Genomic DNA, 68,956 nt, shown 5'->3' on the forward strand with positions numbered 1-68,956 from the left:
GGCTAGGAACATTTCACCTGCCGTGGCCCGACCGCTTCTGCTCCACATAAACTTTGTGCGTGATCAAATGTCTACGCATCATGCGTCTCCATATTAGAGACGGGAACAAACGCTGTTCAGCCAAAGTTTCATAATTTCATAAAAAGAACATTTTTCCAAGTGACACATCCCTCAGAGAGACCGGGTTTCCAGACTGTTTCAGTGGGAGGAAATCTTATCACATGCGCCGTGGTTCTGCACTGCGCTGTGAACCAGATCTTCAGCTCACTGTCCACCGTGGGCGCTCCGAGCCGCGCTGAACACAGTGTCCAGTATAAAGCTCTGATGTTCTGATGGGAATAATTTACCTCAGCGATGTGCGTTAACGATTAAAATGTCAGCTCATCCATGCGCATCAGTGTGCGTCGGGGTAATTCTTTCAAACCAAGCAACATCCTTGAGTTCATCTGTCAAAATAAACAGTCAAATGGAAATATATGTAACCTGCCGTTTAACTGTTTTGCCTTCCTGTGAAGATTGTTGCAAAGAGAAACAATTAAACTTGATTAACCCCAGAGCCACCCAGACAACCAGAGCGCATGCGGGAAGATTCCTCGGACTGAAGCGAGCGTTTTCCAAACCCTGTCTCTCAGAGACTTGTCACTTAGAAAATGTTCCCTGATTATGAAACTTTGGCTGAATAGCGCTTGTTCCTGTCTCCAATGTGGCGACACATCCAGGAGCCGTCTGAGGAGAATCCCAGAATCTCACATCCTCGTCAGCTCAGAAAGCGCATTTGATTACGCACAAGCGTGACGCGTCAACCCGGTCTCACAGTAAGACCGGGTTGGAACTGTTCAGGTTCACGCAGACAATCTTTACATTTAGAATTGGCATACAGATGTAAAATTAATGCAGTAAAATATAAAGCTTTTTATTTAAATATCCATTCATTATTTTACAAGCACAGAGAGCTGCATCAGATGGATGGAAGAGCCGCATGCGGCTCCAGAGCCGCCGACCCCTGTGCTAGCCTACTTTATTGTCCCCAGCAATTTTTAAACCCCACTCAAGTGTATGGTTATTGTCCCCAGCAATTCTGAAAACAAACTGACGCCCTTGCTCACATAAGTGGCAGAAGTGGGTGGAGCTATGTATTCTTTGAGTAAAACCAATTGAGTCTAAGATATTACTAAAGGCTACATTGAGGCTATCATTTTCAATGTCCACATGAGTATTAAAATCCCCCACTACAATGACCTTATCAGTATTTAGCACCAAATCAGATAAAAATCAGAGATCTGATCCAAAAACTCAGAGTAAGGGCCTGGTGGACGATATAAAACTACAAACAACAGTGGTTTTACAGTTTTGCAATCTGGATTAGGAAAACTAAGAATAAAATGTTCGAACGAACTGTAACTATTAATTGGTAAGGGATTGATTCCGAATGAAAAATGGTTGCTACTCCTCCTCCTCGCCCTGTACTTCCAGCAATATGATGATTTAAATAATTTGAAGGAGTCGACTCATTTAAGCTAACATAGTCCTCTTGCTGCAGCCAAGATTCTGTGAGAGAGAGCAAAGAGATCTGATTATCACAAATCAAGTCATTAACTAACAAAGTCTTAGAAAAATAGACCTAATGTTCAATAACCCACATTTAATTTTTCTAATTTTCTGCTCAGTTGAATTTGTTCTAATATTTATGAGATTTCCATGATTTGCTTTATTAAGCCTGATATTTAATCTGTGTGGTTTTGGCCGTGGGCAGGACACTGTCTCTATGGGGTAGTGGGTGGGTAACAGTACAGAAGCTGCAGAGGGGTGGGTTAAACTATGACTCTGCTTCCTGGTCTGGACCCTGGGTAGTCATGGAGGACTAATAAAACTGGCCATGTTCCTAGAAAGAAGAGCTGCTCCATCCAAAGAGGGATGGATGCCGTCTCTCCGCATCAGACCAGGTTTTCCCCAAAAAGTTTTCCAATTATCAATGTAACCCACGTTGTTTTCAGGACACCACCTAGACAGCCAGCGGTTGAAGGACAGCATGCGGCTAAACATGTCGTCACTGGTCCGATCAGGCAGGGGGCCAGAGAAAATTACGGAGTCCGACATCGTTTTGGCAAACTTACACACCGAAGCAACATTAATGTTAGTGACCTCCGATTGGCGTAACCGGGTGTCGTTACCCCCAGCGTGAATAACAATCTTACTGTATTTACGCTTATCCTTAGCCAGCAGTTTCAGATAAGATTTAATGTTGCCCGCTCTGGCCCCAGGTAAACATTTAACTATGGTTGCTGGAGATGCCACATTTCTGGCTTTGGAGCTGCCAATGATCAGAGTCGGCTTGTCAGTGGGTGCGTCACTGAGCGGGGAAAATCTATTAGAAACGTACGGGTTGGTGGTGGCCCATGGGCTGGGTTGTGTGCTTCCTGCGTACCGTCACCCAGCCGGCCTGAGGTCCCGGCTGCTCGGGTTCTGCTGGAGGATCGCTATGGGGTGGTTCTGAGCTAGTTAGCCCTACGCTAGCTAAGTAGCTATGGCCATTTACGGGCTTTTCAACAGCGCGGAGCCGGGACTCCAATTCCGACACCCTTGCCTCCAAAGCTACAAAAATGCTACATTTATTACACGTACCATTATCACTAAAGGAGGCAGAGGAGTAACTAAACATCTGACACAGAGAGCAAGAGATAGGAGACGGAGAAGCAGAGACAGAAGTAGCCATAGCCGTGCTGAGGCTAAGCTAACTGGATGAGCAAACTGTTCCAACACCAAATAAACTACATGCAAACTCAAATGGTTCCCTAAAAGCTAGGAGGAACAACAAAAAATGTGTGTTTTAGTGTGCTTATGTGCTACAATAACTCAGAGAACCCTAACCCTAGTACAGAGAAATTAAATCAGTTTTAGCAAGCCACAAACACCAAACAGCTACACGTAGTGCAACACTACTACCAGGGAGCGTCAGGTACCAAATCAGGTACCAATAGCTATAACTAGTGTAGCGTCCAAGTGAACTTGATAATGATTGACACTATATGTTAATTATGACCAATAAGATGTGATATTCCATATAAATATGAAATATCAACCTGATTGATCTGTGAAAGTTTAATCAGAAGATTATAGGGTTCTTTACTCCTTCGGGGACCATAAACACACTTCGTACATATTCAGACAGAGTCAGTATTAAATCAATAGTTTATAAAAATGAATTTTATTCTTTTTCCTAAACTAATAATTTATACATGACAAGATATGAATAATGTGGTGTGGTGGATGTGGAGTGATTTAATGTGATGTGTGAATGTTATAATGGAAGCTAGATCTTTACACCACCATACCAACTTTATTTATAAAGCACTTTTAAAAACTGCATGGCAGAAGTGCTGTACGGATAAAAAGTAAAACACAACATAAAAACAAAACCACAGTACACAACAAAGCAGTAAAATCACAGTCAATTAAAGAATACATAATAAAAATAATTAATAAAAATACAAGGGTTTAAAAATGTCTGGTCGTAAAAGTGGGCCTTAAGCAGTGACTTGAAACGGGGAAGGGATGGTGCCAGCCTCACTGAGAGAGGAAGCGCATTCCAGAGGGACGGAGCAGCGTAGACAAAAGCACGCTGCCCCTGCGTTTTGTATTTCATGGTGGGAATGTGAAGCAGCAAACAGATCTCAATACCGGTTTGGCAGACAACTAGTCACAAGGTCAGACAGGTAATCCGGTGCCAGATCATTCAGGGCTTCTTTCAGAAGCATTTTCCTAACAGGAAGTGTGGATTAAACACGTCTCCGCCCATGCCTTGACCCTCACTTTAACTTAAGTTTTATTTGACCTTCTCTAAATCAGCAGGTGTGCGAAGGCGTCAGATAAAGCTTTCCTCTTTAGTTATAAGGTGAAAGCGGCTGAGATTAGAGCTGCTGCTGGGTTTAACATTGATGGTCTGATCTACGGCACAGACTCACCTGTGTCCAGAGTTAAGCCTAAATTATACTTCTCCGTCTGCGTCGGGACGGACGCACGCAACGCCATTATCCATCCTTGCGAGCCTGCTGGAGGGTCCTCGCAAAGACGGACGGAGTCGAGCTCTCTTTTCTAGACATCCGTCCGTCAAACCAGAGAATGCAAGCATGTGATTGGTCAGGACACCGCTGTCGTCTACACCACCACCATTGCGCCTTCAAAAACAAAGAGATCAGAGAATATCTAGCGGCAGACAAGGGGCAGCTTAAAGAATACCTCGTGGAAAAACTCTAAAATATGAACGTTTTATTCCCCCGTGACTGGAGGAGTGAAAAGCAAGCAAGAATTTTATTCGTGGACAGAAATGATGGGAAACCTGGGTTTAGAGGTGGCTAGCGTACGAAGACGTGAATGAGAATGAGGGACAAATTTGTCTGTGTTGAAAAGTCTCTGAAATACAAAAAAGAAAAATAAAACACACAATATAAACACACTATCTTCAGCCGGATCCATGACAGGATACCGCAGAACAGAGCTATGCCCTCTGGTGTCCTGGCAGGGAATTGCTTTGCAATACTCCCCAGGAGATGGAGAACTATGAGGGCAAAATGTCTCCGTCCCTGCGTGCGTGTCTTTCCCTCGTGGAGCTGATGGAGAAATATAAATTAGGCTTTAGGTGAACCCCAAATACCAAACAGATGGATGGATGGTTATATTTTCTCTTTCTCAGAAAAGTTCATCTACATTGGTTTTGTTGTTTGTTTCTTTCTCTCCTGTTGACTGAATCCCAGATTTAAAACTCCCAGACCAACACAACGCTCCGCTGCTAAACTCATCCTAGCAATTCAAAGGAGAGCTGTAAAACTTTCCCCTCCTGACAGAAAATAACATTCCTTCCGTTTGAGTCAGAGAGACATTAATCTGATTAGAAAGCCTTTATCTGGATGAGATAACTTTATCAGCTCCTATTTCAGAGGGAACAGGAAGGAATTCTGATCGCTTCTGGGAATATTGATGATTCATCAAAAATATTTTAGAATTTCAACTATTAAAAAAAGAAATTTGTTGATTTATTAAAAAAGGCTTTAATGGTAAAAATGCTCAGATGTAATAAACCAACCAGGGAAGAGATTGGTGTCTTCTTTTTCATCTTCATCTGTAATTTGAACAACTTCATATATTAATACCAGATTAAGTCAAATCCCAGCCTGCTGAACAGATTTTTTTCCTTTTTCCAAAATTTAAAAAGACAAAAATAAATAACCCAGACATGTTTATAAGACTCTGCCTCAGAAATGTTGGAAATAAAATAAATGATTTTGTTTGTTTGATCTTAGTGAAAAAATAAATCAGAAAAAAGAAAAGTTTAAAGCAATTATTTACAACACAAAGTCAAATTTCAAAGTTTTTAAAGTCAAACATTACATTTCAAAACTCACATAAAATGATATTTCTGAAGCTGTGCTGTTTTTATTCAATAACCTCATTCAAAGTTTTACATTCTGCTCTGCAGCTCTACCTGTGAGTTCTGTATGCCTAACTGGGAGTTCTGCAGCTCTAACTGGGAGTTCTGCAGCTCTAACTGGGAGTTCTGCAGCTCTAACTGGGAGTTATGCAGCTCTAACTGGGAGTTATGCAGCTCTAACTGGGAGTTCTGCAGCTCTAACTGGGAGTTCTGCAGCTCTAACTGGGAGTTATGCAGCTCTAACTGGGAGTTCTGTATGCCTAACTGGGAGCTCTGCAGCTCTAACTGGGAGTTATGCAGCTCTAACTGGGAGTTCTGCAGCTCTAACTGGGAGTTATGCAGCTCTAACTGGGAGTTATGCAGCTCTAACTGGGAGTTCTGTATGCCTAACTGGGAGCTCTGCAGCTCTAACTGGGAGTTCTGCAGCTCTAACTGGGAGTTCTGCAGCTCTAACTGGGAGTTCTGCAGCTCTAACTGGGAGTTCTGCAGCTCTAACTGGGAGTTATGCAGCTCTAACTGGGAGTTCTGTATGCCTAACTGGGAGCTCTGCAGCTCTAACTGGGAGTTATGCAGCTCTAACTGGGAGCTCTGCAGCTCTAACTGGGAGTTATGCAGCTCTAACTGGGAGTTCTGCAGCTCTAACTGGGAGCTCTGCAGCTCTAACTGGGAGTTCTGCAGCTCTAACTGGGAGTTCTGCAGCTCTAGCTGGGAGTTTTGCAGCTATAACTGGGAGTTCTGCAGCTCTAACTGGGAGTTTTGTAGCTATAACTGGGAGTTCTGTAGCTATAACAGAGTTATGCAGCTCTAACTGGGAGTTCTGTAGCTCTAACTGGTAGTTCTGCAGCTCTAAGTGGGAGTTCTGTAGCTCTAACTGGGAGTTCTGTAGGTCTAACTGGGAGTTCTGCAGCTCTAACTGGGAGTTCTGTAGCTCTAACTGGTAGTTCTGCAGCTCTAAGTGGGAGTTCTGTAGCTCTAACTGGGAGTTCTGTAGGTCTAACTGGGAGTTCTGCAGCTCTAACTGGGAGTTCTGTAGCTCTAACTGGGATTTCTGCAGCTCTAACTGGGAGTTCTGCAGCTCTAACTGGGAGATCTGCAGCTCTAGCTGGGAGTTTTGCAGCTATAACTGGGGGTTCTGCAGCTCTAACTGGGAGTTTTGTAGCTATAACTGGGAGTTCTGCAGCTCTAACTGGGAGATCTGAAGTTCTAGCTGATGTTCTCTGTCCCTGTCTTCTCCATCCCCCTCCAGGTTCCCTCTAGAGCCCCATTCCCACCTGTACCGGGTCGGCCCGGGCCGGGTAGCGTAGGTTGTTTACATATCTGGGTGGCCTGGAATTTTCCCGGGCCAACCAAGGCTCATTCTCGGCCCTCTTCCCGAGGGGTACTGCTTCAGGCCGACCAGGGCCAACACGCCCACTGCTGACAGCAAATTCACACCTTCCATTAGAGCAAGCCTCTGATTGGTGGGTAGAATCAGCCCATTCACACCTTCCATTAGAGCAAGCCTCTGATTGGTGGGTAGAATCAGCCCATTCACACCTTCCATTAGAGCAAGCCTCTGATTGGTGGGTAGAATCAGCCCACATGGGCTTAAGACAAGGATGTGTGGAATCAACCGGGCCAGGCTGGGGCCGACTGGGGCTACCCGGCCCGGGCCGACCCGGTACAGATGGGAATGGCCCATTGGTGTCCCCTCAGATTCTGTGTCCCTTTCGTCCCCATCCACCTCCTGTTCTCCCTCCAGGTATCCCCTCAGGTACCATGCTCCTTGTTGTCCCCAGCCCTTTTAGTCCCCAGCTCCTCCAGGGTTTCCTCATGTTCTCCTAGTCTCTCCTCAGTTCTCGCTGCCCACTCAGATCATTTGTTTACTTATTTTTAGATTCCCCCGTGTCTTTGTTCTACAGTGTTTAAGTTTAGTTTGGGTTGTTTTAGTAGCTTTGGTTTACAGGTTTAAGATATAGTTTTCTCCCCTGCTAATTTCTGCCTCTTCCCTCAGTTCATTTGTTTCACCTGTGCCCTATTCCCCACGCACCTGCTCCTCATCTCCTAATCACCCAGTCCCTGTGTATATAACCTGTCTGTGTCTCAATGTTTGTCGGTCCATTGTTGTTGTCTGTGTTGTTCTGTTCCTCCTCGTGAGACTCTATGTTTTAACCTCATCAAAGAGCTTTTTGTTTTCGTCAGTGGGGTTACTGACTTTAGGCTTGGCTTCCTGCCCCTTTTTGGATTTTTGAATTTTGGACTCTTCCTAAATAAAGGATTTTACTTTGATTTCGCTCCTGCCTTGTGTCGTTCTAGGTTTCTGCAATCTTGGGTCCTAACCTCCTCCTGGCTCACACGTGACACTAGCTGGGAGTTCTGCAGCTCTAACTGGTCAATAATCCAAGGATAATTGTAATCTAAAACAAACAACTACATCCCATTAAGGTCTAACTGGCAGCTCTCAGGCTTCTCCTTCCAGAAGAAATGTGCTCGTTTTACTCAGCTGCTGCTTTGTTCACTTCACTCTGTCACTTTTCCCAGAAATCTATTCCACAAACGTTATGTGGATGTCATTCAAACAAATGGTCCTTAAAACACATCCAAAAATTGTGTGCAGATGTTCCTCTTAAATGGTGACACGAGAGCCCAGGCAGAGCCCTCATCCAGGAGGGATTTAAGCTTGGTTTATGCTTGACACATTCACTTTCCACGCGGTGATGCGGCTCGCGGATGGAACGCGCTTCACAACTCGCAGCGTTTATGGTTCGTGCGGCTCGTCTCTGCGGTGAGCCAATATTCTCCCAAACTGTAGGGGGCAGCATGGAGCTCTATGGCATGCATCCAACACTACATCATAGTAGAAGTAGAAATTACTGTTTACAACATGGCATTCCAGCATTTTTAACAGCGTCCTCGTCTTTTCCGACAGTGCGAGCGATTTCTCTCCAAGAATTATGAACAACATGTTGATCACGGTGATCTCTGAGAGCTGAATCATACAAATGTCTGTATTTACGAACCTCTGCCATACTACTTCTTGCCAGTCCACCATGTTTTACCGCGTCCGACCGTCCGCGTGGTTAGAAATTTTCCGAGGTGCGCGTTGCGGAAATTCTGGGCCGTGCGGAGGTGCGGTGGAGGGGCGTGGTTGTTAAAATGACGCAACTTTTCCGCGTGGAGCCGTGCGGACCTCGCGGACGCGTCAAGCATCAACCAACCTTTATTCTGCTGCTATAAACCACGTCATGAGGCAGAAACGTGTGTTTAGAGACAGCATCTACAATTTGTGGCTGATTTCCTTTCCTCTTATTAAACTCCTGCCTTAGGTTCATGTTTTCTTCTCACCTCCAACCTTCTACGTCACATGACCCAAGTGATTTGATTTAAGAAGAACATCCTCAAACAAACGGATACTACTCCCACATCTTCAGGGGTACACACATTAACATGATTCAAAACAGGATTTTCTGTTTTCTTTCATCCAGCATCACTCTCATTTAGACACGACCTCCGGATCTCCTGCAGTGAGTCCCAGACTGCAGCAACCCCCTAAACCACTCAGCTGACGCTCATTATGAACAAGTTCCACTTAAGTGTATCAAAACTGTTGAACACTAATGTTTTAACTCAGCGTAACTCTTACAAAAAACAACTTAGACACATAAAACTTCCCAAATCTGTCCATCAGACCCTCGGAATGCTCACTTCTCAATTTTATTTTGATACGATGTGTAGTTTTGCCACAGTGACTGCATCAGTTTCTCTGGTCTATCAGACACCTGCTGCTTTCCTGCTCTCTGATTGGCTGTGAGCCTCCAAGCTTCATGCCTTAACAAAATTCTGCACTGACACAATCTGAAGTTCAGAGCGGGACAGAATGGGACTCAGCTTAGCAATGTTCCTGAGATGGAAGAAGGAAGAGAGAACAAGAGAACTGACATGAGAATCCAGGGTGAGGGCTGGGTCAAAGGTCACGCCAAGATTCCTGACAGAAGGTTTGGTGTGAGAAGCAAGCTGACCAAGAGAGTCTCTGACTTTGGGAACCAGCTTGTCTGGGGCACAGATGAGGATCTCAGTCTTATCTTCATTCAGCTGAAGAAAGCTCCCACCATCCAGGTTTTGATAGAGTCTAAGCAGGTGTGTAACAGCTGCAGCTTAGACATCTCATGGGGCTTAAAGGAGATGTACAGTTGGATGTCATCTGCATAAAGATGGTAGGAGATTCCTTTGAAGGAGCTCAGGATGTGCTGAAGAGGAAGCAGATAGAGGAGGAAGAGCAGAGGCCCCAGCACAGAACCTTGTGGGACACCATGGGTAAGAGAGGTGGTGGAGGACCTAAACTTGGAGACGGCCACAGAAAAGGAGCGCTCAGATAAATAAGAGGAGAACCACTCCAGAGCAGTTCCTGATAGGCCTACCCAGTCTCTCAGCCTCTCCAGTAGCAGGTGATGGTCAACAGTGTCAAAGGCTGCAGTCAGGTCCAGCAGGACCAGAACAGAACAGTCCCCTGCATCACTGTGAGTCAGAAGGTCATTAGAGACCCTAAGAAGAGCTGTTTCAGTAGAATGAGCTCTACGAAAACCTGACTGGAAGCTATCATAGATGTTATGTTCATCAAGAGCAGCTGTGAGTTGTTTAGCCACAACCTTTTCCAAGATCTTGCTGATGAACGGAAGTTTAGAGATGGGTCTGAAGCTGCTATGGAGAGAGGGGTCAAGACTCGTTTTTTAAGAAGCGGGTGGATTACAGTGTTCTTAAAGTAAGCAGGGACCTGACCAGAAACCAGAGAAGCATTAATTATAGAGAGCACGCTGGGACCGATGGAGTGAACCCCAGGGCAGCTGAGGCTACTTCGTAGCTCATCCCCACCAGTGTGTGAATGGGTTGTGTTGTGAAGCACCTTGGGGGGTTGGAGAATCCTAAGAAGGCCCTATACACATGCCATTTACCGTTTTGGCTGCTTAGCCAACTGTTTGGCCATCTCACTGCTGATGCCCACCATTTGAGTTAGTTGATGAACCTGCATTTCCTTTTTAAGCTCATTACCAGATGTTCTGCTGTAACTTCTGTATTATATCTCTTGGTGAGCTCCTGGTGTGAAACTGTAGCTTCCTTCAGGCAGGGGTGCCACTCCTGGTCCTGGAGGGTTGGTATCCAGCATGTTCTAGTGGTTTCTCACTGGTTGAATCACCTGTAAGTAAAACATACAGTCCGCTCCAGGACTTCACACCAACTTGCTGCTATACTTCTGCTTCATCCTTCCTCACTCATGGTCTCTGCTGGACTGATGAAGACCATCTATTGATGGACTGATGGATCCATTAGTGCTCAGAGTGGGATGTGAGGGAAAGCTGATTAGCTGTGGTGGCCATCTTGAATTGGGTTGGCTCCAACAGCTGATCAGAACTTTCTGGGGGTTTGGTTCAAGTCCATCCAGGAGGATTTCAGCTAAAACAAAGTCAAAAACATTAGGAGTCACTCACATCTGAGAGGTTTCTGGTGCCACTCCAAGGACACTTGGTTGGGAATGGAACTCTCAACCTTCAACCTGATTGAATCTTCAGATAAAAACCCAGTCTGACTTCCAGCAGCACAAACGTTTATCAATAAAAATGATTTACAATTTCTGTTGGCTGGAGGAGGATTTTCTTCCCAGAGAAGCTCAAAGCTGATGTTTGGATCCGAGTCATTCCTCTGACAAAGACGGATTGTGTTTGAGCTCCAGCTTTTTCTCTGTCGTGTCATTCCTTCAGTCTCAGCTTTGCACCATGTCACATTTAGGAACGCTTTTGGCAGTAGAAGGAAATTTCATGTTTCCCTTCAAATTAAAGTCAACATTGGAGCCATATTTAGGGAAAACAAGGCTTTGTGTTCCTTTGCTGCTACCGTCCAGTCCTCTAATTTCCCCTCACACAGCCTCTGGAGGTGAAGAATATCGGAATAAAGGCTGCATGGAGAACTCATAAAGGATGCATTCAGGATCAACTGGCAGCAGGACAATTCAAGCTGATCTCCACTTTTTATGAACAGATTAGGAAACCTCTTGGATTAGAGAAGTGAGAGAGGTCCAAGGGCCAAGAAAACATCTGCACTGAAAGAGTCTTCTGTTCCTGCAGGGGTTACATCCAGGATTGGGTCATTCTGACAACTTTCTTCATCTGAAACGGGACATTGGGTCTAAAACTGCTGAAGAGCTCAGCAAATGCAGCAGGAACAGAAACTTTACATTGTGCTTTAAAGCTTCCAGATGCTTTCGGCCTGTTTCTGAATGTCCATGAAATTTTAGTCCACCTGGCGCTGGTTCAGAAACGCCTCCACAGCATTTCACCTCCCATCTTTACACCATCCCTCCTCCCGATTTTCCCTAATTCCTCCCTTTTTCTCATCACCAGTTTGTTTCCCACATCCTCCCGGATCCCTCCCCTCGGTCCCATGCTCATGACTCATCATCCCACATGGAAACGTTTTCTCTGATGACCTGGAGGAGGTTGTTTTTACCGCCGTTAACATTTTCATTCCCGGGTCCCGCCGCTTTATAAAAATGGAACCAAGCTTAGTCTGATGAAGGTTTTATGCCTTATGTGATGCAGTAACACAAGTGCTTACAGGCACTGGGACGACACCACGAGCTGGTGGAGGTTGCCCCCTACGGACTCTGCAGCAGGCTGCACCCTGACAGCCGTTTCTTAGACTGGGAGGATTGTTTTGAGTCTCCACCACTAAAAACATGATGAACTCACCCCTGAAACAATCTAATTCGCTGACATTCTGGTTTTGAAGGGTCTGTTTGTGTACAACAGGTCACTTTCTATCATGATGCATTCACTGAGTGTCAGAACGTTCTGGGTTCCTTTGTGCAAGTATAAAATAAATGATCTAATTCTGATCAGAAACGGCAACTTCATTAGCCAGGAAAGATAATAAAAAGTCTGAAGTTCCAGTTTGTCACTGAATGCACAGCGAGGAGCAACCAGTGACCATTTGACTACATTCTCAGACATAACAGAGGTCATCCTGACTGACCTCTGTGCTATAAAACATGTTTCTCCAAAGCCATGAAATGGTTAATGAGTCAGCGTCTTTCCTCGGGCCGAACTCAAACTTCACTTGAGAGAAAACGTTCCTAAAACAGAAATTGGCACCAATCAGCAGAGATGCAACAAAGGAAAACCGGAGCCGATTAAAGTGCAGTTTAGCACTGAGTCAGTTTTCTGAGCTGTGTTGAGTAAAGGAGGAGATTTATAGAAATGGAAGGTTAAATAAACACAAGTCAGTGTACCGCCCCACGGAACTGCAGCTCTATGACATCACGTCAGAGGAATGTGTGATTTAGTGAAGCAGTCGCTTTTTAAGTACCTGGAAAACATAACATGTGCTCCAGACCCAGAGCAGCCTCCTAAAGCACCATGTTGTTATTTTCACTTAAGCTGAATTTCATTTAAAAGAGGAGCAGAGAGACAGATTTTCTGCTCTTTGATTCTTCTGTTTGGGAGAACTGCAGGAATCCGTCTGGCGGCTCGGAGCAAACAGAGCAGGAGAGAAAATCTGAAGCAGTGATCTCAGCCACTTCAAACGCAGCAGCAGGCCAGACTGGAAACATCAGAAAGAGTTCTGCAATGTGGAGCAGCTCGCATGTAAGAAGCGAGCAACTCAGCAAACGAAGGCTATTTCTGTAGCAGCAGCTGAAACGTGTTAGCGCTCTGGTGGGACCAATCCGAACAGTTCAGAGTTAGGAGCAACGCTCTGAAGGTCAAATAGAATAAACTACAGGCTGCGTCTCAAACCTTCGTGCTTTTCTGACTTTCAGTCTTTTAAATCTCTGTTTTTTATTGTGTTATTTGTTCAGATGCTAAAAAGTGTTTGCTGTCGTATGACAAATGAAACCGTTTCCACTGGCGGGAAGGACAGAGATGAGATTGTGAAAAAATCATTTGAGTTTTTCAAACCTGCAGAAATTAAATCTGCAGGCTTGACTCCACTTTTTTGCTATGTTGAATAAAAAAGAGGAGTGGAAGCTGCTTGTTTTTAAACAGTAAACCAGCAGATTTGAGGCCAGGATTGTTTTTTGTGGGTTTGAAGCTGAAGAGCAGTGAAGGAAACAGGAAGTGGTCAGAAAGGTTTGACCTGCTGCTGGAGCTGAAGCAGTAAAAGTTCCCAGATCACAGCTCGGCTCCACTGGACCAGGAGGCTGATTTAGTATCGACTCAGGACTTTCTCATTAGCTTGTTTCATGATGGCCTCAAAAACAGTCTGGGCAGAAAGGAAGTGGAAGAATGAACGTCGCCAGTGCAAAAGCCAACATTCCCTCTGTGGTTTGTGCCCTAAAAGTGCAGAGGAATGCTTTGATGTGAGCAGCTATCTCGTTCACGTCTGCTCCCACAAACAAACGTGCTGCTAAACTCAGGAGGATGTTTGCAGTCATCTCTTGATTTAAAATGATTCGTTTTTGATTTGGACCCCTGAAGACGGTTGTTTCTAAAACCACAGAATCATAATGGTCAGCACTACCAAAATAAAAGTCTAGAATTGCTTGGAGCATTTTAAACCCGTCAGTTTGTACCGGACGTTTGCTCAGTCTCTTTTACTCATGTTGTACAGCGCTTTGTGATTTATATCTGTGAAAGGCGCTATATAAATAAACTTTACTTACTTACTTAAACCAACTGAATAATGATAGATTTTACTGTCAATAAGCTGCAGCAGCCAGTTGAGCTGACTCCAACAGTTAGTCAGTTGTGAAGAAAAAGATTGAGTAAAGATTAAAGTCAGACCCCCTGGTGCTCCATCCTCTCCAGTTACTGGCCTTTCTGTAGTTCAAACCATAAATAATGAGATGTGGGGCTTGGGTTGTCTCCTGCTGCAGCAGAGGAACCGGTACAGGCTCCTCAACGGGGGGCTCCAACCCTGCTCCTCAGGCGCCCCCACAACCTGCACGTTTTAGTTGTTTCTCTGCCCACACATGGTTCCGCGACTGATTCACCTGTTAAGTGTTTGAGCTGACCAGGGCTGGAGACCCACAAGTCCTTAAAATATGATCTCTGCTTGAGTTTCATAGCTCAGCTACTGTTGAAGTGGATTCTTTTGAGGTATGTGTGTTTGAGACTCATCGTGGAGGGTTAGAGGAAGTTCCGACTCATACCGTGGATGCTGATAATTCCTCTTTAGTTCAGGAAATGTCTACTTTTCCCCAGATTTCAGTTCATTTGAGATCGTTTTGACCCGTACAGGGATGGAACCGGTGACCCATCAACACCGCGCTCCAACCAGCTCAGCTGATTGGCCGGTGGTCAGCCTGGCTTCAGGTGTTGCTGTTGTAGATTATAAAGGATTCTTCCAAGCATGGTTTCCCACGTGACCCAGCTGTGTCTGAGTTCAGATCTGGAGGCAAGCTGCTGTAAAACATGTCTCAACACGAGTGACTTCCTATTTGTGAGAACAGCACAGACAGATCCTGGATCAGATCTGCTGTTAGAATCAAACGGATTTATACCAGGAGATAAACGAGAAAACATTTTACTTATCGTATTTCTAAGAAGGATCCATGCAGAAGGAAATCGTCCGCATTTAAATGTGCGATTATAAAAACATATCAGGCGGTAACTAGAGTTATGAACACTAAACCACATCTTCTCCCAGCTCTGACACGATGCTTACAAACGGTCTGAAGAGGACTAAAAATACAGATTTTCCTTCTATGTGGCAGTGATGAGCAGCCGGTGGCCAGATGTATTTACACCAATGCTTCATCAGATTTTGTTTTATAATTAGCTCCAATATCCACTTACCAACACATTTATGGCCTTGTATGTGACTCATTTGTGTCAGTGAAGTCAACGTGCTGAGCCGAGCGAGACACGACCAGTCAGTGGTTAGAAACAGCAGAATATTTATTCATCAACAGCAACTTAAATACGAGGTCAGGAAGGACTCCTGCTAACTTTTAGCTGCTGAACCTGAATAAAGCATTTGTGAGGGACGAGTTTATTATGCTGGAAACAAAAACAGTCAGAAACACTTTGAGCTCAGACCCAAATGTACACATCATGACAAGAGGGAGAGGAGAAAAACGAGTCTCCGACTCGATAAACTCCAAGTGAACCAGAACATTCTCCACCGGGAGAGCCAGGTCTTTCAGGATGGACCAAGAGTCCGTCCAAACCCGTCTTCTTCGGTACCAAACAGGTGAAACTCTGCAGCTGAAGCTTCAGTTCTCCAGGAAGGCCACATAGTCGGTGAGTCTGGCCAACTGCTGCTCGTTTGGAACCAGGGCGACCGGAGGAGGATCTGTTGGAACAGACGGAGGTGGAGGGGTGATAACATCCCATCGCTCTTTGGTTTCAACTCTGCAGCCACGGCCCACATGTTCAGGCTCCAGTTACAACCAGCCGTTTAACCTGTCTGGTACCACACGGGCAGGCAGGGACCTCACATAGAAAACCACAGAGCACGCTAGAGGCAGCGCTAAAAACACGCCACTAAGAGATCAGCTGGGATCTAAATAAAGTCTAAATGTTAAACAAACTATCAAAAATGTCTAAAGTCTGATTTAAAAAATTGTAAAAATATGAGAAATAAAAAACTTATTGTGAGGAAAATAAATGTCAAAATAAAAGTTTTAAAAAAGTGAAATAAAACAGGAAAGATGCAACAACCTACAAATCCCAGAATGCCTTTTGTGAAAGAACTACGGTCTCACAAGTCCTACTCACACACAGAAGGAGATTGTGACATCAAACCTTTCACAAAATAAGGTTGCTGTGTAACAAAGAAATTCTTTAAGCTCAAACGCTAACTTCCATCTTTAGCCGTAAAAAACTTCCCAGAATTCCTCGCAGCAGTTTTACCTACAAACCTTTTCTATAAACTATAAAGCTGGGGTATTCAATTCTACGCCTCGAAGGGCAGTACCGGCACGTTTTAGTGCTCGGTCACGTGCTCGGTCAGGGTTGGCTGATTCAGTGCTTGAATCACCTGCAGCAGCTCATCAGGCTCTGCAGAAGCCTGTTAATCACCTGCCGACTGGAATCAGGTGTGTTGGAGCAGAGTTACATGAGGGAGAATTTGCGCGTTTCGAGCGTTATCCGTTCTTTCATAAATCGTTGTTGAATTGTGATCAGAAGCTTTTCCAGTTCGTGCCTCACTTTTTTTACAGCAAGGGCCCAAAACGATCTCCTAACACATGGATGTTCTGCTTCCTGATCACGTGACGTGTGACGTATGCAGATGAAGATCAGCTTTAGAGCTGAGATGTTTGTTCTCACGGTGCGGGGGCTCGTCCTGATGCCCACACAGTATTGGCAGTGAATGAGTTAAATTTGATTATAACAATTTATTTTGAAACTGAAAATCAAAGTCAAAATTTTCTTGGAGACTGTGTGTGTGCATGTGTGTGTGAGTGCATGCGTGTGTATGTGTGTGTGCATGCGTGTGTGTATGTGTTTGTGTGCGTGTGTGTGCATGCATGTGTATGTGTGTGCGCATGTGTTTGTGTGTGCATGTGTGTGCGTGTGTGTGTGTGCGTGTATGTGTGCATGCGTGTGTGTGTTTGTGTACACATGTGTGTGCGTGTGTGTGTTTATGTGTGTGTGCGTGCGTGTGTATGTGTACACACACGTGTGTGTGTAACCTGTGTATGTACATGACTAATTCCTCCTCCCTACACCCTAGTGAGGACGAATCCGTCTAACTTCTAACAGTTTTTAAATCTTGATAAATTATCTGAACTAGGAGACAAAATGTTGGAAAGTTCTGAAAAATTAAACATTCTAAAGGGAAAAATCCATAAATCTCTCACAAGGATTACAAGGGAGAAGAAGACAGATTGACTAAGACAGCAGCGCCCCCTACCTGGCTTCTTGGGCATGACCATCCTGGTGGTGGGATCTGCCTGCCAGCCTTGACTCAACACTCCTTCACAAAGAAAACATCAGTAAACAGAATTAAACACACGTGTGGATCACTGTTAAAACAACACAGGTGTAAACATGAGCTCACCTTTTACTGCCTCATCCACCGAGTAGCCCACGAAGGCAGCGAAGTCCTCCACAGCAATGGACGTGTACGCCTGAGCCACCAGGCTGTACGCCCGCTGCCGTGTGCTCTCTGCAGACAAACACGGGTGTCAGTGGGGTGCATATGGATGACACATGAGGTAAATCTGTGTTCTGGGTCTGTTCAAACAGCAAAAAGAACACAAAGCATGATGTATAACAGGAAGAGACGGTGGCTGGAGCGTCTGAACACGTCCTTCACACATCCAGTCGTGTAAACATCTGCTGAAGAGTCGTTCATCAGGAGACAGCAGCGATCATCGGGGTTCACTTTGTTTTCATTTAGACAAATAAATAAGAATCAATAAGATAATCTTCCTGTTTACTCTCCATCATTGTTGTTGTTAGCCTCAAGGGCAACATGCCGATTATCACTTGTAAGTCGCTTTGGACAAAAGCATCTGCTAAATACATAAACATAAACATCATAATGAACTTTGAATCCAAATGGAAAATGTTCCTTTTCCTTGCAGTTCTGCGTCTCCAACAGAGACCGACTGTGCAGGAATAACATTATTCACAGCGGGTTCCTCCTGAATTATTTAAGTGAATAAATTAGTTACGAAAGTTGAGCATCTCCTCCTCTAACGTGAGTATCCAAAAGCCGAGCCGACGTTCCCATCGGAGCTGCATCTCCAGGGTTTCGGACTGCAGCGAGTGACCGTGATGAACTTCACACAAACCCAGGTTCTAAATAAATCCTGTTCAGGCAGAACAAACGGCCTTATCGGGCAGCAACCTGCAAACCGACCCGTTTATCTGTCAGACGGTGAGATTACAGGGAGTGATGGGGTCTCACACCAACACATGTTGACGTGTACTGGCTGCTGCTCCAGCAGCTATCACATAAACGCCTCAGGGTTGTGTCCTCTCAGGCTTTATAACCTAGCAACTGCTGATTGTGTACCAACAGTCTGCTGAAGCGGTTAGCGGCGGTAACAATAACATTTGGGATGAGGAGAGACAGCTGTGCAGGGGAAGGCCAGAACGTTTGTTAGGAATTTTAACCCTGATGTCCAAGTGGTTCCTGTCCTCCATGTTTGCTCCAAAAGCAGCAGAAAGATTATGCCGATTAACCGTTTTGCTCACGACTCAGACTTTTGTACGTATCTGAGTCGGTTCAGTCTGTTGGACTATGGCAGAAATGTGAATGAAGAACTTCCAGTATGGCGGAGAGGCGAGAGGCTGTGTAATCCTTCGGCTCCGAGCAGGGTTCAACACTCCCCCAACAATTACCATTTTGGATGGGCAAACCATAGTATGGAAGGGGGAGCTAAAAGAAAGGCAAGAGGAAACATGCAAAACAAGATGCATAAACAAGCCTCTCCATCGGGAAAAGGTGAACCAGACAAGGCTAACGACAGTAAGCTAACCAAATCCGAAAGCATGGATGCTATTAGAGCGAGCATTATTGTTGAAGTCAAAGAAACACGGGCAGACGTCCAAAAAGAAGTCGGCGCCGTATCAGGGTTACTGAAAAAAGACTGACAAAACAGAACTTAAGGAAGAAATGAATGGAAAACTAAACATGATATCAACCGACTTAAAGGAAATGTCTCAAAGAGTGGAGGAGGCAGAGATGAGAACAACCGAAACAGAGGAATTTTGTGTGGATCTCCACGAAATCCTCACTCAAGCATTAGATACCCAAGAACTACTCCAGATTAAAATCTCGGACCTAGAGGCGAGGTCGCGCAGAAACAATATTCGGATACATTGCGTGCTGGAGGGGGCAGAAGGAACAAACATCTCCGCCTTCATCAACTCCTTCATAAAAACAGCGTTGGGACTGTGAGATACACACTTGGGGATACAGCGATGTCACTGATCCCTGGGACCACAACCTCCCCCGACGCAACCCAAGATCCATTATCGTTTGCTTTCTGGAGTATAAAACTAAAGAAATGGTACTACGCACAGCATGGGGAAAAAAAGAGATCGAGCACAATGAGAAAATAATCTTTTTTGAACAAGACCATACAACAGAGGTGCTGGCGAAGAGGAAGGCATGGAAGAAGACGTGCGTAATCAGATCCTCTACCCGGTGCGTCTGCGAGTCTACTATGCATCAGGCCCAGTAACCTACAAGGACATACTCGATGCTACAGCAGACATGGAAAGAAGAGGGATACTGGAATCCACCGATCAGCTCCCACTTCCGAGTGGTACATATCCTTCGGACAGGTTTTAACACCTTTATTATGTCAATGCTTCAACCACGTACCAGAGGGAGGAACGCCTCCGGCATCCTGGAAATACGCCCTGATATCAGTGATATTTAAACAGGGGAAGGAAAAGTCAGAATGCAGCTCGTATCGTCCCATCTCTATATTAAATTTAGATTATAAAATATTTGCTTCGTTCTTATCTAAACATCTAGAAAATATCTTACCTCGGCTCATAGATACGGATCAAACAGGCTTTCTTAAAAGTAGACAAACCCACGACAACGTGAAAAGAGCCTTTCAAAATATTCATTACATAAAAAATACTAAGGCAGAAAAGGCCTTCGATTCAGTTGGATGGGAATTTCTATTCGATGTACTCAAGAGATTTGGATTTAATAATCAAATAATGGGCTGCCTCAAAAATGTATATAACTCACCGGTAGCTAGGATAAAGATAAACGGAGACCAATCCAAGCCCTTCCCTTTGGAAAGAGGATGCAGACAAGGATGTCCCTTAAGTCCGGCCCTGTTTGCACTATACACTGAACCCCTCGCACAGTCCATTCGAGACTGTGAGGAAATTGCAGGGGTATCCATCCTGAACGACAATATAAAATTTGTTTAAATGCAATCCCAGACCAGAGCATACCAGCTCTAATACAAACACTCAAGATGTTTGGCAGTCACTCAGGCTATAAATTAAACCTCCATAAAGCACAGATCTTAACCTTTAATTATAAACCACATAAACACATTTTTAAACTTTTTAAGGGCAATTGGAACAATAAAGTTATAAAATACATTGGGATTTAATCCCCCCCCCCCCCCCCCCCCATGATAGACAGCATTGAAGCTAGTTTATCCAGATGGCAACTGTTACCATTAAACATGTACCATAGGATTGACCTAATAAAAATGACAATATTACCAAAACTACTCTTTCTATTTTTAGCACTACCAGTAGAAATCCCCCCTGTCCAATTTGCAAAATGGAATAGAATGATTCTGAAATTTATTTGGGGAAAACTGAGACCAAGGACCAGAGCGGAAACCTCGAAGCTGCCCAAAAATAAAGGCGGACTAGCAGTCATCCTTAGAAAGTTATTACGAAGCTGCTCAGCTGAAAACTTTTCTAGCTTGTTGTGATCCAAACAATGATGCTAAATGGAAAGACATAGTTCAAAAAGAAACACACCTTCCTCTGTCTGCCATGGCAGGTGACAGATTAATAATACAGTCATTAATGAATAAGAATCCAAATCTGATAAAAGTGCCACTCACCATCTGGCTGAAAAAATTTAAAAATGGCAAAATTGAGACAGACACAAAAATATTACGTTGTCCAGCTTATGACTCAAATTTTCTACCCACAAAATTAGATTCAAGATTTAAATTGTGGGCTGAGCAGGGCGTCACAGCCTATTGGAAAATAACAACAGATCGAGGGTTAAATAGCTTTCAACAGATGGTAACAAACTATAATTTAGAGAAATTAGACTTTTATTAGATACCTCCAAATTAGACATTATTATGAACATAACTTGAAAATCAATGAAATTCATCTTCTCGTCAAAACTTTTATCGAAACAGGTAAAGGAAATCTTAACCGAAAACAAATTTCAACAGTTTTCTCTATTTTAATGATGGAAAAAAGAAATTCTACAACATATATCAAACTCAAATGGGAAACAGATGCTAACTTAACACTGTCAGACGCTGACTGGTCTAACATATGCAACACTGTTAGAACTACTACCTGTTCAGAGGAATGGAGGGAATTTTCCTGGAGGAATACTATGAGATTTTTCATTACTCCTAAAATAAAGGAACTCCAAAGCAAAAATACTTCACTCGGGAGATGCAGGAGAGAATGTGGCTAATCTCCAGTAGACCACTTTCACATCTTCTGGGCATGTCCAAGGATAACTGCATTTTGGAAAGAGGTGATTGCCGAAATCAAACGGGTTGTAAATCTTAAACTGTCAGAGGGTTTTGACGTTTTTTACCAGGGGAATATCCCATCAGATGTTGGAAAAAGACAGATACCTCTTACAGATACTACAAGCAGCCTGCAAGAAACCTATTACCCGTAAGTGGTTAAATAAGACTGGGCGTACCACACGGGACTGGAAGAAAATAGTCCAACACATCCAAAACATGGAACGTATTACATTTTCATTAAGATTATCCAGGGATACATATAAAAAATACTGGGATGAATGGGAGAAATTCTGTCTAATTAAAATCCATCAGACTCAAAATAAGGAGCCCCCCCCCCACCCCCCCACCCCCCCCCCCTTACTTTCCTCTAATCTTTGATCCTTCCCCTTACCCATAGTGCACTGCAGCAGAAACAGCTGATCCCAGCTGTCAGTGCGCTGGTGGAGGACTGACCCGGTAAGACCGGACCATGGACTCTCTCTCCACCAGGGCCTGACCCTGAGGAGGAGGTCACTTTCAGGGGATTTTGAGGCCTGGGGAATATTTTTACCTCCCCGGCCTTTTGGCTGAGTGGAGATGGATCGTCTGACAGCTGGTCGGTCCTTTTCTTAGCGCAGCCTCTCTGACACTTCAACGTTGGGTCGGAGGTGCTGAGCAAGATATCCATGAGTGGGCGTTTATGGAGCAGAAACAGGACCTGTCCTGTCTTCCTGCACGCTCTATTCCTGGTTCGCTCTCACCTCTTAAAAATAGCTCTGACTTCTCACCAGCAAAGGCAAAGCAGAGCGAAGAGCACGGGCGCTTTTTAAAAATCCAGAAACGAGAGCCAGGTCACGTTTCAGGGGAAGCACGTTAAAGAAGATCCTAACAGCAGCTTCTGTTAAGAGTCCCAGCGGAACCATGTTGGAAATGAAGTAAACAGTGATGCAAACTGGGGAACAAATCATGCAACTTTATTTCAAGTATCAGTAAATACAGATCAGGTTATGGTTACATCAACAGAACGTGACAAAGAACAAAATGTTAGAACGCTAAACTCCTTCCATTAAACTGGCTTTGAGATACAAAAGTATAAAAAAGTTAACAAAACAATAATAAATATTGCACTGATAGAATCCAGCAGAGTCCTTCTGATGAACACCAACGAAACATCGTCTAAAGCCTGTTTCTAACCACGTCTTACTCCTCTTCTTCCTCTGCATCCTCAAACTCTTCATCATCACCAGCACCAAAGTCCATCTTTGCTAGGACCGCTTCCACGTGTTCTGTTGACAAGGTGAAGTGGTCCATCTTCTCGAAGCCTGGCTCGGGCCTCTCTTCGCCCAGCGAAGCCTTGGCAGCGTCTTTGGTCTTTGTGATGAGGCCTTTGGACGCCAACAGGAATTCTGCGGCTCCGCTCTGCTCCAAAGCCCTTACGGCCGTATCCGTCAGCTCTGTGCTCGCCTGCAGCCGCTCACCGTATCGCTGGGCCAGAGCTCGCAGCGCCGCCACCTTCTCATCCTGCTCTTTTCCAATCTGCTCCAGTAGAATGCCCTTGCGCTCTTCCAGGATGGCGTACAGGAGGTCAAAGCGCTCAGCTAGCCCTTGTTTAGCCCGCTGAGCATTCTCCTGGACGACACGGCAGGTGTCTTCCATCTGGCTGAGCAGGGCCTGCAGACGGCTGTTGCTGGATACCAGGTTATCGATGGCATTGCTCAGTTCACTTTTCTGGGTTTGGTAGATGTTCGGTAGTGGCGCCACCTCGCAGTCTTTATGCTGGCCAAACACTTTGCACATGGAGCAGGTGGGAACCTGGCAGGTCACACAGTAGATGTTGATTCTCTCGTCGTCGTGCTCTTGGCACATGGGCTCTTTGCATTCTTTAGGCTTCAGCGTTTCTGTGCTGTCGTTTTTACCTTCCTGCTGCTGCTTATAGAGGTCTATAATGTTTTCCACCAACAGGTTGCGCTGGAGGCCGTGAACGCCATGTCGGTCGAGGACGACCTCGAAGCGGCAGGTGGGACAGCGGAAGACGCCACCGGAGAATCGGTACGGGTTGCGCGAGTCGTAGAGGTCGCTGGCGCAGCTACGGCACAGGTTGTGCTGGCAGGGCAGGATCACCACCGGCTTGGTGAACATGTCCAGGCAGATGGGACAGCTCAGCTGCTTCTCCAGGCTGTCCATGGGGCTGGGGGGTCGAACCAAAGACCCAGACCTCTGGACGTCCATAGTGCAACAGTCTCTGTCCTTAAACTTGACTAAAAAGTTTCCAAAGTCTCAGAGAGAGAAACTTGAAGACAAATCGCTTCAAAAACCCGTAGAGCAGACTGGAAGACGTTGTCCTCAAAGTGAAGTCAGCTGTAGAATGTTGGTGTCTATTCTGGAGGAGAGCTCAGCACTCCGTCCTTTATACCAGTCCTCACAGCTGGTGACACCTGATCCGTTTCCACCAGCGGGAGCAAACATTCCTGCCTGCTTGTCCGGCTTGGGACCTTTTCACAGAAATGACCCCCTCCTCCCTGGATGTCACATGTCCCAGTGGGCACCGCACTGCGTTCCGTCCAACGGAGACTGAAATGGTGGATGGATCTGAGACAAACAGGGTGCATGTGATCGGTTCTGAGGGAGGGAAGTCAGCCCCGCCGGTAAACAAGCGAGCATCAACATCGTGTTTTTTCACAACATCGTTTCATCGTCCGGCTCTCGTGTCTGTTTTAGTTTTTGTTCCTAGAAAAAGCTTTTAGGACATTCTGACCTGTTGTTTTCTCATGTAAATATTATTCATCTTCCTGTATTTATTTATTTGTGACTTTTTATCGAGAAAAGTGAAAAATCTGAGCTGCTCGACGATAACGGTTTGTGTCATCTACGTCGATTTCCTGTGGTTGATAAAACAAATCAAATCTGTTTTTACTGTTTCCAGTTTTTTTAATTATTTATGAATGCATTAATTTAGCTCATCTGATGTTTAATCACAAAATATTCTAATGAGATTAAAAAACGAAGCAGAATTAAAATAAGAAACTTGAAATGATTCATTATTTAGGTTTTAACTGTGATTAGATGCTGATATAGTTCAGGAGACATCTTTGAAGCTTATTTAGGAAAAAAGTAAACAATAAATGTGGGTAAAATACACAACAATAATGTTAATTATGAAAAAAGGGAAAAGAACAAGTTTTAATAGTTTTGAAAATCTAAATTAAAAGTGTTTATGAGGATAAATTAAAAGGGAATAAATGATATCAGAATGAATTAAAGGAGGAATAAAGTGGCATCTGGGTTACATCATCCAGCAGGTGCCATCAGGAGTTACCAAACTGTTTATGACAGAGTTCATCAGCAGATCAACATCAGGAGAAGTTATTCTTATCTCTTGCACAACCGTCACACGACTGTGAGAAGGAGGCAAATCAAATGATCGGAGGGGGAATCTTTAAATGTTGGAGGAGGAGATCAGAGCAGAGGTGAGGCGTGATGTTCCCAGATATAAATCTGAAATGTTTACAACACGTCAGTTACCTCGAAGGGCCTCCATGACTGGAAGAATGTTCTCCGACCACTGGTGAGCTGCGATGGCCGTGTAGATTCCTGGAAAATCTCTCTGCCAAATGTGCTGGCCGACAGCCCAAATGGCTGCTAGCTCAGGGTTAGCCTGCGAGCAGCAAGACAGAAAAGCATCTCAGAAGGCTTCAGTCGATGGGGCAGACGCTCTCAGGCCGCTGGGAGAGCTCCCACCTCCTGCATACTTTAGTTTCTGCAACAGTGGCAGCTCAAGTCCTTCTGTGTTCGAGTTTTCTGTGCAGATCAGAGTCAGAAACTGATCCAAACAAAAAAACACTGTTTGCATTTCAGCATCACTACAAATAAAATGGATTCAGCAGAAAATACCATCAGCTGGTGAATCTGTTGGATTATACTGAAGTGAAATGTGTAATAATCTGGAGTATCGGTTGCTGAAAGAGCAGGAAACTTTACGGACACGCCATGTAGGAGAATTAAAATCTGACATTAATGTGAAACACAAATTTAAAGCAGGAGGTTTTAAAATGTTTCAGTGGGAAGCAGAGATGTGTTTAAAACACCAACTCACAGATTTTATCGCCTGGGGTATCCTCTTCCAGAGATACCGGCCGTTGTTCCTGTTGGACCATAATCAGCTCAGGTGAGTCCACAAACACCAGCAAACATTTTCAACAACAGAAAAGATCAGAAATCTGCCCGACATGAACCTGGGATCACATCTCCGCTCATAAATGTGACAAAATCCAGCAACAGCAGAAAGACTGACCCAGATCCTGATGACAGAATCAGAAACTAGTAAACAACTGGGGAGTCAGATGCTCTTCTGCCTCCAGAGCCATTTACTGATACTTTTATACTAAAAACAAATATCAACATTTAATTACTTTCATGTTTAATATTTTACTGAGAAAGTAAACAAAAAATGCTATTTCACACTTAAAAATGTGTTTTTTACATATTCACTCCTAAGGTTGAACAATTCTGTTAAGAGTTAAAATAGTTTATTGGATAAAATGCATGAATTAATTTTTGCTCAGAGAAAAGGATAAAGGGAGGTGGGGGTGCAGACCTCCCTCACCCCAGTGACACCCTCCACCTAACCCAGGGGATCCTAAGGTGCTATCGGTCCACAGATGAAGTTCCTCCAGACAGTTCTGGGTTGGCCTCACAGTGTTTGGAAACCCTCCACAGAGACGTGATCATTAATCCACCTCATCATCCGTTGATGAGGAGCTGCAGCAGCTCTACTTGTAGCTCCCTCAGCTCACCTCTAAGGCTCAAAGCTTGTGCAGGATGCTGATTTGGGCTGTTTGTGTCCAGGATCTTATATCTCATGACCACAGGTGTGGATTGGGACCTGATTGGACTAGTAAATCCAATCCTTCAACACTACAGCAGATCACATCTCACTCCTCTCTGCCGCCGACAAGCTCTGATCCAACAAAACACAACTTGACCCTCGAAGGGTCAAGAAATTTCCCTTATTTTAGTCATTATAATAAAATCCATTTAATTTTCACCCACATTCATCCATCTGCAGCAGATAAGCTGATGTTTAAATAAAAGACATCCCTTTAGATCGAATCCATCCTCTGAAGAAACCCACAGACGGACTTACATGTCGTTGTTGAGCAGGTACAGAGCCAGCAGCTGCGCGTACACCTGCGGTGTCGCGACGCCCCCTGGAGCCTGGTGGGAATAATGCAGGCACGTTGACAGATAAAACTCTACTAAACTTATTATCAGCGTCACTTAAAGAGAAGGAACGTTTGTTTTCCGGTACTTAGTTTTAGCGCAGACTTTCAGCAAAGGGGTTGTCGTTAGCTTCCGCTAACAGGACGGGACACGGGGACAGGACAGCTGCCGTTAAAGAAGCTCCCGTTAAAGTTAACCTGCTAGCCTAAAGGCAGTTAGTTTAGTAGAGTCGATGACAGGCCAACAAAAACAAACCTGATAAATCTGAGCAGTAGCTCGTCAGGCTAACTCTGACAAGCTACTAAACAAGCTAACGGAGTAAAACTCTGAATTAACTCTCAGTTCCTCCTGTAGAGACATTTATTTAAACGTGGTATAATCAGAGCTACCGTGTCTGCGTTAATAGTCTCACTGTCTTCGGATGCCAAGGCATCCTTCACTTTCTCAGCTGCTCCGCTAACGGATTAAAACATCACAACAACTCCGTGACAAACAAGGACTGTGTCACATAATAAAGATCCACGCGGAAATAAAATGTTTATCCGTTTACCTCCAGCTCCTGAGCTTCAGACTGCTCTAATAATTTATCAAACTGTTCCTCCATAGTTACAGCAGCAGGCATGATGATGCTGACGGGCTTCCGGTGAGCTTAAAAGCGGATTAAAGATAACGGCTCGGCACGCTGGCGCCCCCCAGCGGCACGGAAGGGAAACAAAGAACATGATATTATTATTATTATTATTATTATTACTATTATTATTATTATTATTGTTGTTGTTGTTGTTATTAGGTTGCTGTTGTTGTATAAAAGCAGCTATTTGCCTAAAGCTGTGTCTTCTGCCTCTCATGAAGTTTGTTGTCACTTGTCAGTGACTGATTCTGCATCTTGGGGGGGGCTGAAAGACAGTGTAGAAAGAAAAGCACTTTTTTTTGTAAAGGCCAAAGATCTCAATGTTTACTTTTGCAAGAGACTCATTCGGCTGATGTGGAAGAAGCTTTTTGAACTAATCAATGGGGAGACAAGATCTTTTTTTAGCCATGGCTCCAATCGTTCAGTTGGCGTGGCAATATGTTTGAATAAGTGCCCCAGAGAAGTTTTAACACATAGAGATGATGGAGATGGTCACCGGCTTGCAGTGGTTTTGAAGGTAGAAAGTCTGTTTCTTATTATAACATTTATGGATATGACAATGATGGACAAAATAAGATACTCATGGGCAGTATAACAAATGTGATATCAGAACTTAGAGTGTTTGATGTTGTTAAAAGCTGTATGACAGAAAACAATTTAACTGATATATGGAGATGTCTACATCCAGGTTTGGAAAGTTATTCATGGTTTAGGTCCAAGAATTGATTATTGGATGGGGTGGGAAGAGATTTTGAGAATTACCTTATGTACTAGTATCTCCAACCCCCAAATTCCACTACCTCCGCTCCGCTCCGGTCCGCCCCCGCCTTCCGCAGCCGCTCGCTTCCGAACTCAACTGGTACCCGCTCTACAACGGCTCCGCTCAGGTGCGGAGACCTGAGGGGGGCAAACAAGCATGCGCGGGATTTTCGAGATCTTGCGATACAGTCCGAGCAATAAACGCGGAAGTTAGATCCAAACCCGAGTCTTTTTTTTATTATTTTTTTTTAATTTAAATCCTTCAATCAAACAGTCAGACATACAAATATGGAAAATAATACAAAAAGATGTAATACATACACAAGAGAGTAAAAGGAAAATAACCAAAATACATAAACAGAAATGAAGTAAACACAAGAGTAATTAAACAAGTACATTAAACAGCGTACAAGTATTCAGAGTTTTAACTGCTTTTTTGTTCTGTACACAAGAACTGGTGGATATATACTGTTCCAGTTCTGCTCTTAGCACAGGAAAAAAGGGTTTTTTATTACAGAGTTTAGATTTATGGATATGGAACTTAGCAACAAATAAAATCAAGTTTATCAGAAAGAGTGCATCGTTATCTTTACCACTGCCTCCAAAACAACCAAAAATGACATTTTTATAGTACAGGGAGAAATCAGGAAGAATGTTGTGAGTTAAGAATGAATTGACGTCTTTCCAAAACTTGTAAGTAAATTCGCACGTCCAGAATAAATGTGAAGTAGTTTCAGAGTGTAAGTTGCAAAATGAACACTTTACATCAATATCCTTCTTAAACCTACTCAAACATACCTTCGTGGGGTAAAACCTGTGTAGAATCTTAAAAGAGATTTCTTTAATTTTGTTAGTCAAAAGAAACTTCTGTGGTAGGGACCAGACTTTTCCCCAGTCTACGTTATGTCCAAACCTGTCCCAATAGACAGTTGCAGGTGAAATAGAGACCAAGTCAGCCTGAAATAAAGATCTTATTTTGGAGTTCGATGTTTTATAGGTAGAAAAACAGACTTTGCCTAGTCGAAGCAGAGTTAGATCCGAAGGTGATGCTGATAACGGAGGACAGACACGAGCAGTCTTAAATAACATACGAAGACCTGAGGGCACAGCATCAAATACTATAGAAATTTCTTTTGGGCTTATTGGAATTTTATATTTGGCAAGAAATTCTGAATAACTATATAGCAGTCCATTCTCATTAAAGAGCTGACTGACTAGTATAATACCTGTGTTGAACCATTTTTCATAAAAAAGAGACTTGTTCTTATAGACAACATTATAGTTGTTCCAGATATAACATCTCTGTGGAGAGAAGTTGTGCTTGTAAAGCATTGTCCACGCTAAAAAAAACCTGTTGGTGAAAGTTGGAGAGTTTAATTGGAATTTTCTGCATTTTGTAATTACAGAGCAGAATAAAATTTAGGCCACCTAATTGTGAAAAGACATGATGAGGAATGAAATTCCATATGGAAGTAGGGTTTTTGAGCTATTGCTTGATCCAATTTATTTTAAATGTATTATTGAGGGAGCTAAAGTCTATAAAATTTAAGCCCCCTCTGTTGTATGAATTTAAAACTACAGACTTACGGATGTAATGAGTTTTTCCTTTCCAGAGAAAATTAAATAACATCTTGTCTATAGATTTACAGAAGGAGTTATCTACGTGTAACGATTGAGCAGCATATGTTAAACGAGAAATGCCTTCCGCTTTGGTGATCAGAACTCTGCCTTTTAGAGAAAGATCTCTTTGCGTCCACCGGTTGAAAACCTTCTGAGTTTTTTCAATGAGGGGAAGAAAGTTTAACTTCCCTCTGGCTTCTCTATCTTTAGTGTTATGAAAGCCGAGATAAGTGACTGAGACTTTTACAGGAATATTACAGATTACAGGAGCAGAGCAATTATGCACTGGAAGCAATTCACATTTGTTCAGATTAAGGATGAGGCCAGAAGCTTTGGAAAAACAACAAATAAAGTTAAGTGCAACTGAAACCTGTGAGGCATCTGCCAGAAACAGAGCTGTGTCATCTGCCAACTGACTAATTAAAATATGATTATTAGCGATACTAATGCCTTTAATGTTACTGTTTTTAATGTGCAGATTAAGGAGTTGGGCAGCAAGAAGAAACAGATAAACAGAGAGGGGGCACCCTTGCCGTACTCCCCGCTTTAAATCAAACCTTGGGGATGTGCCATTGCTTAATTTGATAGAACTATTTCCATTATTGTACAAAGTTTGGACAGATTTACAAAAGAACTGTCCAAAACCAAACTTTTTTAGGGCTTCCATTATAAAATCATGCTCCAGGGAGTCAAAGGCCTTATAGAAGTCCAGGAAAAGGACAAAGCTATCGTCATGAACTAACTCAGAATAATCTAATAAATCTAATATCAATCTAACATTGTTTGAGATATGTCTATTACGCATTAACCCCGACTGACTTTCATCAATAATAGAGTCAAGCACAGATTTCAGCCTCTTAGCAAGTATCGTGGCAAATATCTTATAGTCATTGTTTAGTAAAGAAATAGGTCGCCAGTTGTCCAGTAGGAGGCAGTCTTTCTTTGGTTTAGGAATGAGAGCAATTAATCCTTGAGTTAATGTAGGAGGTAAGGAGCCTTTGAAAACACTCTCAGCAAAAACTTCCTTTAAAAACGGAGCTAGGCTCTGAGAAAATTGCTTGTAAAATTCTGCAGTAAAGCCATCCGTTCCAGGTGATTTGTTTATTTTTAGCTGGTTAATAGCATTAGTTATTTCCTTCAGTGAAATAGAGGCATCACAAAAATCAGAGTCAGCTTCAGAAATCTGATTAATATTAGGGATAGAATTAAAAAGGTAGAAGCTTCCTGAGAGCAATATCTTGAGCTGTAAAGATCACTATAAAACTTGGCGCAATACTGAGAAATTTTCTTTGGGTCATCAATGATTGTTCCATCAATTCTTAATTGCTGAATGGAGTTAATTCTAGATTGCTGCTTTTCTAGGCTAAAGAAATATGCAGAGTTCTGCTCACCCTCTTCAAGCCACTTGCGACGAGATCTAACAAAGGCACCTTGCGCTTTTCGTTTATATATCTCATCTAACTTGAGCTGCTGATTGGTAAGCTCCAACTGTTCTGACTCAGTGAGTGCATCTAATGACTTAGAAGTTAGGAATGCAATTTTAAGTATAGTGTCGTTTTCCTCTAATCGAAGGGCGCCATCGAAGCATCGAAGCGCCATCGAAGCAAGATGGCGCCCTTGGTCGGCTGCGTGTCTGCTCGGCTCCCGACCTTTTTTGTTTTTCTTTTCTATTTTTTTGTTTGTTTGATATATAGTGCTGATTCTCTGCTGGCGTATGATCGGGACTTCCTGCTCTCGATCCGGTCTTGAATGGACAACCTCCAGTATTCTAATGCGGGACCCCCTTTTCCACCGCCGCTGGAGACTAACGCTAACCTAACTTTAGGGCCCCATGCTTTCCCAACGCCGCTGGAGACTGATATTAGCCAAGCCTTCGGGCTTGTGATGCCTGTTGGTCTGCCGCTGCCTCGGAGACCGTGGAGAAGGAAACGGGGGAAACGAGGCGGCTTCTTCGTTCAGCTCCGAAGGATCCGGTGCGGCGAGGCAATATCGGAGCGCTGCTCTGCGGCTGTGATGTGGCGGATCCAGCATCATCTCAACCATGTTGGGCCGATCTCGCTGCTGCTGGGAGCATACGGAGCTGGATGTTCCATGGATGCATCTGAAACGAGGATGTCCTGCCGGCTGGGAGCTCTCGGATCGGGGAGCTGCATGAGCGCGTGGGATGTGAGGATGATTCGCCAGCTGGGTGCCCACGCGCGTCTCGGCCGCTCTCGTTCTGGCCGGCTCATTCAGCGGGGAAGAAATCCCGCCAACCGCCTGTATGTTGCGAGATCTGATAGAAACGGACTTTCCCTACAATCGGATACTCAGTTGACTTGCTTTGCGCTGATCAATGCCAGATCGGTTGGAAATAAAACTTTTATTTTGAACGAATTCTTCCAGAACAATAGCCTGGATGTTTTATGCGCCACTGAATCATGGATCACCCCTGGGGATTCAGCCTCAATAGCTGAACTGCTACCTCATGGATGCTCCTTCATTAACATTCCAAGAGCACACCGCAGGGGCGGAGGTCTTTTGACTATATTTAAATCAGATCTTATCTGCACACCGATTACCCCTCAATCAACTCCATTGTCCTTTGAAATGAGCGTATTTGAATTGGGTCGCTCCCCTACATTGTTATGTGCTCTCATTTACTGTCCACCGCAATACAATAAGGATTTTCTAAACGAATTTGCAACTTTTCTGGCTGAAATCTCCTGTAGATACGGAAAAATACTCTTGCTTGGTGATTTTAATATTCACATCTGCTGCCTTGACAAACCTTTGGTAAGGGATTTCCTAGATATTATTGAATCTTTCAGCTTGTCCCAACGTGTTAATGCGCCCACACATGGACATGAACACACACTTGACCTGGTTTTCTGTCATGAGCTGGAAATTTGTGATCTTGGCATTTTACCTGCGACTTTTTCAGATCACTCACCAGTTTTGTTTAATTTGAAATTAGAAAATGCCCCTCGTATAGAGCTCCGGACCCCACGTGACTCTCAGTTAGTGGACGCCATTTTGGCATGCAAAAAAGGTAAACAAACACGGATGTAACCATGAACATGAACGGGATCCGCTTGGATTTTACTTCGTCGGAGTTTACTTCACACTTTAAAACAGAAGAAATCGTTTTATATAGTCAGAAATTAAATAGACTAAACATCTCCGACCCTTACCGTGCCCCTGGGATACTTTTTAAAAACGCCAGAAGCTGTCGGAGCGGGCTTCTTACCGGCACAACACCGGACCTGGCCAGGGGGAACCCCTTGGGATTCCCCTGGCCGGAGGAGCTGGGGAGAAGGCCTGGGACTCTCGACTCTACTGCCCGCTCCGACGCCAGAAGCTGTCAGAGCGGGCTTCTTACCGGCACAACACCGGACCTGACCGGGGAACCCCTTGGGATTTACCCGGAGGAGCTGGCTCCGGCGGCTGGGGAGAGGGAAGTCACGCTACTGCCCCCGCAACCCGACTCCGGATACGCGGATGAAAATGGATGGATGGACGGACAAATAACAGATTTACACGTAAGTAGTCTCGGTGAGACAGATAATAGCAATCCAAAGTGCTTTTTATGTGTGATCTGACAATTGATCAACCATTGCTTAAAAATTAAATACAGCTTAGCCGGTTAATTGCTGTCATCATAAAACACGTAAACGGCAGCACGCAGGAATCACGAGGCAATGTTTTACGTGATGTTTACTTGCTGCTATGAGTAATAAGACAGAAAAAGCCACGCCAAAATAAGTTAAGGAAGCCCACTAAGAATCGTAATAACAGCATTTAAAATAAATACCATACACAGTTGAGGAAACGTTGGTTTAAGTACCTGATATGAAGCGGTCGCTGCATAAGTGAAAACCTTTACTCTCGGGATCCCACAGCTTCATTTCAGCCCGGTCACTAGCGCGTTTTATTACAATGATCCAACGTTTGCGGCGCTCCGGATCTTGGGGAATCCTGTAGATGGCTCATTCCTTATGTCGTCCGTGTCTGTTCTGCATCCTGGGACACAACAGGAATCTACCATATTTCCCGTTTGATTGAGTTTTCTGACAATAACAAATAGTCCAGCTGCCGGCTTCTGCATGCCAATATGGCGCCGTTTCGATTTGAACTGTTGCATGCCAGGAGAAGTGACGTCAACTCCCGGAGCTCTATAGAATATTTCCGTCCCAGCTTCTCTCGCATAATCAGACCCAATACTGCTGCAGATTTTGCCGCTGTTCTTACTCTGGATTCAGCTCCTTATGATTCTACTGATTCATCTTCTGTAGTTGAGGGATCACTTCGTGTGCTTGATTCATCCTGCCTGGCTGCTATGGATATTGTCGCTCCATTAAAATCACGTCGAAAGACATCCAAGCCCGACCCATGGCTGAACGAACAAACTCGTTCCTTGAGGCAAAATTGCAGGAGACTGGAACGTAAATGGATAAAAGACAGGCTTACTGTATCCTTTGAGGCCATGAGAGAGGCTTGGTCTCAGTACCAAAGAGCAGTCAGAGGCGCGAGAAATCGATTCTTTGCTAGCATTGTCACGGCTAATTCAAATAATCAATGTGTGTTATATAAAACCATAAATGCAGTGCTTTCCCCAGTTCAAAAACTATTTTACTCTGTGTCCAATGACTTGTGTAGCCAAATCCTGCAGTTTTTCTTAAATAAGATTACTGTAATCAGAGCTCAGATTCACCAAACCAACCATGTTCCTGACTCATTTACCCCCTCTTATGTGCAACTTCAAAGCTTTCAGCCCATCTCTTTGCCCTATCTAGAAAAAACTGTTGCAGCCATGAAACCCTCTGGCTCCCCAGATGATGTTATCCCACCTCGACTCCTGAAAGAGGTGTTTCCTTTAATTAGCAATAGCGTGCTAGGCATTATAAATAGTAGCTTGACATTGGCTGAAGTTCCTCGTGCCTTTAAACACGCTGTTCTACAACCAATCCTGAAAAAACACGGCCTTGATCCCACCGATTACTCTAATCTACGACCATTTTCCAAATTACCATTTTATCTAAGGTTCTTGAGAAAATAGTCTATGCACAGTTGGTGAAACATCTAAATGAAACTCAGGTAATGGACATCTGTCAGTCTGGTTTTAGAAAACAACACAGCACTGAAACTGCTCACGTTCGGGTGTTTAATGACATTTTTCTGGCTTTAGATTCAGGTTTCCATGTGGTTCTGGTACTTTTGGATCTATCCGCAGCATTTGACACGATCGATCATGACATTTTGATCACAAGACTTCACACTTGGGCTGGCATTTCAGGCACTGCCCTGGATTGGTTCAGGTCATACTTTTGTAACAGGTCTGCTAGGGTCATGTTGGATGGCTGTTCATCCGAGTCACAGTCTCTACGTTGGGGTGTCCCACAAGGTTCAATTCTCGGCCCGTTACTGTTCAACCTCTATATACTGCCCTTAGGAGCCCTTTTCAGAAAGCACGCTGTCTCATACCATCTTTACGCTGATGACTGTCAAATCTATTTTTCATTTAAGCCAACTCAATCAACGAAAGTTCTGTCTGATTGTATCCTTGAGGTCAAGCAATGGCTAGCTGACAACTTCCTCCATCTTAATGACTCCAAAACTGACTTAATCGTTTTCAGTCCTAACAGTACCACGGCGACTCATCAACCTGACCTCAACTATCTCTCACCTAATGTATCCTCTGTAATCTCCAACCTTGGAGTAAAAATGGACCAGGCTCTGAAGATGGATGCCCAGGTCAATAACACAGTTAAATCATGTTTTTTCCAACTAAGACGCATCTTGAAACTAAAGCACATCCTGAGTGTCCATCTTCTGAAATCTGTGGTCCACACTTTCATCACTTCAAGGCTGGATTACTCTAACTCCTGCTTATATGGCATCAGTAAAGCAGCTCTTTCTAGACTTCAGCTGGTCCAGAATTCAGCAGCTAGATTGCTGACTGGAGCTGACAGAAGACAACACATTTCTCCAATTCTGAAATCTCTCCACTGGTTGCCCGTGCAGTTTAGGATAAATTTCAAAATTATGCTTCTGACTTACAAATCCTTGAACCATCAAGCTCCTCCATATCTGTGTGAACTGGTCCATTACTACAACCTGCCGCATGCTCTCAGGTCTGAAGATAAGCTCCTCCTAGCTGTTCCAAATGCACGTTTAAAAAGCCGTGGAGAGAGGGCTTTCTCTGTCTGTGCACCCAAGCTGTGGAACGCATTACCACTGCTAGTGAGGCAAGCACCAACAGCTAGCATTTTTAAATCACGCTTGAAAACTCACAACTTCAACCTAGCTTATATAACATAATTATGACCATCACTTACATCTGCATTGTTTAAAAATGGACTTTACAATATCAACTTCCATACTATTGAGGTTCTTTTTAAAATGTTTTTCTAATTTTTATTCACCCTGTGTCTTATTGATTTTTAGCTGTTAGCTTTTAGGAATTTTGTTGTATTTCCTTTTTGTCTTTTATATGTGTTCGACATGTTTGTATACCGCCGGTTTGATTAACTAACATCTTTAGTGTACAGCGCCTTGTTTGGTTGTAATGCCTTGTGAATGCGCTTTATAAATAAAATTGGATTGGATTGGATTGGATAATCTCCTTTTTTTTAGCTAAATCACTACTATAATTTGTAAGGAATTTTGCAATTTCGTACTTTAATAACTCCCAGTTAATGCTAAAGAGATTTTCATTTTGAGCTTTGTCCCAATATAGTTGAATGAAACTCTCAATCCTAGAGGTCACTTCCTTGTGTTTAAGGACTGTACTGTTTAATTTCCAATAAGAGGTTTTAGGAGTACCAGGAGAAAGAGAAGGAATGATAATTTGAATAGTCTTATGATCAGATAGGGGTTCTGGTAAAATATTTGTCATCACATTTTTCAAATCCTTGGATATAAGCCAGAGATCAATGCGAGACTGCTTTGATAAAGTTTTGTTGCTCCATGTATATGATTTCTGTAGCGGGTGAGTATCTCTCCATGTATCAGTTAAATCAAAGCTTTGTAAGAACGTCTTCACATACATATTAGAGGAGTCTTCATTCCTTGAAGGCAGCCTATCCAAGCGATTACTTAGCACAGAATTAAAATCCCCGCCTAAAACCATAGAAGCTTTCGGGTATTTAGATAACCAGTAAAGGAGACGTTCTTCCAAATTATAAAAAAAAAACAATGTTCTCTGCTTGCGAATTGAAGCCATAAGCATTAACTATAATATAACTTACACCGGCAACCTCTAGGACTAGCAATATGTAACGACCGGTTTTGTCACGTTCAGAATTTAAAACTTTTCCACTAAAGCGGTTTTTCAAAATACAAACACCCGCTGAACGCTCTGACCCATGAGACAGCCACAGGTCGCCCCCCCCCCCCCACTGTGATTTCCAGTAGTTTGGTGTCCTTTTCAATTGAATGTGTTTCCTGTACAAAACAAAAGTCAGTATTAAGTTGTTTGCAGTAAAGGAATATAGCTTTTCGTTTTAGATGGTTTCTCAAACCTCTTGTGTTTAAAGAGATAATAGACAAAGACATAAGGAAAATAAACAAAATACAATAATAAGACCAGAAAAACTAGCACGTATGCGAAAATAGATAAAGGTCTAAACAAAGCACCAACCTGAGTCTGAGAACAGCAAACCTTATAAAAGATTGTGAGCATGTGCTACCAAATTCAAACAGGCTGTAAACATTACAAAAATGTCGCTTAGCTAGGAAAGTCTATTCAGCGTCTCAGGGAGGAAGAATTTCCTTTCCGCCCACAAAGGCACGACCACCTACATAGAAAGCCAGCTTGCCATCTTTCTGCGCCTGGTCAACAAGGGGCCACAGCTTCCTCCTTTTCTCTCTGTCCTCTTCTGACAAGTCCTCCGCCAGTTTCAAGCTCTTGCTCTTCAGGAAAGTGGAGTTTTTGGCGGAGCGCCACACAGCATCACGGTAGTACCTGGAGATAAAACGTATGACGACTCCTCTTGGTTGATTAGCACCGGGCTCCTAGGGCCAAGGCGGTGAATGACATCGATGGCATCCGGAAGCTTGGTTTTGGCCTCAGGGAGCAGACCCTGGCATATGTGAATAATCTCTCGTCGTAGATCCTGCTGATCCTTCTCTTCTAAGCCATGGAGCTTGAGATTCCAGCGTCGGGAGTAAGCCTCGAGCTGAGAGACACGCTGCTCTGTCTTATCAGAATTAACTTTACAATCTTTAAACAGAGTTTCGCAGCGGTCAACTCTCCCTTTTAGTTCTTTTACTTCAACACAAACAGCATTAAAGGATTCTTTAACATCCGCAATTTGCTTGGTGTTTTCTGTGACTGCCAGCTTCACTTCTGCAATCACTGCGGAGTTGTCACTCACCAACTTTTCCAATGCATCTGACCTGTTGTTTATCAGCTGTGTGAGGGAGGAAAGCTGGGAGAGGATTGCATCCGTTGTCGAGTCTTCCACTCATCTCCATTTAGGTGCAGGCGAGTTGACCGGGGTGACAGGGAGAGGCGGAAAACTATCTTCCAGTAGCGAGACCTTCGGTGGATCCGCATCTGACTCGAGATAGTCGTGCATATTGTCAGTTAGGATGTTGTTGGTCTCCGGCAGCTCAGCGGGAGCTAGCATAGCAGCCTTGTTGGTAGAGCAGGTGCTGATCAGCACCTTTTTTACATCATTCTTCCTCTTCTCCTGGGGTTTCATCTTACCAGCAGACGTAGCCATAGTGCAGCCAAACAGACGCGACAGATAACTAAAGGCGAAATTTCAGTTTGTTCACTCTCTAACTATATAGAAAACAGTTCGGTTTGCGGAGCTCAGCGAAGCCCGTCCACTCAGAGTGCCATTTTGGTCGACCCCCCGTTGGCTGTGTCTCAATTCAGGGTCTGCATCCTACGTCAGCCGGTTACGTCACAGCGCCGCGACTAGGCCTGTCCCAATTCGAAGACTCCTTCAAATGCGGTCGACGAATGCGGCCTTCTTTTCGCCTGAATGAAGGGTGGGTCTGGTGTATCCTTCAATGGGTAGCATTTCCCAAGATGCCTTGCGGGCCAGCCGGCAGAAAAACGGCGGACAGTGAAGCGGGAGCTGTCGGAGAGGATTGCGCATATAAATGTCAGTATAAACTTGAAAACTGTTAGGTTAAGGACTTTTGGTGATACATGAACGTTATTTTAGTTAGAAATGTTACAGTAAAAGTGCTTGTATTGCGGTCTCGGCTCGTATGTTCGGCCGCTCGGTGTCGCACTTCTCCCGCTACGTTTTCCCCCTGATTTTAATAGAAGTTTGTATTTTAGGTACAAGAGAAAACCAGGGAATTTATTAAGCTTAGGGCGGAGATGGACCACATGATCACTGGAGCAAAGTATTCGGTGGCTGTGGCTTGGAGGTACAATAACATCTCATATTTTAAAAACTCATTTGAGTTTATTTTTTCTGCGAAAACATGAAAGGAATAACCCGTTGTCCTCTTTTATCTTCCTGTTTCTTTTCTTACATGTTTGTTAAGACTATTCTGGAGAAAATGGGCATCCAGGGCAAGGTACCAGCGATGACCAGCTTCTGGAGCTGATCTGGGAGGACATGAGGCTGCAGAGGGAGGCAGAGCAGCAGAGGGCACAGGAGAGAAGGGAGAACTTTGACAGCTTTTTACTTTGCTAGAAAAAATGGTTAATAAAGATTAAACATGTACATATAAAAGAAATATCTAAATAAAATCAGTTCTGCATTAAACTCTTGAATTTTATTTTTGTTTACAAATGAGAATTGTTTACTAGAGGGTATCCGCTGGGTCTTGAAAATTCTTAAAAGGTGATAAATCGGTTTTGGTCAAATTTAGACCCTTAGAAAGTATTAAAAACTATTATCACATCTTTGCTCAGGCTCAGCTTGTCGAAAGTATTTTCTCCGAATTAGCTCTCCAACAGTCAAGGAAATGATTAAAGATCTAAATGAAACTTCGAGCTCCATCGTTTAAAGTTCCTTCTCCCTTCTGCTCAGCGGTTCCACGGTTGCTAGGCAACAGAACGCTCGCCGAGGGAGAGGCGGGGATTCATGAAGGCTAGGCCTGTCCAAATTCACAGCCGTTAACATCCGGTCTACTCGGCCGACGGAGGACCCAGCCCACGTCGGCCGAGTAGGCTGGGTCCTTCGAAGGATGCAGACCCTGAATTGAGACACAGCCAGTGTGTCACTACGACGGATTTGGGGATGTAGTCTATTGTTACAGTTTTTCTCAGTGGCTTTGGTGCGTTTCTCAGAACACTATTAACATTGGCACAGCAGTTAGTGCATTTCTCAAAACAATTAGTGCAAACTGCAAAACCTAGTGGATAGCCTGCAAAAGCACGTCACATGCTCAAAATTGATAATCCATTCCTCAAAAGCAAGTATTCATGTCAATGAAACTGTCGGTGCCATCAAAATGAAAAGTCTTGACACCATCTTTCTGAACAAGATAGTCAAATGGCTTTGTCATGTTTTCACTATGACCGCTTATAATTTCAGTGTTTTCCATTGCAAGAATATTTGGTGATACCTCAAAATGCTCAAGACAGCACTATGCCCTACTTGTACAGCCATTTGAAATGTGCAGTAAAGTTACTGTAGATGTTATGGTGTCGCGTGCACGTCCCATTTGCCGGTTCCGTTGAAACCCAGTTCTGTTAGAACTTATGAGACTGTGCATCTATCAGGGTTCGGTGGGGGTGTCGGTGAGTATTATCGTACTAGACCCTGGTTTGGACGTCCTAAGTTAGAATCACATCTTCTATTTTAAAGGTGAAATGATATGCAAGACTTTTCTTTTGTAGTAGCCCACTTCTCTTTAAGCAATCCCGTTATTTTTTGGTTAAAATACTGGGGACGAAGCCCAGCGGGAGGCCGACCCGACTGGCAATTCTTTGGGTTATTTGGATTAATTGCGCCCCTATCAGCTTATGTGGATGGTTGGTAACTATAAAATGATTCTTGTTAATTGATCAGGCTAACATAGATTTATCAATTTATTTAATTAATCCAACCCTCCAGCTGATAGAGACTTTTTCAACTTGCGAATCAGAGCCAAAATTAACCACTAATATTCTGGTTTTATCATCCTTAAGACAACTCGTTACTCGTGGGTGAGGGAGGAGGCAAGCTCCTCTTATCTTAAGGTTTCTTTATATTAATTCATCACAAACCGTAAAGTAAGTCCTGATAATTCAGGAACCCATAATTAATATGCTTACCTCTGTGCAATTAATGGTCAGGGCCCCAACCGTGAAGCTTTAGAGAAAACCTGAAAGAATCAGGATTATATTTCTTTTTCAAAAAAGTTTATTACAAAATCAAAAAATACAAAAATGAGTAAATATAAAACAACCACTTCCCCCAAGGAGGGATTAGTTCTAATGATTAACTAAGAAGTAAAGAGTTGATTCACACCAACTCGGTTCTTCTGAGAATTGCCCCAAACTTCTCCAAAAACTTGTCTAGCTCTGCTTCTCTCCAAAAAACTGACCTGTCGTCCTCCGTCCTCTGTCCAGAGGACGGAGGATGACCTCCCCAAATCTGCTCTGTCTCTTCTTGACGTATGCCCCAGCTGCTTGTCGAATCTCTCCAGCTCTCTCCGAGCTGCTCTTTTTATATCATTCCTGGGTCAGCTTAGACAATGTAAAAGTCACAATATCATTATCTCATGATAGTGAGGTCATGAGGTCATTTACCAGATACACTTTTTAGCTCAACACAAAACATCTGGTGTCATTATTACTTCATGCAGCATTCACATGAGGGCACAAATCGTTACATGCAGCACTCTTCATGAGAGCACAGGTCATAAATCTTCATGTTTGTAGCAAATTGTAGGTCTTCCTTCAGCATTCCTGGGAGAACTTCTGGACCCAAATGGGCTGTCTTCACTCTGGTCCAGTCCTTCTTTTCCCGCCAGAGGTGGATCCAGGGGTGGGGCCAGGGGTGGAACCAGATAAACCAGCCTGCCTCTTGACCTTTTGCCTAGTTCTGTCCCCGACAGCAAGTTCTGAACTCTTGTCCTTTTGACCCTTGTGTGACCCTTGTTTCTGACCACTGTTTCTGAGTCTTGACCTGTTGGAACTTGCTACATCCCCCACGGGGACGAACTTGGGCAAAGGACCATAATAAGTCAGAGCAGCTATGCAAGCTCTCATAAATCTAGCATCCATCTCACTCAGGAATGGTTGAACGCTCAGAAACTGAACTGTGGCTTCCACATCGGTCCTCTTCATCATCAGACTCCCATCTTTAGCAGGTTGTGCTTCAGCTGCAGATTTAGCAGCTGCTTTTGGCTGGAGCAGCCTCCTTTGGGGGTGGAGCTGCCTCCTCCTCTGAATCATCTTCATCTCCAGTTACAGACCCAGAGCCTGACAGCTCAGAGTCCAGATTCACACCATCATCATCACCATCACTTTTTATAACAGGAAACCCGACAGCCTCAGTCTCCTCCTTCAAGCAGAGACGCTCTCCCTCCAGACTGAAGTGGAGACATTTTTACTGCAGAGCTCCAAATATTCTCCTCACACACCTGAACAACAACAAGCTAACTCTGCTAGCAGCATCTGGTGGGAAGCTTGCGCTAAAAATTATAAAGTGTGGCAAGGTGGATAAACAAGGGCCCGGGCGGGATTCAATCCCGAGACATCCAGGGTGGGAGTCATACGCACTAACCAGTCAGCCAAAGGGACATCCCCTTGACCAAGTGGCCAGGGCGCATCATCAATCAGGACATTGTGACAGAACTCTTACACTGTCACACCTTCCCCCCTCTTTCCACAAGCGCGTCCTCGTGCTCCCGCGCAGGGTGCCACAAACTTCACATCCATGGACCTACTGGACAGTACTACATGGATCCTGCCAACAACACCATATGTGGCAAGGTTAAAGATGCTTACGCCTTATCAGTGTAGCTGTATGTCAGGTCAGAATCATATGGAGCTGTTAGTTCAGGAACTCTCCCTTCTTAACAGAAGCTGCTGGGGGAGGGGTGATGTCACCACATCCTGCACATTCTGCTTGTCTCTTGTTGCTCTGCTGACTGGGTGCTTTTTCTCTGTTCAGCTGTCTCTTCTCATATCTGCAGGCTAAGATCATTCAAACCAACAAAAACACCATGTTTTTTTTTAAATAAAGCAACACCCATCTCTGCTTACGCCTCCATGGGTGCACTCACAGATCTGCCAGGACATGATGCTTGGTTCATGTCTCAAGCAGGTCCTGCAAAAACAAATTTTAATTGGAGCAGAGAGCCAATGCTCCCAGTTATAAGTCCGTCCCCCTTTACAGGCAGCACGGCTTCTCCCGGAGCCCCGATCATTTTATTAAGCACAGAGTTCCACACATTACGCATGTGCCCGGCTTCCAGCTCCTCCATTGCGCGTAACGATGCCCGACAGGAGATTCTGTGAAGCTAGGAAACATGGCCACTTTACAATCTATAACAAATCCTCCCCGTGATACCAGAGCGAGGCCCGAGTCACACAAATTCTCACATATCAGTCCTTCACTAGATTTTGAACCAGCCATGACGTTTAATCACGTCTCACTTGTGTTTCAGCATTCGGACAGCGCTCCAGCCGCTGCTCCGAGCTGTCCCTGCTTCATTCTGAAAGCTCCGGTTACAGAATACTGAAAGATCTATCTGCCATGGCTGGTTAAAAGTTTTTCTTATTTTTATTTATTTTATTTTTATTCGTTTTCACGTCTTATTTTTTATTCTTATTCTTTATTTCTTTTTATTTTTTGCCTAGTTTTTATCCTTGGCTTTTCTTGCGTCGGAAAGCCGTGATTTCTTTATACCTCTTTGAGTTAGTCGTCCGTTCTCCCAAATTTCTTTCCTTTTCGAGAAACTGGTGCGGTTTTCACTCCAAGGTTAAGCATATCCGGTCCATGGTGCGCAAGCTTTTATTAGCCTAAAAGACAGGTCTACGTCGGATAGCCCGGTATCTAATATTTAGACCTTCACTCTGTAGCCCCACGTTGCAGGCGCCATGACGCAAACGTGGCATTTGTCGCGCCCCACGTTGGGAAGCCATGTCGCGTGCACGTCCCATTTGCCGGTTCCGTTGAAACCCAGTTCCGTTAGAACTTATGAGACTGTGCATCTATCAGGGTTCGGTGGGGGTGTCGGTGAGTATTATCGTACTAGACCCTGGTTTGGACGTCCTAAGTTAGAATCATATCTTCTATTTTAAAGGTGAAATGATATGCAAGACTTTTCTTTTGTAGTAGCCCACTTCTTTTTAAGCAATCCCGTTATCTTTGGTTTAGATACTGGGGACGAAGCCCAGCGGGAGGCCAGCCCAACTGGCAATTCTTTGGGTTATTTGGATTAATTGCACCCCTATCAGCTTATGTGGATGGTTGGTAACTATAAAATGATTCCTGTTAGTTGATCAGGCTAACATAGATTTATCAATTTATTTAATTAATCCAACCCTCCAGCTGATAGAGACTTTTTCAACTTGCGAATCAGAGCCAAAATTAACCACTAATGTTCTGGTTTTATCATCCTTAAGACAACTCGTTACTCGCGGGTGAGGGAGGAGGCAAGCTCCTCTTATCTTAAGGTTTCTTTATATTAATTCATCACAAACCGTAAAGTAAGTCCTGGTAATTCAGGAACCCATAATTAATATGCTTACCTCTGTGCAATTAATGGTCAGGGCCCCAACCGTGAAGCTTTAGAGAAAACCTGAAAGAATCAGGATTATATTTCTTTTTCAAAAAAGTTTATTACAAAATCAAAAAATACAAAAATGAGTAAATATAAAACAACCACTTCCCCCAAGGAGGGATTAGTTCTAATGATTAACTAAGAAATAAAGAGTTGATTTACACCAACTCGGTTCTTCTGAGAATCACCCCAAACTTCTCCAAAAACTTGTCTAGCTCTGCTTCTCTCCAAAAAACTGACCTGTCGTCCTCCGTCCTCCGTCCAGAGGAGGGAGGATGACCTCCCCAAATCTGCTCTGTCTCTTCTTGTCGTATGCCCCAGCTGCTTGTCGAATCTCTCCAGCTCTCTCCGAGCTGCTCTTTTTATATCATTCCTGGGTCAGCTTAGACAATGTAAAAGTCACATATATCATTATCTCATGACGGCGAGGTCATGAGGTCATTTACCAGATACACTTTTTAGCTCAACACAAAATATCTGGTGTCATTATTACTTCATGCAGCATTCACATGAGGGCACAAATCGTTACATGCAGCACTCTTCATGAGAGCACAGGTCATAAATCTTCATGTTTGTAGCAAATTGTAGGTCTTCCTTCAGCATTCCTGGGAGAACTTCTGGACCCAAATGGGCTGTCTTCACTCTGGTCCAGTTTTTCTTTTCCCGCCAGAGGTGGATCCAGGGGTGGGGCCAGGGGTGGAACCAGGGGTGGAACCAGATAAACCAGCCTGCCTCTTGACCTTTTGCCTAGTTCTGTCCCCGACAGCAAGTTCTGAACTCTTGTCCTTTTGACCTTTGTGTGACCCTTTTTTCTGACCACTTTTTCTGAGTCTTGACCTGCTGGAACTTGCTACAATGGGAGTTTTGGGAGTAACTGAGACACTGAATATGTACGTTTTACATGTTTACTGTATAGAAGTGTTTGTAATTCTACAGCATTGTGCAAAAGAAAAATATGCTACAGTCACTTGTTTACTGTAGAATACATGTAAACATAAAATCACCCTTTTGGTAGAGCTGTGCACAAATGTGAACAATATACAGTACATGTAACAGTACATACAGTATTGCACAGTACTGTAACATACAGGTACAGTAAATCACATCCAGACGTTCCTGTCTGTCTGGCCACATATTTTCCTCTACATCACAGCGGATGTCATTCCTCGCAATGCAGCGAGGAAAATATCTCCTGGAGTGGCGAATTCACCCTCTGCAGGACTCTGCTGTGATGTCATCACAAGCTGCATCTATAGCTGCTAGCAGGGCCATTTGGGTATGTGGATGCCTGTCATATACCTTCCACCTCCAGGAAGAGAATAACTCCTCAATTGGATTTAGGAATGGAGTGTAAGGAGGAAGAAACTCCATAAGCATCCTGTCGTGTGCTACAAACCACTGCCTGACTACAGCAGGGTGATGGAAGCTACGTATTATCAGGAGAGGGAGAATGTTTAAGTGGGTAGCAGCAGTGTGCTAGTCAATGGCCCCCTCCATGAGGCCACCACAGCTCAGCAGAACATCATTGTAGCTTCTTCTGGGGAGAAAAACACTTACAGAGAAAATAAAGTTAACAGCTGAAATTGCACAAAATAGTACAGTTAAAGAGCATACTGTAGAAGAAAGTAGTAGAGTGTGAAGAGTGGTCAGTGTATCCTCCAGTAGACTAAGCCTATAGCAGCATAACTACAGAGATAACTCTGGATAATCTATCCTATTTAGATGTAGGCATGTTGAGGCAGGGCAAGGGAGAGCCGTCTTTACCGACTGTACACTCCACCTCCCTGTACTCCCCCACTTGTCCAGATTTAGGCTAATGTCAGATTTTAACCATAGGCCCTATCAAATAAAAATGTTTTAAGCCTATTCTTAAAAGTAGACAAAGTGTCTGCCTCACGTACATCATACATTAGACCTTGTGCTGATTTATGGCATAGAGTGTGAGGAAATAACGATATTTCCACATAATCCAGTCCTCTCAAAGAAAACCCGCTCTTAACATTAGCTCGTTCACACACATTACTAACATGCTCTGCTCGTGCACAGGGAGACTACGGGAACCATGAAGGTTCAAAAAGCATGATTCAGCAAATATCTTTTGTGTATTCCTTCTGAGATAGATAGATAGATAGATAGATAGATAGATAGATAGATAGATAGATAGATAGATAGATAGATAGATAGATAGATAGATAGATATAGAAAGTTGTATTGATACGTGAATGTAGATATCCGTTGTTCATTTTGAAGATACCTGACACTGTATGAGCTCAGGTAATCGATTTCAGCATCAAAACCATTACACATTAAACAGGTAATATATGAGAATGTAATATCATCAGTAGTTAAATGAGTGTAAACCTAAATAATATTTAAGCAGAATGTACCAAGTAACCCCTGATAGGAGTGTAGCAGTACGAAATACCTGCTCCAAGTTTATTGGTTTAGAACAGTACGCCCTCCATACGTAGGAGGGCGCTCCGGCTATAAAAGGGGAGCTCCTCCGGTAAGGAAGTAATTTCAGGAAACGGCTGGTTTTAAGTGTACCACTACGTGTTACCAACCCGTGTCCTTTGGCTGCGTTTTTGGGGTGATCGGCTCTGCTCCAACTGTGGTATGTACCTGGATGGCTACTCTGTTTAGCAGTAGAGTTACTGTGTCTCGTCTCAAACTGTGTTGTGCACTCGGCAGCTTGGGCAATTAATCAGTGTTGGGTGTGACATCATCGCTTGCCTTTGCTAAACAAAACATTAGCAAACGGTACGTACCTTCTGCAGGTAGATAACCTATGAGTCAAACAATCTTAACATCAGCTCTTTGTAAAACCAGGGAAAGATTGAATCCCCGTTGCTGCTGGGCAGGGAGTTCCCTTCTACTAAGGGGTCATCGGTGAGAGGATCGGTAGGTGTGTGCTGCGCCGTCTCCACACTTGGTCAGTTGTTAGTTTGTTAACTTCTACCTCTTCCTTGTCCTTTTAGATTTCTCCGTGGTCCAGCGGGAGGCGCCGCTGTTTTGTTTAGTTTCCTTTTTCTACATTTCAAATCAGCTGTTTGAAGGAAGTTCCCTGGCTCGTGGCCGGAGTCCAGAAGGAAGAACCGCTGATTTATATTGTACACATTTTATACCGTTTTTAATCTTTTTTTCTTTGTGCAGGCTGAGGCAGGAGGTGTGGTGTGTGGCCTCGGAGGTGGTGGTCCCGTGTGCGTGTGGTGGTGCTGGTTTTCTCACGTTGGTATGAATGTTCACTGCCAGGGGTGAATCCTTTATACGTTCTTCATTATTTTTCTTGTGTTGGGGCTTCTCTGCCCCGCGTTACCTGCCTCCATCGCTAGCCTCAGTCCTGCTTGTTAACCTTTTTATTTATTTAAATTTGTAGTTGAATTGTGTTTAGTTAACTCTCATTTTTTTGGGACCTCATGAATCAATTTCAGTGAGTTAAATTAATTTGTTTCTTCATACATTTCATTGGTTCAGTTTCTGTTGGGGCATTAATTTTAGTATTCTTTTATGGTATTTTACATGGCCAGTTTTTAAAATGTCTTTTAAACTGTCTCCTCTATAAAATAAAACAAATTTATTGTAACTTCTGAAACCACGTCTACTGTCAAGTGAAATGAATCTATATGCTTTAATTCCTTGGGTGAAATTCCCAAGGTGGCGTTGTTAATAAAATTACACTCGAGCAGGTACAATTGCCATCCTTGGCGTCAACATGTCATAGACCACTCCCGTATTGCCACAGGAGGTTAAATGAACAGAAATGAAATGTCAAATATAGGAGTGAAGATTAATGTTTTGTTTATCCTGTTTAACTCTTAACGCCCCCGATTGGAGATCTCTACAGTTTCATGTCCCAAACATCTACAACTGTCCACATTCTCCAAACACAACTAAAATCACAATCAAACAGCCCAGATGGGAAACAATGCCATTTTTAATTATATATATATCTATCTCTCTCTCTATCTCTCTCTCTCTCTCTCTATCTCTCTCTCTATCTATCTATCTATATATAAAGTTACTTACAGATATATATCGGGGTAATATCCGGCTTTTTCGTGTAGCAAATTATATTTATCTTCCTTAATTGGAACATAGAACATAGAATTAACAGTTGTGAACTAGTAGCAGCCATAGTTCACATGGGCCAGGTTAGTTTGCGATAAAGTTACAAAACAAAAACAGAATAAGTCATTGGGCCGGGGCCACCTTTGTGGTTCTGCAGCAAGCACTCTCTCTCCTTTGTGGACGACACACATGCATGCCATTCCTCTGCAGTGTGCACCGTATGGTGTCACGGGAAATGGTCACTCCAGTTTGGCTTTCTACTGCTTTAGCTAACTGCAGTGAACTTGCATGGTGATTTTCTTTAACCCTTCTCATCAGAAGTACTATCAGCACATCTCCTTCCCCACAAGAGGTGATCAAACTTTGGACCATTGTTACACTCCTTTCAAAGAGTGTTACAAACCCCGCCCAGCTTTTGGTAAGGCAGACCACTGTTCCATTCTGCTGCTGCTTGCATACAGACAAAGACTAAAACAGGAAAAACCAGCTTCCAGGGTTGTTCACAAATGGGACAGCGAGGTTGAGGGGGTCCTGCAGGACTGATTTGAGACAACTGACTGGCAGATATTTGTGGATGCAGCTGATGGTAACATCAATGAACTCACGGACTCTGTCATTGGATATATTGGGAAGAGCATGGATGAAATCATCACAACAACAGGAACATTAAGCTCTAAAAATCTTAAAATGAACACAAACACATTTAAATGGGGGGGGGGGGGGGTGTCACTGTCAGTCCAGCTCCAGGCGGACGATCCAGGGCCAGAGCTTCAGCATGTCCTGTGGTGTTCGGTTGTGAACCAGCATCAAGCCTCTGTAGATGCAGGTGTTGAGGGTCTGACCTCATGAGGAAATTACTATGCAGTGATTTTCTCCAAAAGACTGTGCTAAATTGCTCTGAAAAAGCAAATAATCACATCAGCGCCAAGAAACTTCATTTCCCATGATGCTTTGCATAGGGAAGCAAGGTGATGACGTCACCACAACAACCAGCTCAAAAACTATAAGTTTCAGTGAAAAACGAAACTTAACTGTTCTTTTGCCCAGGATACCTGGCGGTAAGGACAAGCTTGTCGAACGCTCCGACTCCCTTGAGCACGCGGAAGCTCTAAGTGCCCAAGTAGAGCCACGCAACCGCTACAAAGCCACTCCAACTCCATCAGGACCTGACTGGGAACGAGCGGAGCTCCATCCAGCTCTCAGAGACGCTGTAAGTTGTCAAACTCAGCACAAAAGAAACTTCGTTCTCTTTGTGTCCAGCCCGTGGAGAAACACTCACGGAGAACGCCAAACAACGGAGAAAGCTTCAAGCCGACGGACGACGCCGAGAACTGTGGAGAAACACGGAGAACCGTCAACTCAAAGAGTGAGGGACGCTTCACTCTTCTGGTGATCAGAAACTCATCTCTTTCTCTCCTTCTTCCGTTTCCTCTATAGTCCAGAATAAGCAATAAAACTACGCTATTGCTTAAAAGGTAGCTTAGTGTTTTCCTCTTTCGTCCCAAACACGTCCGTCGGGTCATTTTGAAAGAATAAATTACTTATTTATCATTGTTTGAATATCTTTAAATGTTTCCTACTATGGCCAAGTGATGAAACTAAAAGATATTAACTTGTGATTAATCTTTTGTGTTGTTTCATGATCCTTTGAAATGTTTTGAGTGATTTTAAGGTTAAGTTACTTCTGATTCTAAGTGCCTTGGAAGTTAAAGTGCAAGTTGCCACCCACACTTTAGCCAGACAAAGGGGTCAGCCATCTTGTATACAGACTCCATTTTAGAAACACACACACACATACATACACACAAAACACCTTGAACATTATTTTGAATATACATCCTTTTATTATATCACATGGTTATTATTCATTTATGCCACTGTTTATTCATTTGACAAATTGTTAATTAAACGTTATAAAATTCAGATTTTCGTCTCCAGTAGCTTTGTTGTGTCGAAGAGAAGTCTCTGCTCCGAGGATTCTACGAACTTCAAGAAAGACTGATAAGAGTTTTGGATTCAATTTTTCCCCGGTTAAAGGGGAATGGTGCCCCGTATATCTAAGAATATCTTAATTAATAAATCAGTAAATATTCCCATATTTACAGAATTTATTGAAGAATCCAAAAGTAATTAATTAATTACTAATTACTCGCTCCTAATAACCCCAACACAGGGGTTGTGTCTGAATTTTTCCTCTATGTCAAACGTCCTGAAACCAGAGTGCTTCTCAGGCGCCAGGCCCAGCTTCTTCAGACACATCCCTGTGTACACATCATCGATGGGGTGCAAGACCACCTCCTGTGATATGTTGTAAAGGCATAGCGCCAACTCCCCTGAAAGCAGATAGCCTCCACCCGCGGCATAGGGCGGGTACTGCCCCACAAACACACTCTCAGGGATGAAATACTTCAGCCTTTTATCTCTCTGTGGACCAGCATCACTGATTACATCACCTATGAACAAATCCTTGGCTTTGAACTCAGACAAACCTTCAAGGAAGTCAAGGACTCGCAAAGTGTTTACAAAGACATCATCATCCCCCTTCAGAACATACTGGGCTTGTGGACAGTGTTTGCTAAACCAGTCCAGAAAAATGACCTCTTTGAGGGTGAGGTTAAAGAAAGTGTCCCTGTAGTCCCACTGGAGTAAATCTTTGTGAAAATTCCCCTCATGGACAAGCATTCCCTGCAGATCTGGAAAACTCTCCACCAACAAAGTGCTGCCAAGCAGGACGGTCACTACTGTCCGATTGGCTAAGATGCCTGCGTGACCCCACGTCTGACGAATGGCCTGCTGGCGGTCAAAGTGTGGGATTAAACTCTTGACCACCAGCAGCAGAAATGGGTTTTCCTTACAGATGTGGGGCTGATTTATCAGCATGGGGTAGGTCCTGCAGTGCATGTGCAGAAGAAAGTCTCGAAACTGCTGCGGCAGTGTGTTGTAGTCTGAGATTTGGGCTGGAACCCTGTAATCTGGTTCACAGGCGTTAAGAGGTTTTGTGTCATTTATCCAACCTGGCAAAAGACTGGTGGAGATGCTGGAGAGCGCAGAGTCATGACTGGGTTGTGAACTACGTCTAGCAGCTGCTGCTCCTTGTTCCAGAAAGATTCACGCAGAAAATGTTGGTGCCAAAGTCTCTGGGATGGGATTTGAACCTTCTGCTGACGGCTTTGGCCGGTCCCAAAATTCCACTTCAGGCCCATCAAGACACAGATGAAGATGTTCAGCGTCACAATCAAGCAGAGCACCTTTGCTTTCTTGTGGCTGACAGTCATGTTCGTACTCTGCATCTGCGACAAAAACAGCATGAGCCTTTAGCCAACAAAACCAAAACAGCACAAACGAGCAGAAATGTGAACTCTACCAGCAAAGTCACTTACAGAGAAGCCAAAACTTCTAGAAACATTTGGAAACACAATGACAAGCATTTCACAAAACTGAAGAAGAATACGTAGCAGCAGGTCAAAGGCTAGCTTGATTTTCAAATATGTGGTTTCAGTGGTCAGACTGGCAGCATCCTCATCCTTAATCCTCCCATAACTGGCAAAGGAACATTTTTTCCTCAGTCACTCCTAAATCCTTCCTTCTCATACAAAACAATGACAAGCAGGAATCATATGTTTCCAATTCAGCTGTGCACATGACACCCGGTTAGTGTCAGCAAACGAGCAGTAAGCTCAGACATCACACAGAAACAGATATTAACACTGTTCAGTTTTGTTAAAAAGGAAAAGTAGCCTAGATGCTCATGTACTGTATCATGTACTGTATTAGAACATGGCTCATGGTTTATTGTTGGGCGCTGTTGAAAAAGTCATTTGTTAAACAATGCTGCCATCTAGTGGCGATTGTGTACTACAAGCACCACCTGAATGTTAACTACTGCCTTGAGTTCCTGATTATAGTTTTTCCAAGTTGCTTTGGTGCATTTCTCACTACAGAATTAAGCTTTACACAACAGTTAGTTCAACCTCCACAGCATGTTGTGGTTTTGGCACGACCTAGTGGCGGTTGCCTTTGGACATGAAGCAGTTGAGTAAGTCCAAATATCTTAAGAATGGTCATTTTTGACTTGCTTTCATCATGTATGTCATAATTAACTGCTTTCATCATGTATGTCATAATTAACTATACTTGTACAGGCTGAATAGTCATTGTTCATACAACTAATAATCTTCATTTCATGGCTTGTGTCATTGCACTCAACACTGAACATCTTGTCAAACATTTTTGATAACCCTATTTTTAAAGAGTTTCCATGAAAATCCCCATAAATGACTTTTCTCAGGTGAACCTTATCTTACACTAATGAAAAGAGGAGTGTGAACTATTACTTGCAATCAATGAAAAGCTTCTTCTACACAGTCCCTAACAGGTGAATCGCGTTAACCTCGACTTTACAAGTATATAGAAATACCGTAAACCAGTACACAGGATTGGCACGAGGTGCATACTGTATCTACAAAACTGCAGAACATGGAAGGTCAGCCTTGTAGAAGAGGGGTGAGGATGCGTGGAGGAAGGGGACAAAACCGGGGAAGAGCCCAACCACAGACAGATTCCTGACGAAACCAGGGAAACACTTGTGGACCATGTGATAAACCATGGCCTCACAAGGGCCGAGGCAGGTCGAAGGGTGCAGCCGTGTTGGGAGAACTACTGTAACTTCCATTATTCAGAGATTTTGTCGACACAAACTTGCTCTCCACTATCATAGTCATACAGGAGACTTACATTAGACTTTTACATATAGACGTCATGTCTGGAGGAAGGTACTTAACCCAAGACATGCAGAATACAACACTGACCAAAAACTGATGGAAAAAAAAATTCAATTCAAAAATACTTTATTAATCCCTGAGGGAAATTGCTGTAGTAGCTCAGTAGCTCAGAATAATAATAATAAAGTTATCAAAGAGTTATTGTATATTACAATGGCTGTTGGCAGGAAGGATCTCCAGTAGCGGTCAGTGTTGCAGCCAAACTGAAGAAGCCTCTGACTGAAGACACTCTTCCGTTGTCGGACAGTCTTGTGAAGAGAATGCTTAGGGTTGTCCATAATTTTCTTGATTCTCTGGAGAATCCTTCTTTGCATTATCTCCTCCAGCGGTTCCAAACCTGCCGAAACTCTGGCTGAGTCCTTGAAAGGGCTTGGAGTTCCTCCATCTTGTTGGCCAGTAGGGCTGCAACAAACGATTATTTGGATAATCGATTAATCGGATGGGGTCTCGACACGATTAATCGATTAATCGGATTACATGGGGAAATTTTTAAAAACTGCTAGGGAAACGTTATTTCTCTCCTTCCTTCATTTTATTTAACACAGCATTATTAGAAAACAGTTCAATAGCAGAAAAACATGCCATCACCTAAATTGTCTTATAAGGTGTATAGACAGAGACCCTAAGCTACATCTGTGACCTAAAATGCTTGGTCCAAGTTAAACAGCTTAAGGGCAATTCTCATCTGTTTTGTTTGATCTCATCTGTTGACATTTATTTTAAATGTAATTAAACATAGGCTGTGAATTAATCAAAATTGATCACTATTTCCAAAAATGACTGAAAAAATACCAAATAAAACAAAAGTAAATGAATGCCATCCTCCTTGCGATGATGCCCTGGGCAACTGCCATAAAGTCACATCAAGAAATGCTGCTGATCATTCCAATGATCCCAAATAGACTCACATTAGGCCACATGAAAGCAACTGAACCCAAAAATATATTAACCAGTATATAACTGCACTCTCACACAACATGCCTGCAGCAACAGTTAGGACTCCTCCCTCCCTTTTAAAAGTGTTTTTGCTTCTGAGGACATTGTGGTTGTAAAACCACATGCTAGTAGTCTGGCCCCGGTGTGATCAACCAGTTTCTGCGGGAATGTGACGGCGGAACCAGGGCCAGATTAACACTTTGTTGTACCCTGGGCAACAATATTGAAGGGCCCCATCATCACGACCCAAGGATCACCATAATATGGTCACATACAGAATATTTTACTGTAATATGCAGTAAATATACTCAATACTTGAATGCCTGACAACACATAACCCGCCCAGAGAAACCTTTGACCCACCTCGTGTGGATTGACCAATGAGGAGAGGGTCTTAACTTGAGGCCCTCTCTTCATTGGTCAGTCTGCATGAGACTGACTCAACTGACGTTCAGTCATAGGCAGCGAAGCGTCTGTGCAGCGCAAAAGCCTGGGTGGACAGTTTGTTTAATGTAGGGTGATCATATTTCCATTTCCAAACAAGACAGGGGATCTGTGCCTATGACGTCACACTATGGCAACGCCACACAAACCACGTTGGGACCCATTTTTTGTAAGAACTAAATTAATAGATTCTGCCAATAAAAGGGCTCTAAAACAATTCATATGAAAATATTTTGCATATTTAATGCAAAATCTCATTTTTATGCTTTAGTGCTGCAACAAGGTTTTATTAATAATAAATTATACATTTTGTTTTACTACAGCATCGGTAAGCTTCCTGTGCACAGATTATTAAGGATGCTTGTTTCAGCTGTGAGATTAGACGATAGGATCAATGAAAAAAATAAGTTGTCACACACTCCATGGAAACTTTCAGAGAATCCACAAATAGTGGCTTTCAAATGGTTTTGTTACTTTTTGCAAGTTTAGAAAAGCAGCAGATGAGACAGCATGTCTGATAATTTAGTTTTTCATCTGATAATATTAGAACATGTCAGTAATGTCTGAGGGGCTTTTATAAACACCGTATAACTAACACTCCTGGAGAGGGTATGAATTACACAGAGGCTTCTGGGGAGCCCAGTTATGGGGGGGGGGGGGGGCATTTTGCCTTGGCCCCCAAAATGTCTTGAAACGGCCCTGGGTGTGTGACTGAGTTTTGAAGGTGATCTGAATTGTATCAGATGTATAAATATGACATGTGTATAACTTATTGTTTTTTACTGGTAAAAACGTGTAGTGGAGATAAATCTACCTACATTTTACTTTAACACTTTGTTTTGTTTTCTTGTTTTTATTTAACTATTTTCCTGTCCTGTGTCTCTCATCTTCCTGCATCTCCTCATAATCCTCCAGAAAATCTGTTGCCTGGATTCTTACCTTTTCACCTCATCAGTTACTTTTGAGCAGATCGAAGGGATCTCCTGACCGCAAAGCGCAGAGCGCGTTTTTCGATGCTGCGTGAGGTGACATCACCATAGCACAGGTGATGAGCTCCGCAGTAGCGCGCTTCAGGCACAAATAAGACAGAAAATAGAGAACATGTGCAGACAAGAATGATCGTGTGCTAATTATAGTTTTTTGGTTGCGCCACTTTGAGAAATGGACCGTGCGCTGGAAGCAGCTGCCTGGATCGCTGCGCAACAATGCGGAACCGGTTCGCAGCAGCGCAAGTCTGCAGGCTCTCCGTCGCGCTAATCTGCCGGTACCGGCTCTCCCTCGCGCTGATCTGCGGCTCTCCCTCGCGCTGATCTGCCGGCTCTCCCTCGCGCTGATCTGCCGGCTCTCCCTCGCGCTGATCTGCCGGCTCTCCCTCGCGCTGATCTGCCGGCTCTCCCTCGCGCTGATCTGCCGGCTCTCCCTCGCGCTGATCTGCCGGCTCTCCCTCGCGCTGATCTGCCGGCTCTCCCTCGCGCTGATCTGACTTGCTCTGGTCTGCGCGCAACGGCGGGCGGGGGGGGGGGGGGGGGCGCTTTTGGAAGAGTTGTGCGACACAACGAATCGATGACGCAATTCGTTGCCAACGCTTTTAGTAATCGATTTTCATCGAATTTATCGATTCGTTGTTACAGCCCTATTGGCCAGTGATCTCACATTGCCCATTATGATCAATGGATAAGATGGTTTGAATTTCCTCTTTCTCTGTCTCCGTTCTGCTCCCGCTCTGCACCCACGCTTCTTGCGTTTTAGCTCATTTGGGATTTGTGGCTTCAGTTGAGGTATTATTTCAGCCTTTCCAATGTTAATCAGCTGCTCCCGTTTGTAAACCAGCTTGTTGCCACGGTTACGCATCATAACAAACGCTCAAAAAGTTACAAAAGCTTAAAAAAAAGCAGTAAAAATCCTCCAAGCTTCACAGCACCAGAAACAGAAAAGTAAAGTGTCCAAAAAATACAGTTTTTCTTGAGAAACTAGAAGAAAAAATGTCCAAGAAAAGGCAAAACTTACATATAGTCAGAGCTACTCCAACATGCAGCCACCCAGAGCAGCGCAGTTTCGGAAAAATTTATTTATAAGGAGAAACTTAAGGTGCACAGATAAGTCTGTGGTTGGAACTGCAACAACAGCTCAGCGTCTGGAGGAGGGAGAACAAAGGTGAGCATAGGTTCTGGTTTCAGAATCCATTGTAGGCAGGCAGAGGTGTTCAGCAGACTTACTGTGGTGGGTGTACGTGTTGGCTGGAGGAGGGAGAGGTAGAGAGCCGGGGGAAGCGCAGGAGAGGGAGCAGAGGTGGAGAGAAGCGGGGCGTCCTGGTGGATGGGGCACTGGGTGAGATGAGAGGTGGGTTATGGAGGGTGGTGATATGGTCCGTGTGCTGAATATCCGAATCCTGGAGTAGGGGTCAGTATCCAATGAAGTTGACAGGAATCCTGAAGACGGGTAAATCCGACATAAGAGCAAAAAACACTACGAAATAACATTAATCCTAGGAACACTAGAGGTACCACGAGTTGCTGGCTACTACCAAAACTGAGGCAATCTTCCGGCGTCGAATTGTGTCCACCATCCACCTTAAATAGGAAAGAACCCCGCTGATTGCTGATCAGGAACAGCTGGGCCACTCCCTCTCCTGGCAAGAGACTCACGGATGGTTAAAGGGACAGGAGTACTCACCCCGGCTCATGACAGACGTACAGTAACTAACTGTAACTCAGACTTGGTGTAGCATAATTTGCTGTGGTACGATGCAGTAATATTATTGAATGACAGTGCTGTAACAATTACTGTAAGTATGTTTGTGCTTATATATATATATATATATATATATATATATATATATATATATATATATATATACACACACACCTTAAAGGAATGCCAGACCACCTAGAAGAGGTGGAAGAGGTCCCATTTTGACTCTGCAGCAAGAGGAAGGAATTTGTGCAATGGTGGCTGCAAACAACGCTTTGAGACTGCGAGAAATACAAACTGCCCTAGAAAATGACAACATCTTTGGAAATATTCAGTCAATATCAGTTTCCACTATAGACAGAGTCCTCAGATGGAATGAAATGTACAAAGTACAGTTTGAACGAACAGTGACAGAGTGAAGGAGCTCCATCACCAGTATGTACAGGTAAAACGTGTTTGCATACTTCTGTTTACTGTAGTTCTTTACTGTAAAGTCTTAGGCTAGGCACTGCACGTACATTTCAGTGTCACGCATGTTACTGAAACCTTATTTACAATTCAAACTGTACAATCTGTTGTGCCAAATGCACCACTACAGGCTTTTCTTCTCACTCTCTGTATAGCGTATCCTGGAACTGGAGGCCAGGGAACCACTGCACGCATTCGTATATCTTCACGAAGTGGGATTCAATCTGGCAAAAGGCAGACGGCGTGGGCGAAATCGCATTGGACAAAGAGCCATCATGGATGTCGCAGTCCAATGAGGAGCAAATATTACAATGTGTGCAGCAATCTCAGAAAACGGCGTCCACACCCATATTGCTCGTATCGGTCCATACAATATACACACCTGTTGGCTTTTCTGGGCGCTCTTTATACGGACCTAATCCCAGAAAATGAAAGGGATGAGCCTGTTGACAATCAGACAATGTATGTGGTGGTTTGGGACAATGTTAGCTTCCGTCACTCTGCTGTAGTCAGGCAGTGGTTTGCAGCACACAACAGGATGCTTATGGGGTTTCTTCCTCCTTACACTCCATTCCTAAATCCAATTGAGGAGTTTTTCTCTTCCTGGAGGTGGAAGGTATATGACAGACATCCACATACCCACATGACCCTGCTAGCAGCCATGGATGCAGCTTGTGATGACATCACAGCAGAGTCCTGAAAAAGGGTGGATTCGACACTCCAGATAATACTTTCCCCGATGCACTGATAGAGCTGACATTCGCTGTGATGTTGATGAAAAAATGTGGCCAGAAGGACGGGAGCATCTAGATGTAAATGGTGGACATGCAGCACAGTCTGTTTTTCAATATTTGTTTGGTTTCACAATTATTGCAGTAAGGTTTACTGTGTCTACGTGAGTTTATATTTGTTGTAAACGTTTGTTTTTCATTTCCCCAGCTGCACAATGCTGTAAACAGTTGCAAGTAATTATTACCTAGAAGAGTGCTTATTAAGTGTCTTGATTTTTGATTGCCCTTAACAATTTCTAGTTTTCAACATGCATGCACGCTGTCCTGACTTTACATGCCATTGGGAAGCTCCTACAAAGTAATCCGTCACAATGAAACATGTTCAAACCTTTTGATTTTGTGACCAAAGATACTGGTGTGATGACTTGTGATTTTGACACTTTGATATAATTTCTTGCTTTTGATGAACATATCCATTGTGATTAAGGGACTTGCTTTTGAAGCATGAACTACCCATTTTGAGCAACTGACTCTTGTTTTTCAATTCAATTCAATTCAAAAATACTTTATTAATCCCAGAGGGAAATTGATTCATTTGATTTGATGAAGTGACTCACTTTTGCAGGTTATCCACCATGTTTTGCAGTTTGCACTAATTTGCACTAATTGTGCAAAGTTCAGTTCAGTTGTGAGAAATGTACCAAAGCAACTGAGAAAAACTGTAAGAAGTTAGGCTTTCTTTGCCTTTGTGTTTTCAGCTAACTCTGCACACATGTTAGGTTTTTCTGGTTGTGCCGTTGGTGTGCATCTTTAAAATAGATTCATATTTACTTGTTCTATGTATTTTCTCTTGGAGGGGTGTTTTTCAGGCCATCATACATTGAAATGAAACAGAGCGAAATTTAAATTAACAGTATTTCAGATATAGATGATAAATGGTTGCCCTGCAATGGACTGGCTCTCTGTCCAGGGTGAACCCATCGACATATACATATATGGACGATGGGTTTCCATAGCCTCCAATAACACGTTTTTGAGGCTAAATGGGAGGTGGCCACCACCGCCATTTTGACCGTGTCACAGGTTCCGTCAAGCCCAGACAATTCCACAAAAGGGAAGAGAGGTGGAGCTGAGGGTGTGGCTGTAAGGCTGGGATCAACTGACGACACCCGGTCGAACTAGCTACAAGCTAACCTGAAGCTAACCCAAAGCTAACGCAGAGGTGGGAGCTAAGCTAACAGAGGTAGCAACCTAGCTAAAACCAGAGTTAACTGTGCACAACACCAGAGCTTCTGAGTCAGAGATACGCTGGGCTGACCTCTGGGTAAAACCGGGTGGAACACAGAGGTCTCCCGAGAGCTCCACAAGCCGGCAGCCGCACAGCAGTCAGGAGCCGTGATCAGACAGAGATGTGCCGAGCTGCGGGGAGGGGAGAATGGGTGGAAAACATCGGTCTCCTGAGAGCTCCGCAAGCCGGCAGCCGCACAGCAGACAAGCGCCGCTGCGATCTGAGATGCGCCGAGCTGCCGCTGGGGAGAACCATTAGAGACCCTAAGAAGAGCTGTTTCAGTAGAATGAGCTCTACGAGAACCTGACTGGAAGCTATCATAGATGTTATGTTCATCAAGAGCAGCTGTGAGTTGTTTAGCCACAACCTTTTCCAAGATCTTGGAGATGAATAGAAGTTTAGAGATGGGTCTGAAGCTGCTATGGAGAGAGGGGTCAAGACTTCCCTCTAAAGAGTAGGATTGTTAATGAAGAGGACGATGACGCGGAACGCCAGACCACTCGACACAAACCTCCTGTGAGCTCCGATAAAGAGAACAAATCCCAGAACCATTCACGCCAAAACGGGAGAAATGTGGAAAAATGTCTCCACGGGGACTCAAAGAAAAAAAGTTACGTTTCTCCTTCAAAAAGCCAAGACAAACAAAAATCAGCCTCAGCTAAAGGAACTGCATGGTGCAGGTTCAGAAGATGTCAGCAATTCTTCAACAAGGTTCAACCTGCAGAGGAAAGGAGTGAAAAAGAAGGAAATGGAAAAACACGACTCCAGTGATGCATCTGACTTTGAAACAAAGAGGCCAACGAGAAACAAAAATAAACGGCTTCGCTGCAGCACCTCTGCTTCAAAGAGTTCTGGGCAGGAGTACAAACCCAGCAGGAAACTGAGGAGGAAACGCTCCACTGGATCTTCAGACGAAGAGTCGGAACATTCTGACGACCTTTCAAACAGACGGCCCAGACTCCGAGCTCTACCGAAAAAGAAATACATCACTGACAACTCTCTTTCTGAGGAAGACTCTGCTCCAGCAGCCCAGCGTAAACAGAGAAATGGAAACAAGAGAGTCTTAGAATCACAGGAAGTGCAGTACAACACAAGAACATCTAAGAAACCTTCTCCAGGTGAGGCCAGGAATCCGCTCTCCTCTAAGAGGAAACGCATTACACCTCAGATTCTGAGGAAGAGGATGGAGACGGGGATCCGGTAAAACAGAACAATAAACACCGCAGGTCAGGCTCTCTAACACACTCTGAAAGGAAATCCAAAAAAGACTCGTGACGACGAAGGCAGCAGCTCTTCATCTGGCTCCAGTCAGGAGGAGGAGGAAGAGGAGGAGGAAGTCAGTCGATCAAGGAGGAAGAATATGAGGCAGCCAAAGCCTAAAAGAAGGAAAAGCTACAGCAGCAGTCAACACAGCTCCGACTCAGAGAAGGAGCAGTTGTCTTCAGCCTCTGAAAACTTCTTTTCCAGCTCAGGGTCCCACAGCAGTCCAAAGAGGAGAGCTCGAGCAGGGATTGGTGAAAGGGCCGCAGGCCGCCAGCTCAGGCGACGCCTCCAGAGAGCCGCATCCAACAAAGAGGAAGACAGCGATGCGGTATGAGTCAACACCAGGAACCGCGGGAAGCGGACGGTGAATTACCAGGTCAGCGAATGACGGGTGCAGCCGCTGCACCCGTCATTCCCAGATCCGGTGGGTGTTCGCTGAAGAGGTTAGGTAGCAGCACTGGAGTCCTCGATACAACGCTGTGAATCTGTTTCATGCAGGGATATTTATATTTTCTATGAAAAACATGTTCATAGATGTTATACACATTCAAGCATTTGAACTGCTGGTTTTCATACAGACATGAGCAGAACACCCCCCACCCCCTACCGCTCGTTGCAGTTTGAGCGGCGGAACAGCCGCTCCGGGGAAATCTCATCAGCTTGGGTGCTACCAAATGTACCTCTCTGTTTAATCAAGCATACTGCTGGCTTGCACTAAGGAACACTGTCATGAGGTATTTAATACACTAGCTTTGCATTAGAAACTCAGGGGTCAGCTACGTTCACTGTTGTCTTGAGACATGCAGTTTTAGAGCAAAGGGAATGATGAGAAACGCTTTCAGATGGGCGCGTCTGAGCACGCGGCCTGGAACGAACATGACCACAGCACTTCTTTGTAAATCCACACTTAAGCTTGACTGTATTGTGAGATATGAGCCAAATAAACGAAAACAAATTCTCTTCCCCACACATTTTCTTCCTCTTCTTTTGTCGATCTGTTTGTATTCAAGTGCGTAATGTAAATATGTGGTCAAGAGTGAAATTGTCTAAACAGCTTGACGATCAGTCTGTAACAGTGTTTATTTAAATTTAGAGGGGTTTTGTTACGTTTCTCTTATAAAAAATGTTTTATTTTTTATATATTTTTTGTCACGTCATAATTTGGTAAGTTATTTTTTTTTGCCAAGTACAAATAACCAAAAGTACTTTAAACAAAATACTGATTTCTCATATTGGGAAGACCTTTCTATTGTTTTATGTTACTTTCAGTGTTAAATTATTTTCCAGAGATGACTTAAACTTGTTGCCAGTCATGGGTTGTTTTTGTTTGAAGTTTCTAAAAATAGTCACTTAATGTCTATTTTCCTCCATGGTTTTTTTTCATACTACACCTTTATTAAAACAATGACAATAAAACTATTGATTCAATGTGGTTGTGGAGTGCAATGAATGACTTGCTCCTTCTGCTAATATAGATGAACTCGAGGTGCTTTCTGTGCCGGTCTGAATATCACCCATGTGAACTGGAGATGCTTTGATTGTAATGTTAAGAAAAGCTGTTGCAATACATTTGGACGGTTTTAGGAGCATCTTTTGTTGCTCCTCAAGGCCTTGAAACACAGCTGTGTTTTAGTTTTACTTTTAAGCTAAAAACAAACATTGTTGATAATTTAGACCTGGTTCTGGTCCTCGACATTCCCTATCCACCATGTTTTTGTCACGGTCTGAGGTGTATTCCTGCTGTCACTCCCTGTCTCTGAGTTTTCCCTCTGCAGGTGGGCGTGTCTGGATGTTGACCAAGCTGCAGCAGATCTGCTCATCAGCCGGCCAGGTGTATTTAAGCAGCTGAGAGACTTCTACACTTCGATGGATGATTACTCTACCTGGGTACCTGCTAAGCCACTGCTTAGTATTATATTCGAGCTCTTTGGGCCTTTAGAGATTTTATATGTGTTTTGGATTTTGCATTTACCCTTCCTGCTCTCGTTCACCAGATAAAACCTCCTCCTTCATCTCTGACTGGCTGAACTCTGGAACTCCTATCATCTGGAACTCCAACCTGCTCTTCTCTCAGCCGCTCCCTGGCCAGAACCACCTCCAGCTGCCCACCTAAGCTCCCTGGATCTCCACAAACTCAGCTCCCTCCACGTCTCACCTTTTGGATCTCAGTCCCAGGAAAACCCTCTCAGCCCAGACCGGTCCACCCCTCCCTCGAGTTAGTTCCCTCCTCTCCAGACTGTAAGTCCTCTGCACAATTCAGATTCCTTGTTCCCTCCTCGAGTTGGATCTAACTCCCATCTGTCCACAGATTTCCCGTACAGACTCCCTGGTGAAAGAACTTTTTGTTTTATGCTGCTTCCTTGGTTTCCCTTTTCATAAATTCTTATTTAAACACTCTACCCCCGTCTCTATGCTGATTCTGTATGTCGTGGGTTAGATTTCTACACCACACCACAACATGACAGTTTTAGTTGTTTCCATGCTCCTAAACATGAGTTGCATCTTTGCAAGAACTGTTTTCAAAAGTTATTCAGTAGAAAATAATGAGAAATGTGTCAGCGTCACATCAAAATATTATTTTTAATAACGGGTTTTATGTTGCAGATGTTTTTTTTTTAATCACTCTTGCCAGTCAGACAAGATTTAGCCAACCAGTTGTAATACCACCAAATAGCCACAAGAGGGAGTACGGTATACTCATGCCTTCTCCAACTTACCCGTGAAATGCGGATACAGAGACCAAGCCCCCACAATGCCGCTCAGAAAATGGTTCCAACCCGGAAGTAAAAATTGCAGTTCCACCCTCATCCGCTGGGGGCTGGTACCAGAAGCGAGCAAATCCTCATTGACTCCAATTTTTATTATTTTTTTATTGAACATCAATCACATTACATTGTAACAACAACCAAAAACTCAACAAAAACAAAAAGAACAATTCAGTAGATAACCCAAAACCTTATAACTAGACCATTAGAAATATTCTAATCAGCAGAAACAACCGGAGTTATAAGATTAACAAGACACGATAAAGAAATAAAAATAAAATAAATACAATATTAATATTAATACTACTAATAATAACACAATAATAAAAATACATATTTAAAGGCAGAGGACCTTAGTTCACAGGATTTTCACTAAATCTGACAAGTGTAGCAGCCTGTACAGACTTTACTTAAGAGATTTGCAAAATAGCATAAAATCGTTTTGGAAAAAAGGAAAGTTTGGCTTCACTTTCATGAAACTACATTTGTGAATAAAAAATTTCCCAAAAGTGAATAAAAAATTTCCCAAAAATTATCAAATTGTTAACAACGAATTGAATCTTATTTTTTTCTATACACCCAAATTGAATAGTATTATATGTGAATAAGGGGATATTGTAACTCTTTTTGAATAAAAGCCAATTGTATAAATCTAACCAAAATGTATTTACCGATCTGCAATCATAGAAAAGGTGTTTCTGAGTTTCAATTTCACTATTACATAGGACACATAAATTATCTTGTATATTAAATCTGATATTTAAAAATTCTTTACATGGATATATATTATTAATCGTTTTAAAGTGAACTTCCTTCATTTTGGGGAGAAGAGGGTAAGAAAGAAACTCTGTTCTTATGACTTTAGTATCTATAATTGAGAAAATCGGAGAAAGAACTTTCCTTCTGACAGGAATAGGGAATAACTTGTTTGACAAGACTGCTCTTAGGTAAGAGTTATTACATCTCCGGTCTGTAAAACTCAAATCACCTATAGATAATTTGGGAAGCTTAGGTGTATTTGTTCCATGTTGAATACTTTGACTGACCATCTGGCCAACAGCTGGAGAAATAGCATTTATAACTCTAGAGTATTCCACTACAGAACAGTCTATATTATACTTAATTTTGAACTCAGTATGCTCCAGAAACTTACCCTTACTGTCCATCAGCTGCATTATGGCCCAAACTCCTTTATCCATCCAACTTTTATAATACATGGATTTCCGTTTATACAGAACACATCTGTTATTCCATATAGAGGAGGAATGTGGGCTAAAGTTGTGCGAGTAGATCATTTTCCAGTACATCAGCACTTGTTTAATATAGTTAGAAAGTTTGATGGGTAATTTAAGAGGATCAAAATCACATTTTAACAGAAAATCTATACCTCCAATCTTCTCAAACAGAAATGAAGGAATACAAAACCAGATAGAATCTTTCTTAATTAAATTTTTTTTTAGCCATTGTAGTTTAATAACTCCATTCATTACTTCAAAGTCAATGACTTTCAGACCTCCTTCTTCTATAGGTTTTACTAGATCGTTTTTCCTAATCAAATGTTGTTTATTATTCCAAATAAAATCATATTGTGTTTTATTTATTCTCTTAACATATTGGTCAGGGATAGCTACTGAAAAAGCAGGATAGATTAATCTAGATATACTCTCCATTTTTGTTAAAAGTATTCTACCAAAAATTGATATATTTCTTTGGAGCCAACTATTTAGAATCTTTAGATTTTTATTAATTATCGGTTGAATATTGTTATCCACTCTCTCCTTAAAGATTGTATTAATCTTCATACCCAAATACTTAATTTCATTCTTAATAGGGATATCGCAAATATGAAACTCCTCAGTATCATGAATTGTTAATATTTCACATTTGTTAGCGTTCAACCTTAAACCTGAGGCTTGTGAGAACAAAGACAGCGTTTTCATGGCATTAGGAATTTCCTTGGTACTATTCAACAATAATGCAGTATCATCTGCTAGTTGAATTATTTTAAGCGAGTGTCCTGCCACTGTTAATGGTTTAATTGATTGGTCATTTTGAATTAGTAAAGTCAGCATTTCTGTTGCTATAATAAAAAGAAGTGGACTAATAGGATCTCCTTGTCTAACTCCTCTATTAACTGGAAATCTGGTTGTCGTACCCGAAGAAAGAAGAACTGCACTCGATATATCTTTGTATAGGAATGTAATAATATCAATGAATTTTTTACCAAATCCAAAGTGCTGAAGTGACTTTATAATAAAATGATGTTCGAGGCTATCAAAAGCTTTATAAAAATCTAAGAACAGTATAGCCCCATCCTCTTCTACCAAATTTTCATAATCTAATAAATCAAGAATCAGACGGATGTTGTCATGAATATGTCTATTTGGAAGAAAACCTGATTGAATTTCACTAATGAAATCATTTATTCCATTTTTTAATCTGTTAGCCAGTGTATGAGTGAATAATTTATAGTCCACATTCAGCAATGTAATAGGTCTTAAGTTATCAATAAGTTTTTGTCAAAACAAGGGTGAGGTAATGAAAAAATAGAAATATTTCAATAAATTAACATTAAAATTATTTATATGCACAATTAAAATAAAAAAACATGTTTTGAAATATATAAAGTGCACCAAACTTGACTCAGTCCATTCAACAATTCTAAATGGACAACTGTGTAACTCATCAATTAATTATTTGAAAGGATAATTTGTCAATTAAATGCTGAAAAAAATAAACAATACATTAATGAGGCAAGAACTTTTTAAACTTGAACATACCTACACCCACAAGTCTATTTTTACCTGGTTAAAACCATCTAGCTTATGTGCACTTTTTAAAACACTGCCCAGCAAACATTCGGACGTTTAATGACAGTTGAACGGTCACAACTGTAAAATAATATCACAGGAATTAGGAAAGAATAATATGACACCAACTCTACTTTCCTTGGCCGGACTTGAACCTGGATCCTCCAGAGTGAGAGTCACCCGCTCTCCCAGCTGAGCTATGACAGCAACTGCTGAATCTCAGATTTTTTTATATAGATAGGTAGAGAGTAAAGTGCGGGGTAAACTAACCAATCAGAGGACAGGGAAGATCTGCCACAGGCCACGCCTCCAGAGTGCCAAAACTCCTCACAGCCGAGCGAGCAGAATTAGAAACCGAGCGCGCAGAGGCTGCCGAGCGTGCAGAGAGGCTGCCGCGCGCGCATGTTTTCCTCTGCCGTGTGCTCGTTGGCAACGCGGCACGCAGGTTTGTCACTTGTGCACATCCTTGTGCGCTCACAGACACAGTTTGCTCCCTCTCAGTGCACAAATGACCTCTCGCCATGTATATTTTCGCTCGCGAGTCCCGTTCACACGCGCGCTGCCATGTATATTTTCGCTCGCGAGTCCCGTTCACACGCGCGCTGTGGACCCAATGCGCGTGCACGGGTTGTGGCACGGGTCTGGCACCATAGGAACGCTGATATCACCAGAAGGGCGCGCAGCTTGAAAAAACAAGGAAGGATTCAACGCACATGGACTACACACCGCAAAGTATTTATTAAATTAAACGGAACACCGGAGCAAGCTAAAGTAATGGTCATCAGAAACATCAGTGAACCGGACACATATGAACAGTCAGCCTAAACTGGAGGTACGAACATAACACACAACCATGACAGGATCTATCAGCACCCAGTCATCTTCATCCAGAAGCAACAACTACTTGGCGCAAAGAACAACATGTTATAGCGACCTGGAACTGAGAACCTTCACCTATACCCTACCCATCCATGCAGCCTATAAATCAACAGACTCACTTAGGCACTTAGACCCAGAGATCAACGTTTTCTCTCACACCAGCGACAGCTGTCAGATCTACACAGAGGAGTACAATCAAGCTTTTAATAAGGACAGTAAATTATCTATAATTCATTTTAATAGTAGAAGCCTGTATGCTAATTTTGATAGCATAAAGGACTATTTAAAGTCATTTACAAAACAGTTTAGAATAATCGCTATATCTGAAACATGGGGTTGCCCTGATAAAGGAATGGATTTTGAACTAGATGGATCTGAAGCTAGCTTTCTAAACAGACATTGAGTGGTGGTGGAGTGGCGCTGTATGTAGATAAAAGCCTGGATTTCAAAGTTATTGATACCATGACACCTGTGATTGATAATTTTTTGAATGTTTAACAATTGAAATTATTAAGGAAAAAAAAGAAAAATATAATAATTAGTTGTGTTTATAGATCCCCAGGCTCTAATATAGTCATTTTTAAGGATTGGTTGGAAGAGGCTTATTCAAAAATGAATCAAAAAGTTGTTTATATTTGTGGGGATTTCAATATCAACCTGCTCAATCCAAAGAAGCATAACATGACAGAAGAATTTATTAGCACAATGTACAGCATGGGCTTATATCCTAAAATTACAAAACCTACCAGAATTCAGACACACTGTGCTACTTTAATTGATGATATATTTACCAACAATATTGAAAACAATGCAAGAAGTGGATTATTAATTAGTGATATCAGTGACCACCTGCCAATCTTTGTAGTTTCTGAGGATAACTATCAGAGATGTCAGCAAAAGAAAAATTTAATCTATAAAAGGATAAAGTCCCAGGAAGCGATGAGAGCTCTGAGGGAGGATTTGGGGGCACAAACTGGAGCAGCGTGTGTAGAGAAACTGAAGTTGACAAGGCATATGATACATTTTTAACAATATTTAATACAATATATAATCAGAACTGTCGAGTTATTCTGTTGAATGTAAAGCAAAAAAATAAATAAATAAAAAATAAAAATAAATAGATCAACCATGGATTAGTAAAGGACTACAGAATGCTTGTAAAAAGAAAAATAAACTGTATAAAGATTTCTTAAAGCAAAGAACAGAAGAGGCAGAATCTAAACATATAAAAAAGTCAGTGCATCTCTGTTTGTGGAGTAAAATTATGGAATGGATTAAATAGTGACTTAAAGCAATGTCCAAGTATGACCCAATTTAAAAAAATGGTACAAAAATATGGTCTTCATGAGGTACAGGGAGGAAGAGGGAGTTTGACTCAAAAAGATCC

At 43.1% G+C, this 68,956-nt stretch overlaps 2 protein-coding genes, 2 long non-coding RNA genes and 1 pseudogene across 5 annotated transcripts; 2 read left to right on the forward strand and 3 right to left on the reverse strand.

Annotated features, from left to right (window-relative positions):
• Positions 1 to 15,273: 15,273 nt before the first annotated feature.
• On the reverse strand, positions 15,274 to 28,256 carry cops8 (COP9 signalosome subunit 8). Of its 2 annotated transcripts, none has more exons than XM_015941983.3 (7): positions 28,156 to 28,256; positions 26,686 to 26,756; positions 25,636 to 25,684; positions 25,065 to 25,197; positions 17,399 to 17,506; positions 17,252 to 17,314; positions 15,274 to 15,688 (listed from the first exon to the last, which is right to left on the reverse strand). In XM_015941983.3, coding segments are annotated over exons 2-7 (435 nt in total). In that variant the 5' UTR covers positions 26,688 to 26,756; positions 28,156 to 28,256; the 3' UTR covers positions 15,274 to 15,608. The 2 variants fall into 2 exon arrangements, with proteins under 2 accessions (XP_015797469.3, XP_015797468.3); XM_015941982.3 differs by lacking the exon at positions 28,156 to 28,256 and adding an exon at positions 27,313 to 27,447.
• Positions 22,496 to 24,000, reverse strand: trim63b (tripartite motif containing 63b). Its single transcript, XM_054734836.2, has one exon. The coding sequence runs from the start codon at positions 23,769 to 23,771 to the stop codon at positions 22,743 to 22,745; it is 1,029 nt and encodes a 342-aa protein (XP_054590811.1). The 5' UTR covers positions 23,772 to 24,000; the 3' UTR covers positions 22,496 to 22,742.
• Positions 28,257 to 46,865: 18,609 nt separating the features above from the next.
• Positions 46,866 to 48,040, forward strand: LOC129162969 (uncharacterized). Its single transcript, XR_011521004.1, has 2 exons — positions 46,866 to 47,059; positions 47,137 to 48,040. It is a non-coding gene; the product is annotated as an uncharacterized lncRNA (long non-coding RNA).
• A 2,173-nt stretch (positions 48,041 to 50,213) lies between these two features.
• Positions 50,214 to 51,823, reverse strand: LOC107373839 (N-acetyllactosaminide beta-1,3-N-acetylglucosaminyltransferase 2-like; annotated as a pseudogene).
• Positions 51,824 to 62,998: 11,175 nt separating this feature from the next.
• On the forward strand, positions 62,999 to 63,514 carry LOC139070508 (uncharacterized). The gene is made up of 2 exons (XR_011521005.1): positions 62,999 to 63,353; positions 63,424 to 63,514. It is a non-coding gene; the product is annotated as an uncharacterized lncRNA (long non-coding RNA).
• Positions 63,515 to 68,956: the final 5,442 nt, after the last annotated feature.

The sequence above is a fragment of the Nothobranchius furzeri genome, chromosome 7 (genome assembly GCF_043380555.1).
Source record: "Nothobranchius furzeri strain GRZ-AD chromosome 7, NfurGRZ-RIMD1, whole genome shotgun sequence".
Lineage (NCBI taxonomy): Eukaryota > Metazoa > Chordata > Actinopteri > Cyprinodontiformes > Nothobranchiidae > Nothobranchius > Nothobranchius furzeri.

Coding starts and splice junctions, on each gene's coding strand:
- trim63b (XM_054734836.2), bottom strand. CDS start 23,771: ATGGACGTCCAGAGGTCTGGGTCTTTGGTTCGACCCCCCAGCCCCATG.
- cops8 (XM_015941982.3), bottom strand. CDS start 27,384: ATGCCTGCTGCTGTAACTATGGAGGAACAGTTTGATAAATTATTAGAG. Junction 26,757..27,312: donor CTGAAGCTCAGGAGCTGGAG/GTAAACGGATAA, acceptor TATTCCCACCAG/GCTCCAGGGGGCGTCGCGAC. Junction 15,689..17,251: donor GGTCATGCCCAAGAAGCCAG/GTAGGGGGCGCT, acceptor CTGTTCCAACAG/ATCCTCCTCCGGTCGCCCTG.